Below are 72089 nucleotides of genomic sequence, written 5' to 3' on the forward strand. Positions count from 1 at the left end.
TAGAATTGCATTTTTATGTTTTAGAAGTATTTCAAGCATATTTTTAAGCTTACAAAACAGTAAGAAAACCAATCGGACATAAGGGAATGAAGACGTATGGGGTGCTAAATATAGTCTGTGGTATTTATTAAAGTAGATCGAGGTATGATCGAGACTGACTTTGTTCAGCTAGCTACATATATGCATCTCTATAAAATTCAGCTATTAGCAAACATTTTACTTGCTAACTCATTGTTACGTCACAATAGGCGCCCTTTTGACAATTGGATTCCCATAATGCACTTCGGGTTTGTTGACAAAAATCGGAAGTGCGCGCTTGATGGTATGCCCTTATTTAATTTACTGATTATGACGTCATCGATGCGCGCCTACCACTTCCTGTTTTGATGACGTACGTAAACAAAGCTGAAATGGGATCATAGAGATATATACTTGATAATCTATACATCTCTATGAATGGGATATATATATAGCTGATAGTTTTTTTTCAATTCATTTAAGTGCAAGTCAAGTCGATTCTCTATTCTATATTGTGTAGGTTATATATTTCATTTCTATGATCGATATTTATATTTACTTCCCGCCGAGCATTTAATTAGGCAATTTTCATTTCTGGGGTTCGCGCTTCGACTCGGAGCCGTAAGTTTGCCATTAATTTAAAGTCAGCTGCCATGATTAACAAGGGCCCAACGGCCAGTGCTCGCCATCCAGCTTGCCATATTGGGCCGGCAAACGTAAGTTGCCATATAGTTGTAGGACAACTCTAATTCTTTTATCATATGTTTGTGATGTCTGTATAAAAGGCGGTTTTAACATATTTTTTATAATTCAGTTTTTATCTTTAAAATAAATTTACATCAACTAGGGGACAGGGGCTATAGCGTATGGTGTGCATAATTATAGCAACTTATTTGAAAGTAAACATGCAACAAAATTTTCACAGAGTGTACAATCTGTGCATCCTGCTATGTGTAAGGCATGCTTACATGATATCTTGCTTTGCCAAAAAATCTGCCTATCGCAAAGGTCATTCGACCAAAATTTTCAATGAGGTAGTCCCGAACTGGTCTGTGGATAAATCCCATTTTGCATTTAAATAGTCATTTTTTTAATATAAAAAATAATAATGGACATTATAATGCATCAGGCATCTTTTATCAAAGTTTATAATTCCTTAATTATCCTATTGTATTCTTTTGTCTTTGTATGTTCTATTTTGTATCCCTTTTTTTTCTTTCTTTACTGGGCTCGAACTTCTAAGATCTAACAGATCTTTAATGCCAGTCCACACTCGAAGCCTGCTCTGTACACTATTTACTGTATTATATCATTTTGTTACTTTGTTTTGTTCTTGCCATTATGTATTTCTTATTTACCTGTATATATGTTATTTTTATCAAGTTAAATAAATGAATTGAATTATTCATTCATTGAACTAATTATTAAGTGCTATAACTAGTTTGTATATAGAAATTAAGTCTCAATTGCATTTGAAATTTCCCTTTCTGCATCTGGATCCTGGCAAAAGAGTCGGGCGAGTGCCTGTGCGTATAAATAATAACAAAAGCAATTGTTTGGAAAAATCATGGGGGGGCACCCGGTATATTTTAGGAGGGAACGTGGCCTATACTTGACATTTTACTTTTGTGTGTGTAAATATTGAGGGTATGATCGAAGTTGCGCATGACCCACATCTCTCAATTTGATATACTGCTCTATATGCCTATATTCTATTTGCTTTTTGTTTACCCTTTCCTCTTTTTACTATGTGTTTTAACATTCGTGAGACCAGTCCCATGCCTCCCTATAGCTGCCATTGGCGTAAATCCATGACATCATATATTATCCATTCATCTTACGTTGCAAATACCAAGGGATCCTTCCTCGTTTGAAACAACTATTATGTGCGACTTAATAAAGTCACCAAGGAAGTCATTGCAAAGAAGAAAAACATTAAACACATTGCAAAATGGCAAAACATTAATAAATATGTGTTTCCATTATTTGAATTTGTAACCATTGTAGATTAGTATTTTTGTAATTTGTTATATTTAAGTTCTTTTTTAGGGGCGGGGGGGGGGCTTTTTGTGAGTTTGTTTTATCTTCCGTACTTTTTGTCGTAGTGTTGTTATGTCATATGTCCGGCCATATAATCTTCGAAAATATCATGTTTTTTTTTTTTTTTACTTCGCATCATTGCCCTAGACGGTGACACCGGAGAGACCGTTGGCCGACGGGTATGTAATAAATCCCCCCTTTTCTCACTATATGGTCTATGGATCGTTTTGTCGCCAGGGCTTGGGCTGCAAGTTAAATTATTTTGAGTAAAGAACGATTTATTTTCGATTTATTATGTAACCGCACTTTATAAACGTTCTGTTTACTTCAGTAGTTGAATGCAACGCCTGATTATTGTATTTTGATTGTTTTTACTGTTACTGTGACGAATGAAAGATTAACAAAAAAAAAATATTCAAGGGGGGGGGGGGGGCAGATGGGGGCAATACATCATACCCTAAACAATATGTATATAAATAAATATATATATATATATTCACTGCTTGGATTTATGCCAGTGGTCTCTGTATTTTTACATCTCTGAAGAGGCTGGGGGTCTTGAGTATTCATGGATTGGGGAGATTCTGCTTCCATGACGCTTGACGGATATAAAATATAGGAAAGATCACAAAAAAAGTCAAGAAGAAAATTGATGAATCAAATCGCCAGTGTCACCCTCGACTCGGGACAAAGTATCTGCAATTATTCGTCAGCTTCAAAACTAATTAGGACGAAACTGTTGATCCGGTTCATCAATTTTTGACAAAGACATGCCAGCTTTTCTTTATTTCAAGGGTATCTGTCCCCGTTGCAGTCACAAATATTCCCACCTGCTTTCTCTTTAGGTAAGAAGTTACAAACTGTCAGGATTTTTTTTCAATATAGAATTGTAAGGAGCCTCCATCATTATCATAATCATCATCATCACCATCACCAAACCCTCATTACATCACCTTCATCAACCTCACCACCACCATCATCACCGTCATCACCATCACTATCATTTCGTCATCATTATCGTAATCATCATGAATCACCACCATCATTATCATCATCACCATCATCATCACCATCATCTACATCATCACCATCATTATCATCATCACCATCATCTACATCATCACCATCAACATCATCCTAATCACCAAACCTTAATATCATCATAATCATCATCATCATCATCATCAACCTCCTACTCCAATTCATCATCAATATCACCAGACAACCCTCCCCCCTCCCTCAGTAAGATGAGTAGGTTATCATAATTATTATCTCCCTTAGAATGCTCAACCGCCAAAATAAAATGTTGAAATTTTCCTACAATTATTTTATTGATAAAATATATATTTACCTCTCATACAAATTATTCCAGAGCTTAAAAATAGAGAACCATCACTGAAAAACATTCACATTTTCTTCTGACATTATAATGTAAATTCAGTGATAAACCTTACATCATCAAATAATTAATTATGCACCTTTAAATTGATCTTTAGAAACCTTACACAATACAACTTTAATTGTAAAACCCATTGAAAGAACAGTGTCTTATATCACATACATAATACAGTGAAGCATCATTATTGGCAGGAACTAAAAGCAAAGAAGATAACGAGATATGTGATGCATTTACTCTGACAATTCATATCAACCCACATATCATAAAAAACGTTTATTACTCAAACATGGTTATGCAATATTGCAAATTACAGAGCTTTAACCCTATCTAGGCCGGGGGGGGCCTCCGAGGCCCCCCCCCCTCAACGAACCACGCGATATTTTCGCCGTGCGAAATTTTTTGACCGCGCTGCTCGCTGACTTTTTTCTTTCGAGTCTTTCGCAACTTTTGACACCAATTTTGCGTCACCCGGGTACGTGGTTCCGAATTTACGCAACATTATGTAAGTGCATGTCAGACCCAAAATTGCTCAAAAACGTGATTTCGTGTACAAAGTCAATGCAAATTGTGTTCCCAACCAAAATTCATAAATGTATGATTATTTTTAGTTTTGCTAGTCTAAATGTATCAATTTTATGATCACAGAAGAGTCCCCAACAAATTTCATTGAAAAAACAATGAAAAACAAAAGGTCCAAAAAACAAAGAAATACATAAGAAATTGCAAAAAACAATATAATACATAAGAAAATGATTTGATATCACAATTTTTTTCATGCTATGGACACCACAAAGAGTTTCTATACCAAAAATTAATACATTTGGAGCTTTATTTAGGGAGTTAGAGGAAAAAGTATGATTTCGCATACTAATTACGCATAAATTAGCAAAATCACTTAATAGCGATTTGCATGAAATAAATTACTATACAATCTTGTAGATTATGTCCCAGGCAACCCGCGTGCCAATTTTCGGCGCGACCGCGCGGTCGATGGTTGAGATCTTAGGGGGGGGCCCTCCCAGGCCCCCCCCCGGCCATAGGAACTCCCAAAATACCCCGGCCTAGATAGGGTTAAGCACTTTCTTGGAATAAAAATGATAATACATCTACATAAAGTAACCCTGTGCACAGCACACTATACATGAAGCTATTCTTTGACAAATCTATTTCTACATGCTCAAAGAACAGAGTTAAGTACATTTAATACAGCAAGTGGCACTACAATTTTAATATTAAACACTGCAACATACAGGATACTTCACGAGTTGGAGTTTTCAAACTTTTTGAGTTGACTATTTTCTTTCACAGCCCTAAGGGAGATAATTGAGTTGAAAGGCATTTATTTCAAAAACATGATTAAAATAATAAAACATTTAAATCTTAAATGAAAGATATAAAGGATATATGGAGGGAGGGTAACATTTTAGATCTGAACTAGATGCATTCCTGGGGAGCGTTTCATCAATATTTTCATCCGACAAGTTGTCAGATCTGACATCTTTCAATGATTTTGATTGGCTGAGAGGCACTGTTCCTATGGTAACTGTCGGATAAAATGGGACTTGTCGGATAAAACGTCTGATGAGTCCTTTCATGAAACGCCCCCTTGGCTGCACACTTTCATGTAATGTAGCCTGAGAGTAGGGCTGTCTGTATTGAGTTAATATTCTCAAACATATACATTTAAAATCCTAAATTTCATTGCACACCGCACATTTTTGAAGCACTAAAGGCAAGCTACTACAAATATAAATGTAAATGAAGTCAACAAAGAAATCTGAAGCTACTACAAGTACAGTTTTGCATCACCAAGTTTCTATTTCTGTTTCTGACATGGTAACACCCGCTAAGAACTGGACAGGACAGCTTGCTTGCTGCACTGCAAAAACTCGGGTGTCAATTTAACACCCAGCCTGGAATCCATATGTCCACAACAGAGAAATATTGAAACAACACCAGTTTGGAATCAAACCGATGCTGTTTCAATACTAATTGGTGTTGTATAAACACCGTTCGAAACTGGTGCTGTTTAACACTTCTCTGTTGTGGACATATATAGATTCCAGGCTGGTGTTAAATCAACACCAGAGTTTTTGCAGAGTGGTATATAACCAATAACATACAAAACATATTAATAATTGCATAGGAAAAATTTCACATCAGAAACATTTTACATGATGGAAAAGGTTTTTCGACAACCTGAAAACAAAATACATCAGTAGTATGTAGTACCTACATTGCATGGACCGATGGAGGAATAATAAGCTCCATGTGACACAAACACACACAAAAAATAACATACCGTATGATTTGTAATCATTAAATACCAATGTAACATTCTGACAACACAATATGCATGGCAAGTCCATATTTCACCTTGACTTGAATGTGTTTTATAGTACATATTAATAAATTTAAATTTTCAAATGTCTTTAATTAAGTAAAAACCCATAACACACAAGTGTCACGATCTACAATATTTTATATGTATTTCTTATTTCAGAGTCACATAAAAATGATTTTAGACACGTTTAACGTGTAAAAGACGTCAGGGCCCCGTCTTACAAGAGTTAAGATCGATCCAATCAACGTCAACTTCATGGAAATCCATCAATGCCATAATTTTTTTCTCAGAATATTAGCACACAGAATTTTAAAGAAAACTATGAATGCATGAATAAATCAGAGCTGCCAACCAGAAAAAGAACATTTCAGTATTTTCAAAGCTGAAAATCAGTATTTCGGTGAGGAAATTGGTATTTTAAAAAAATACCATAGGACCACATATACAGCTGAAACTTTAGAAATCTGTATTTTACAAGAAACCAATAGTATTCTTCTCACTTTTCACTACTAAATACTGAAAATTAGTACTACTTGGCAGCTCTAGAATATACATCATATCTAGAAAATATTTTTATATGTTAAAATTTGCTGGCTTTCCATAGTTTTGGTTGATTGGATCAATCAAAACCCTTTGTAAGACAGGGCCCTGAAAACTATTCTGTTTACTGGGTAAAGCAGATTATAGTCATTGAAGAAGATGAAAGGCATTCAGAAAGACTTAAGATACTCTGCTTATTCTAAGGAGATCTGACCTTCAAGGCACAAAGACCTGGAGAGTGATAATAAGAGGAGAAAGAGGAAGAGAGAGATAGAGAAAGGGGGAGAGGGAGAAGACATGGAATGTAAGAGCAAGAAAAGATAATTTACATTATTATTCTGTTTGAAACGTATATATACCACAGCATAATGGAAGAAAATGTATAGATGTTATATTACATCTCCTTCTCCATCCTTTTCTCCTCCTCCTCTTCCTCAATTTTCTTATTCTTCTCCTTCGTCATCTTCTCCTCCTTCTCCCTTTTCTCTTCCTCCTTCTTCTCCTCCTCCTCCTTCTTCTTCCTCTTCTTCTCCTTCCTCTTCTTCTCCTTCATCTTCTTCTCATCCTCTTCTTCTTCTCTATCTTTCCATCTTCTGCTCTCGCTGCTGACTTTTCTACTACTTCTTTTCTCCCCAAGAGTTCCCATAGTTTCTTTACATTATTGTTCCTCTTATGAAAATATTTTGTTATTATTATGCACCATTTCTCCATCATTATTTTGCTTTCTCATCATCTCCATTCCTACGCTCATTATCATTATTATTATTATTTATTCGGCAAATAATATTCAAAAATACATTTCAGTGTAAATAATATAAAAATAAGAGATATCAACCATTGGAACGCCAGGGACAGAAAAAGTTAACTTAATTACTGTGGCATAAAGCCTCCTGTCCCATTTCCAATGGTTGATTTACAATATATATTAATAACTTAAAAACAATAAAATACTCATAATTGTTAAGGGGTGTAGCATGCGATTAATAAAACATATAAATAATTCATTTTTCACTTTCTCATGCAGCCTTTTACCCAATGAATTACCTTGTACAGTACAGCTAGCAGGACCACCAGTCCGGTAACTTGGAAAAAGAAAGACATTGTCCTGTTCTTCGGCTTCTTCCGAAGAATCCATGAAATGATCGCCGTCTTCCGATCCGTGTACGGTGCATAGAATACCCTGAAAACAAATCATGAAGGTACATGTATGATAATGTGCTCTGCCACCTCAAAACCCCCAGAAAGTGCCCAAAGTAAAACTTTCATTGAAATCGAAAAAGCACATCCTAAGCTTTGAAATGATATGTAACTTATCAAAATTGATCAAGAATAGCCCACACAACGATTTGATTGAATGGAAAAGAAATTCATAGAGAGCTTTATAATGATTTAGAAGATTCAAGATATATTTTATTCAATTTAGCAGCTACGAAGGCTGAATTGACATTGAATTTACAATAAAAACATATAAATTGCACATAAACATGATAAAATCTCAATTACAATAATAATCTTAATTCAATATAGCCATAATAATTCAAATATACAGTGATAATTCAAATTTACAAAAATAATGATTCTAATTGCAATACTAATTTCGATTAACCATAATTATTTCAATGAACAATAATGATTCCAAAATAAGAGAAATGATAAGTTGAGTGTGTGTGTAAGGAAGCGTTTACAAGTAGGACATAAAGAGGAAAAACGGTCTTGCTGAACACAAAATCGAAAAGGTTCAACATAATGGGAATAAAGATATATGGAAGGGGGGTAAAAACCATCTTTCAGCAAATTATTATTCAAGTTTTAAAATAGATGGGGCATTGTTACAAAATAGGATAAAGTCATAATTGGTAAAATTGGCCATTGTTTTGTTCATCTGGTGTTTGGAATACAACGAATATATAATTATTTGAACAAGGTTTGAAGTCAGGAGGTCAATCAAGCATCAAATTTGTACCATGATCCAATCAATCGCAACTATGGACAGCCAGCAGGGTCAACATATAAAATGCATGTTTGTTCAAAATTTTCGGTAGATATGAATGTCTATCCATAAATTTATTGAAATTGGTGTGTTCTCCTTTGTTTACAATTATACGGACATTTTCAAATTTCCTGTAGAATTTTCTTCTACAAGGATGGATTTCCATAGTTACAATTGATTGGATCGATTCCAACTATGAACGGCCACCAACATCAACATCTATGCATGTTTTTTTCAAAATATTTTCTAGCTATGATATATATTCAGACATTAATTGTTTTTTTTTAATTCACTGTGCTTCTCTTCGTTCACAAACTACATTGTGAAAATTTCCTGTAGAAAAATTTATGATGGATTTATGGTGGATTTCCATAAAGTTACGATTGATTGGGTAAATCGTAACTCTTTGTAAGAGTTACTCACCTCCTGGCCAGTTCAGATACGGTGTACATTGGATCGACCATGCAAGCCTTGCGATGAGAGAAGGTCTCAAATGTGAACTTCCCGTGGTAGTTTCCCGTTCCGCTGTGTCCTATGCCTCCGAATGGTAGAGTCTCAACTGAGAAGAAAAGAAAGATGTATTCTTATGACATTGTTACCTGACACAACAACTGGGCAGGTTCCTTTCATTTTTAATGTTTTCATCATCACCATCATCATCATCACCATCATCATCATCGTCACAATCATCACCATCATCATCATCATCATCATCGTCACAATCATCATCATGACCATCATCATCATTATATCATCACCACCATTACCACCATCACTACCATCATCATCATCACCATCACCATCATCACCATCATTATCATCGTCACAATCATCACCATCATCATCATCACCATCATCATCACCATCATCACCATCATTATCATCATCATCACCGTCATTATCATCATCATCACCATTTTGAAAATTAATACCATCATCAATAGCTGACCCAGGGGCCATATCATAAAGCTGTTGGTAAGTTAAAAGTCACTTCAGAATGACTGGTGATATTGGTTATTGGACAAATTGGCAGTTAGACCATGTAGATAGTGGGCGAGCCGATGGTAGACCAAATGACAGTAGACGAGTTGGCAATTGGACGAAATTGACATCGGACGAATTGGAAATAAACCAACCACTAAGCCCATACAGATCCAGGGGGGAAGGGGTCAAATGTATTGCTCTACACATGCGTGACCAAATTATTTCCAAACACCACCTAAACAAGTTTTTACTCGGGTGCAAAAATAACCCCCTAAACAAGTTTTGCGGGCTTTATCTACAAAATTTGGCCCTCTAAACAAGTCGTCGCCAGAATGTGACCTTGGGGGAAAAAGCTTGGGGAAGAAACATACCTTGAACACGTTTGGCTAGTCTTTCAAAACTACCTTTTCTTGAAAAATCTGATACCCTTAATGAGTGCACACGCGGCCAAAACTGAAAAACAGCCCTTTTAACATGTTTATATATTTGACCGCCTCCCCCCCCTCCTTGAGATACAGATTAGACTTACCCCCTCCCTGTACCATGCACTCATTACCACAGAACATTCCGCTTGAGGTCTGGTTTCGAAACTGGTCTATTACTCTCATATTACTGGAGAAGACGTAGAGAGCGAGAGGCTTCTCCCTGGTAAAAACAAATATTGCTATAGTCGTGAGTAAGATGGTACAAGATTCTGTATGAGAAGATAGAAAGATGCTATATTCAACGAGGCATAGCTTTACACGAATAAGAATGTTTACTATTTGTGTTGGAAAATGGATCTTAAGTTATTGGAAAAATAACATACATAAAAATGATTGATTCTCTCCTTCTCCAATCTATGAAAATGAGGAAAGAATTATTGTAAGCAATTGGAAATATGAAAAATAATAGATCTTTTTCCTTCTATAGTTAGTGACACGCTAAGAGTACATGTCGCTGCAGCAAACAACGATGTCATTGTTCATAGCAAATCTATATCGGGGTCCAGTTTCATAAAGACTTGTTCTAATAACAAATGCAAGATTTCTACAACAAATTGACTATCAGCCAATCAGACTGAAGCATTTCAGTAGCTTATAACTGCTATTGCAATTTTGTTATTTGTAACAAGTTTCATGAAACAGACCCATGGTGGGCGTTTCACCAAGCTATTCATACATCTTACTAGTGACTTTAGGGGTAATCACACTGGAAGTGAATCATCGTAGTGAATCGTACGGGTTTTTCATGAATGAGAACAGAAAAACCCACACAAACTTCCGCAACATGGATAGCAGAAACATCACAAATCATCTTGCGGCTTTCCTATCATCTTGAGTAAATGACTCACGATGATACTAATATGAATACAATGATCCGAAACCCAGCAAATGATTTCACGCGTTGCCAATACGCAAAGCAAGCTGGATGCGCACCATTGCACAATCGTACTCGTGTTCTTACGAATCCAGAAAGATCGCAATGTTTTGCTCCAGTGTGAATAACATCGCGGGCTCACAAGTGTGACTTTCTTATAAACTAAATCAACGTATCCCATACCTGCTATTGATGAAACGAATGGCTTCCTCTGGGCTCTCAAGATTGAATATTGGCAATAAGGGACCAAAGATCTAAGATGGAAGATATAACATATAAACATGAATAGATAGATAAGTACACAAATAAAAACAAATTGCTGTTGGTGCAAGAAAGCCCTTCGTTACACAGATTAATTCAACAGCAAAATGTCCATTACTCCCCTTGTACACCTTGAATAAAATCTTTCTTGCACAACAGCTTTCTAACATTACATGTACCTATTGTTTTCTGCATAAGCAAGAATGCCCTATAACATCAAATATCAAGCCATCGAGTTAATACAATTTACTTACTATTCTACGCAGACCTGCCAACCTTGTACAACCCAAAATAAATAAATTGAATTAAATTGAATTGACAAAAAGAGTATTCTTAGAAGGAAAAACAAAATTTGACAAAAAAGAGTATTTTTAAAAATCTATCTCAACATAACAATCGCCAAACTGTTGTAGTGAGATCAGTGAAAAACATGTGAGATGACTCTCCACACTAAGAAATAAAGGTTCAACATTGAACCCCGAAAGGTTGATGCAAAATCAGCACCCTATGGGTTCAAAAATTGAACCCCTGATTTGGGGTTCAAAAATTGAACCCTTCGGTTGGGGTTAATTTTTGCACCCTGCGGGTTCAAAACTGCACCCCTATAGGGGTTCAATTTAAAATGTAGGGGTGCAGTTTTGAACCCGCAGGGTGCAAAAATTAACCCCAACCGCAGGGTTCAATTTTTGAGCCCATAGGGTGCTGATTTTGCATCAACCTTTCGGGGTTCAATTTTGAACCTTTATTTCTTAGTGTGTACTTGAAAACTTGATAATTCACCCTTTTAAACATGTTCCCATAGGCGAGAATTTACTTGTTCTTTTTATGCAACAAGTTACTGGCCCGACAGTGATTTTTACCGGTCTCGGACTGTTTGACCGGCGCTAGTGTCACGCCCTTGTTACTGTTTATAACATATACTACATGATCGGAAATTTAAAAAAAAGTTGCAAATCATACAAAAAAAGTATTGGTGTATTCATAGCAAAAAAAAAAAGAGGAACAGATACTCTGAAAAGGTAACGGACGGCATGTCTGTATATGGCACTTTACAAGAAGTCAGGCTCTTTGCAGGAATCTTACTTGCCATCTTCTAATGTAGTTCTATCATACTTCCTATCGTTTTCTAACAAGGTACTTTCAGATAATTTGTTTTTCTGATTTGGAAATGCAAAAAAGCAAAAAGGGAATACTGAGTATAAACTAATTCTGATTCTGTGATTTTAAACAAAAAATCCTATTTCTTTCATGCATAAATTATTATTTTACGGTGTATAGTTCGTTGTCAGTGCAGGAACGCCCTTAGCACCACACTTTTGCGTACTGCATGAGTGCAGAAACGCCTTTAACGGCACACACAAGGGCATAGCGTAAGGTCAGTTTCTGCACTGATACAACGAATTATGTTAATGTTATCTATCATTGTATTCAATGGAACCTTTCGAAAGCACTACGATACAAATCCGAATAGTGTTTGAATTTTTTCTTATTAAAATACAAGTATTATTTTTATTATTATTGGAGTATCATTACAAAGCTTGTCCACATTTTCAACACTGCTGTGACATATGTGTTGCCAATTTAAGGATTAACCCCACCGGTAGTGATTTCTAACCTCTTCTTGCATGATCCCATCAGTATCCTTAGCATTAATGATGACAGTAGGTGCAATGTACAGATCATCTTCGTCAGACTCGCCTCCAATCTCTATCTCCTGGCCATCAAGGAGGGCACAAATCCGTCTGAAGATACAAAATATTACAATAGGAAACAGATAAGTTTTTTTTTTTATTGTTGGCTTCGAATAATTTGAGCATAGAGTCAGACTATGGCCTAAGGTAAACAAAGATTAAAGGAAACCAAAACCCAAGAAGAGAAGCAATCTTATTGCAAAGAGTAAAATGAGAGGAACAAATAAAAAAAAGTTTCATCAAAATTGGTTATGAAATGAGCAAGTTATAGATATTTAAAAAGTCTTGTTGTACTTTCTATGGGGATCCTCAAATCGGCAAACATGCTTCAAAATGGCTGATTTTTGGGACAACTGTGGACAACAAACTCCCATAACTTGCTTATTTCATAACCGATTTTGATGAAACTTGTTTTGAATTGTTCCTCTCATTTAACTCTTTGCTATAAGATTGCTTCTCTTCTTTTGTTTTGGTTCCCCTTATACGACATAGAGTTGCACTTTATGCCTAGTTGCATGTGTTATGTAAGTCATGACAACATTGCGCATTGCATATTATATGCGTGTCGGCTTTTAAGTGCAACTCTATGCCATACTTAACTTGAGAAGATGGGACTTGTTGTTCATCTTCTGCTAGTCTTCAGATAATTTAGATTTTCACCCAACAATATCCTTGGTGATGTCATCAGTGTCTTTGGAAAGAGCAACAACTTCAGCTTATTTAGGTTATCATAAATTCATTCCCTTGGATATACCTTATAATAATAATAATAATAGAGGTAAATCTACCCAGGGTAGTCACTTCAGTTCCGAAAACTGTTCTCCCAGTGGGCCCGCTATCATTACCCTGGCTTTAGCTGGGCTGCCTAGGCGCTCAAGCATTCAAGGAATTAATCATGCCAGCCTGGGGGGGGGGGGGGACGCAACCCAAAAAGTGGTAGGGGTGTGCCGCGGGCGAGAAAAAAAAAGGGGCCTTGGAGCGGGCTTATTGTGAAAAGGAGGGTCCTCGGAACGGGCTTATTGTAGAAAGGAGGGTCCTCGGAACGGGCTTCTGACCACAATTTTGTAAAAACGGGGGTCTTTGGAACGGTTCACCAGCGTGTGAGTACGTGCGTATGCACCCCTTTGGAACAGGCATGCGTGCATGATGCAGATAGCGCCGCCTCCGCCAAGCGGGTTCGCGCAGAGACTATGGTCGGCCAGCGCTCGGCGGCCGCTTTTCACCAAAATTGCAGCAGATCAATACGACCGGAACGGCGTAACGAAAAATATGCGAAGCTTTGGAGCGGATTTCTTTCTTCTTGATAAGAACAAAATGCTATGCCTTGGAGCGGCTTTCTTTTTTTTGTTATTCTCAATAAGACAAAAATGCTATGCCTTGGAACGGAAATTTGGGTGTAAAAATGGGGGTCCCCTCCGCGGCACATACCCACTATGCATTATATAATGAGTGCCCCCCCGGGCCTGCCAGGTACCCATTCACCTCACCTGGGTCGAGCACAGCACAGTGTGGATAAATTTCTTGCTGAATGAAAACACGCCACGGCTAGGATTTGAACCCATGACCCTCTGTTTGAAAGGCGAGAGTCAGAACCATTAGACCACGACGTGCCCAACTTAGCAGATGCCTACAAGGAAATTCAACGATAATGCAACACAGGTTTTGAACTTACTTGAAATGTCTGGCGTTGACCACCCTACCATAGTCTCTGGAGTTCTTGGGATTCTCACCAAAGAATTCCTTGACGGCCTTCCGCAGGCACGAGACCACCCTGTCCGTCTGGTCCTTGCGGCATATGATGAAGTCTGGCGCTATACAGGTCTGGCCGGCGTTGTAGAACTTGGATGAGGCCACCCGATGGACGGCGACGTCAATGTCACAGTTGGAGTCAATGTAAAAGGGACTGTGGGTAACATAATGGTAAGAAACAAAGAAATATTTGTTGATATAAACCCCTCAAACAAAGTTTGGAAATCTGTGTTTGGCCATTAATTTCTCCCAACTTCCAGTTTTAAACAATGTACATTTTACATTATTCAAAAGATCATTTAATCATCTTTAAAATGATACCATGCTTGTTATGATCATGCAATCACAAAAGGAGCAGGATTCAAAAGTGTTGGATGAGGTTTGAATGGAAAAGCTGCAAAACAAGCAAAAAAAGTTTGGAAATCTGAGTTTGGCCATTAATTTCTCACAAGCCCCAATTTTCCACAATAAATTTTTGATATCATTCAACAGATCATTTAATTCTCTTTAAAATGATATCATGCTTGTTATAATCATGTCATCACAAAAAGAGCAGGATCTTTAAGTTTTGGATGAGGTCTGATTTGAAAAGCTGCAAAACGAGAAGAAATAGTCATGAAGGGTCAATACAGAACACGATTCTTTCGTGTGTCAATAGACGTGAAAATCCATTCAAATCAAGCCCCTGCTTCTGTTGTGATGGTTCTGTGAGATAACATAGTTTGAGTTGTGGTTTGAAATACCCATGTTTGTTTGTTTGTTTATTTTGTGTTTGCTTGTGCAGAGGTTTTCTTTGATTCCATATCAATGTTGATGTTAAGGTGCATGAAAACAAAAGAAAAAGAAACTGCTGAGAATCTCACTCATCACTACTGAAAAAAGAACAGTGACTTTCGATCTTGTGTCATTTTGCAACTTTTGAATTTTGACCTTGCCCCACATTTCAAGGCACTGCACCTCCATTTGAACCATAATCATATCATATACATGTACATGTAGAGTATCATTTTAAAGGAAATTAAATGATACATTCATTGATATTAATCACACATTGATATTTACTAAAACCGATGAGGAATTATCTATCAAAGTCAAAAGAAACTGCTGAGAAACTCACTCATCCCCACAGAAAAAAGAACAGTGACTTCCAGTATTATGTCATTTTGCAACTTTTGAATTTTGACCTGGCCCCACATTTCAAGGCACTGCTCCTCCACGCGAACCATAATCATATGATGTAGGGTATCATTCTAAAGAGAATTAAATGATCTATTCATTGATAGTAATTACACATTGATATATATATACTAAAACCGAGGAGGGATTATCGATCAAAGTCAGATTTCCAAACTTTTTTTGAGGAGTTTAGAATTGCATTTATGAATATGGAGGGAGGAATAGATGGATGGATATCCATCTATCCCGCCCTACCTCCCTTCCTCCATCCATCCATCCAATCCATCCAGCCATCCATCCATCCTTCCCTCAATCCATTCGTCCGAGCGAGTGACCGACCAACTAACCATCCATCCAACAGTTCCATCATCCATCCATTCATCCCTCCCTCAATCCCTCAATTCATCCATCCAACCGTCCGTTCATCAATCCATCCATCCATCTATCCACCCTCAATCCATCCATCCAACTGTCCGTTTATCCATCCATCCATCCACCCTCAATCCATCCATTCATCCATCCAACCGTCCGTTTATCCATCCATCCAACCAACCATCCATCTATCCATCCATCCATCCATCCCTCAATCCATCCATTTATTCATCTATCTATCCATCCATCCACCCAAAGATCCATCAAACAACCAATTCATTCATCCATCCATCCACCAACCACTTCATCCATCCATCCATCTATCCAACCATCCATCCACCCTCAATCCATCCATCCAACTGTCCGTTCATCCCTCCACCCTCAATCCAACTGTCCGTTCATCCATCCATCCATCCATCCAACCGTCCATCCATCCATCCCTCAATTCATTCATCCATCTACCCTCAATCCATCCATCCATCCACCCATCCATCCATCAATCCATCCATCCATCTACCCTCAATCCATCCATCCACCCATCCATCAATCCATCCATCCACCCATCAATCCATCCATCCACCCATCCATCCATCCTCTATCAATCTTTCTTTCCACACTAACTTTCCTCTCATCCTCCATCCATCCTTCGATCATTCTCTCTATCCATTTACCCCTCTTACCATTTTCCCCCAAGTTCCAGGGTTACTGGAGTAAGGTGTTTCGCGGCTGCCATCTGCACGATCTTCCCTATAGAGGTACTTCCTGTGAAGAAGATATGATCAAACCTTTGCTCAAGAAGCGCCGTTGTCACCACCGCATCACCAGTTACCAACTGGAAACAACTCTGTAAGGAAGAAAGAATCAAAATAGTAATCTACTTTCAAAGGACAAGTCCACCCAAACAAAAAGTCATTTGAATAAAACGAGAAGAATCCAACAAGCATAATATTGAAAACTTCATCAAAATCGGTTGTAAAATCAGTTGTAAAATAAGAAACTTTAGAGTTTTGCTTAATTTCACAATACGGTTATTTATGCCATCCTGTTCGGTATGCAAATGAGGAGACAACATACTAGTTCTTTTTTATTTTATTATATGAAATATGAAATATTCTAATTTCCTCCTCATTGACAAGTGAAACAATGATTTATTCCTCCCTGAGCGTAAAAAAATTAGCACTGTTTAATACTGTAAGGTTCAGTCAAATATGTAAAAAAATGAAATATTGTAGAATTCAAACAACGAAAAACAAAAGAAATGTTGAGTGGAGGACATCACTGATTGTCTCATTTGTTTTATGAAAAATAAGCAAAACTTAAAAATGTCATAACTTTCTTATTTTACGTCCGATTTTGATAACATTTTCAGCGTTATGCTAGTTTAATTTTTCTCTATTTATTCAAATCAACATTTTTCTGGGGTGGACTTTTCCTTAAGAATATATGATCAAATCTCTGCTCAAGAAGCGCCATTGTCACTACCACTTCATCATTTACTAACTGGAAAAAACTCTGTAATAAACAAAGAGTCAAAATAGTCTTAAATATAGGCTTTATTTTGCAGACCATTATCAAATCTTGAAGTTTATCAATATTTAAACAGATTTGTGGCTTGAGACTAACTTAAAGTGGTCGGGTATTTGAAACCCACTTCGGGACTAGAAACGTTTTCCTACCTCAGATACAATTTTCTTGATTATAACAGGTGGGGGGGGGGGGGATCGAGTGGACCTTTATCTTCAGCGTGGGTGTTTCAACATCCTTGGTATAATGGGATCGAGTCCTACCTCAGGTGGGCAGAAGTAGTTTTCTACATGTAACTCAGGCCTTTATAGTCTAGAAAATGTTCATTTTCCTGGTAGAGGGAGATACTCACAGTGTCCATGTACTTGGGGAATAGCTCTTCAAAGAGTTGAGCAGTCGCGGGACTGACCTCAGAGGGTTTTATGATAGCGGTGTTACCTAAGGATGAAAAGTAGAGGATTATACCACTCTCAAGGCTTAATCTGTAATCAGACATTAAGTACAATGGATTCAAAGACAGAGTTTAGTTGTCAGAATTCATCGGCAGACTGATTTATGAAAAAATGACACTTTTTAAAAAAATAATAACTAAAAAAATAAAGTTATATTATGCTATATTTATGCAAACTGTACTTAAAAGTGTCAAGTGCTGTATAAAGAATAATTATTATTTAAATGATATCATTGTCATTACTATTATTTTCATAAATATTATCATTTTATTATCATCAACATAATCTTCATCATAATCAACATCATCACCATCCTAATCATCATCAACATCTTCATCATCATCATCCATTATCATCACCATCCTCATCTTCCTCATCATCATCATCTCATCACCATCCTCATCATGACCATCATCATCATCATTATCATCATCACCATCATCACCATCACCATCACCATCACTATCATCATCACCATCATCATCATCATCATCATCATCATCATCATCATCATCATCATCACCATCACCATCACCATCATCATCATCATCATCATCATCACCATCATCACCATCATCATCACCATCATCATCATCATCATCATCATCATCATCACCATCATCACCATCATCATCACCATCATCATCCTCATTACCATCCTCATCATCATCATCATCATCATCATCATCACCATCATCATCATCATCATCATCATCATCATCACCATCATCATCATCATCATCACCATCATCATCATCATCCTCATTACCATCATCATCATCATCATCACCATCATCATCATCATCATCATCATCACCATCATCATCATCATCATCATCATCATCATCACCATCATCATCATCATCACCATCACCATCATCACCATCACCATCATCATCATCATCATCATCATCACCATCATCACCATCATCATCATCACCATCATCATCATCATCATCATCATCACCATCATCATCATCACCATCATCATCATCATCACCATCATCACCATCATCATCACCAGCTGTGGCTGCCCCCAATCTCATTTTGGCAGCTTCCCGCGCCCCTTGTGGATGCGCGTTTTTTACTTTATTGTCTACGCGCTGCGCTAATTAGTTTTAAGTCTCTTTACCAGTGATTCTTCCGATAATTAAAGATAATTCTTTGTTTTCACATCATTTAAATTGTTAATCGAACGAATTGGATCATAATTCTTGTGTATAATAGTAGTTTATATTTTCCAACACTTTCTAGGTCTAACTTGCCAATTCAGTGTAATTATAAAACATATTTTTCTTGATTATATTTTTATGATATCAATGCGCGCAAAGTGCCATGACAACCCAAAATAACTATTTTCTTGATTTTGTCACTTTGCTGTTATTTGACCTATAGAAGGAGACCTTTGTTTACGGCTCCTCTTTGCAAAATCTTTTTGAACATTACTGCCATGCAAACGTTATTTATGTCCAGCCAACGAGGTGAGTTGGATCGAAAGAAGTTTTATTCATGATATTGCTGATATAAATTATTAATCAATTCTTTATTTTCATGTAATATTATTCTAACGATTGTGGAATATGATGGATATTTATGTTTCGGAACTTGGTTGATATTGATGTGCTTTTGTTTAAATTACGTAATTAACTTGAAACTTAGTGACATGACATTTGGTTATGAATGATGAGAATTAGTTAAGAATTATTGTTTGAAATGTTATATGATCGTATATGTCTTGTTTGAAATGTCATAGTTGAGGAAATTTCACTAAAAGAGTAATTTAATAAGACTTGATTAATATATGTTTAATTGGAAAAGATATGTTATTGCAATGTACATATTCGATATGAAAGTAATTGTTTTAATTGTTCAATGTTTGTTACAGTTTCACGGCACTGTTTGGAAATAAACTTTCAACATCCGTCTAAACGTTGGATCTTTTGACTTTGTGTAAATAACTTGGTGGCAGTTACACCATCATCATCATCATCATCATCATCATCATCATCACCATCATCATCACCATCATCATCATCATCATCATCATCATCATCATCACCATCATCACCATCATCATCATCACCATCATCATCATCATCATCATCATCATCATCACCATCATCCTCATCATCCTCATCACCATCCTCATCATGACCATCATCACCACCCTCCTGTTACAAAACAGTCATATCATACTTGGCCCAGGTCTTACCTGCAGCTATTGCCCCTATCAGTGGATGTATGGGAAGCTGGAATGGATAGTTCCAGGCCCCAATAATCAGGACCAGACCTAGTGGATCCCTATTGATGAAGCACTGCTTGCCTACTCCTGCCATTGGTATAGCAACCTACATGGAGGGAGGGAACGTAGGAACATATAGTGAGGGAGGAGAGAAACAAACAAATAAATAAAGGGAGGGAGGGAGGGAGGAAGGAAGGAAGGAAGAAAGAAATAAAGGAAGGGAGGGTAGGAGAGAAGAATGAAAGGAATTAAGGATAGAAGGAAGATAGGAATGATTTGTCAAATCTTGAATGGTTATTAATGACTGAAATTTGTTGATATCACACAGCTAATATGGGAGCTAGTCATACATGACATCACTAAACCAGAACTACTTTTTTACTGCATGTATACTCTCTAGATGCGTCAGACTGTCGGACTGTTTTACAATTTATCTCATGCGATAGACCTGCATTAAATTGAAAAAAAACCCTTGAAATTCATTTCTCAGTTTTTCCTTTATGGATTTTCTGAAAATCTTCACCAATATGTTTTCTTTTATTCTCTATACTTCAACATTTTGCGCTAAAAGCCAAAGATTTTTGTGTTAATATGTTATACTTCTCACCTTCTCTGGTTTCATCCAATGTTGTAGTTCATTGATCGCCAAGACGCACTCATTGTAACCAAAATCGACTTCAAATGTAACAGATTCAAATTCAGGCTACACGCAGGAAGAAGAAAAAAACACAATTTTAATAGTTATATGTATGTACACTGGCTGATAACTTTAAGTTTGTAAAGCTCTGATGTAAAGGCTTGGTCCCACTGCACTCAAGGATGCAGAGAGGACGTAAAACGGAAAAGAATCTTGCCATCCTTTGGGAAACGTTATGTATCTGTTGTGTGGTCTTTGCCGATTTCTGGATGCGAACCATCCGACAGCACAATACCCCCTTACCTGGCAGTGCACGCCGACCCAATCGTTCCCGGCCCCGATCGAGGGACCGCTCAGCCAGTCAACCCCCGCCCATGGGAAACTAGCGAGCCCGCCAATTTTGGTCTCATTTGCATATTGCCGACCCACGGCGTATTTGCATATACCCCCGGCTTATTTGCATAACTCCTGACCAATCACACAACGGATCAGTGCCCACCTATTGTTCTCGCGTTTGTGCGTACGGTCTTGGAGATTAGTATAATCGAGTTCTGTTTAAAGAGTTGCAGCGGCACTCGAAAGCTCGTGAACTTGTAAGCTAGTGAACACTTTTTGCGAGAGTGATCACGAATTTCCTAGAAAGCCAGTGAACACTTTTTGCGAGAGTGATCACGAATTTCCTTGTTGACCATAGTAGATTGCGAGACAAATGAACACCCTCTAGCGATTATTTCAATCCGCAATAATGAACCTTTTTAGTACGTTTCATGTTATGCTTTTTATCCATCGACCATCCATCCCCTGTGATTTTATTGTTCGGCCATTTTGTCTATAATCTGGAGGGAATGAAAACGGATGGAGCCACCCCAAAATTTTGCTTACGTCCACTGTATTCATTACGATAATGTTTTGTGTCAATCGGCCAGTGGGACCAGGCCTGACAGTACTTGTCTATACAAAAACTGCATGTCTGTGCGAATCCCTATATTGTGAAGAAGCAACAACAAAAAAGAGCAATAAATTCAAAATGCTAATATCACTTTCTTTAATATATTTATATCACATTTTTACACTGAAAAGAAAAATAATTGACACTCCCATCAGCTCAACTAGGATGTAGACTTGAACACTTTCCTGGTATTTGCATGAAAACATACCCCCAAGGATCATTGACAGATCCAGGTGGGGGGGAGACATAAACAAAATTTGTAATGTAAATATACCGCTTATACCCAAATGTCCCACCCCCTTTAAAAGTTAGGATATTTTTTTTTCAAATGACCCCCCCCCCCTGGAAAATCCTGGATCCGCCCCTGCCAATAATTTACTTTTTCCTCAATGTATAATATTTCTCTAATCCTTCAAATCAATTTGATATTGTCAGTGGTGGACAATGCCTTTTGAGCTGCTGAAAATAAACTCACCAGGGTATCGTCTTACAAAGAGTTACAATTGATCCAATCAACCACAACTATGGAAAGTAAACTAGGTCAACATCTAAAATGCACTTTTGTTCAAAATGTTTTCTTGACATGATGTATATTCATACATCCACTGTTTTTATGCTTCTCTGTGTTCTCAAATGACATTGAAAAAAAATATTGTGACATTGATGGATTTCAATATACTTGAGTTTGATTGGATCAATCGTAACTCGTTGGTAAGTCAAGGCCCAGTGCTTACAAAGCGATCAAACCAGAGGCTGACCCAGGGACTCATCTTAAAAAGAGAACGATTGATCCAATCAACCGCAACTATAGAAAGCAAAGTACGTCAACATCTACAATGCATGTCTGTTCAAAATATTTCTTGGCATGATGTATATTCATACTGATGGATTTCCATAGAGTTACGATTGAATGGATCAATCATAACTCTTTGTAAGACAAGGCCCTGAAAATAAATTCACCAGGGCCTTGTCTTACAAAGAGTTATGATTGATCTATTCAATCGTAACTCTATTGAAATCCATCAGTGTCATAAATTTTTCTACATGAAATTTGCACAATGTCCTTTGTAAACAAAGAGAAGCAGAGACAGCTATGAATATACATCAAATTTATAAAATATTTTGAACAAACATGCATACTAGATGTTGATGTTGCTGGCCGTCCATAATTGTGGTTGAGTGGATCAATCACAACTCTTTATAAGATGGGACCCAGGGCCTCATCTTAAAAGAGAACGATTGATCCAATCAACCGCAACTATAGAAAGTAAACTACGTCAACATCTGAAATGCATTTTTGTTCAAAATGTTTTCTTGGCATGTTGTATATTCATACATCCACTGTTTTCTTGACAATTTTTATGCCTCTAGTTTTTTTCAAAGGACGTTGACAAAAATATCATGACATTGAAGGATTTCCATATACTTGAGGTTGATCGGATCAATCGTAACTCTTTCGTAGGGCAAGGCCCAGTGCTTAATAGCGATCGGCTCCGAAGCTGTTTTTTAGAATTGGTTGCAATTTTACCATTGAAGTACATCCCACAGAATCCAGGGCCTAGTTTTACAAAGAGTTACAATTGATCCAATAAACGTCAAATATATGGAAATCCAACAATTTCAAAAACAAAGGAGATCACACCAAGTTGTCAAGAAATCAATTAATTTATGGATATACATTCATATCTAGATTTTTTTTAATAAACATGAATTCTTTATGTTGACTTTGCTGGCTTTCCATAGTTGCGATTGATTGGATCAATTGCAACTCTTTGTAAGATGGGCCCCAGGTCTTTGTGCTGAGATTACTTACCTTCCTCAAGTCTTTGTACATTGCATCAACAAAGGCCTTCTTGTTTTCTGCTATCATACGTAGCAGGTTTTGAAGATGTTGTATTCTCGCTTCGTAAGACCTCGTCTTGCCCTCGTCAAAGGCTCTCCTGCACTTTTCAACCATCTGAAATTAATTATTTTCAGTATGTTTTTAAAATGTTTGATTACTCATGTCATACGTCCAAGTTTCATTAACAAGATCCATATACTTTCAAACTTATGCCATTTAAAAAACTTAACCTTGGTAGGGAAAATGTGAAATTGAGAGGAATTTCGGGGTAAAAGTGGGAACGGATTTATTTCACACAATTCAAATGTGCTGAATCGGATGAGACCCGGGGAGCGTTTCATCAACATTTTTGGTTGACAAGTTGTCAGATCTGATATCTTTCGTTCAATTTGATTGGCTAAAAGGCACTGTTACTATGGTAACTGTCGGATAAAACATAACTTGTCGGATGAATCGTCGGACAAGCCTTTCATGAAATGCTCCGCTGTTCCCAAGCCAATTTCCGATATTTTGAACATCTAATTTGCATAAACAAAATGAACATTTAGAATTGTATTTCTGCAATATTCTTTTTATAATATTTGCTTTCACAGACATGGAAAAAACAAAATCTTGCAAACCTAACATGAGCAAAACAGAAAAATTGGTTATTCTTTTTGGGATTAGTTAATTAAGCAAATGTATGCATATTTTGCAATATTATGCTATAATTTGCTAACTTACATGTACATCTAACTCAACTGTAATATTAGTTTTGGTAAAAATAGCATTCCCATCATCTTGAATAATTGTACAGCCTTTAAAATATACATTAATATCACAGTCAAGGAAATGTATTTTCATGTTCTTTGAATTTCTTATGTATTCCTTGGTATTTTCTACATTTTGTTTTATACATGTTTTATACATGAATGGGTACCCGGTAGGATTTTTCCTGGAACGCTTTAGCGCCTATTAATATGGCGGCTCAGCTACAGCCGGGGTAATAATATGATACCAATTATCAAAGCGCAGTAGAGTATATGCACATAGTAGCTGCGCTATATAAATGGACCTATTATTATTATTATGTTTTGTTATCAATAACTGCTTATCAATGGCAGGCAAATATCAAGCCTCACTCATTAAAGGTATTGTTTAACTTTGTGAGCAGCCGATTTAAAAAATTCTCAAACCAAGATGAAACATGTGTACAAGTGCATGTATTTGAACTAATAAACCCTGAAAACAACCATTACTGAGAATGAAAAGCTAATACAAGGCAAACCCCAATTTTGTAAATAGGCGTCTTATAGACGCCTGAATAGTACACATAACTGTATGGGATGAAACTAAGATGGTGTTTCCGGTCACTTTATATTTCAATTTTTGAAGCACTAAATAATGATTTTCGAATGCAATTTTTCCAGGGCTTTATTTTTGTAACATATCACAGACATATGTGACAAGTGTGACCTTCTAGCTCAGATTTTTTAAAAGTCAAACCAATGTTAGCCAATCACTTTAAATGAGTTGATAATTGCTTTACCACAAGTTCCAATTTGTATGAAACACACACACATTAACCCACACCCACATTAGGTAGGCCTAGGCCCAAAATAAAAGTCCACATTGATGCTGATCAAATAATCAGGACAACGACCAAAGTCCATGAACCTACAACAGAATACAATAAAGATAAATTGATAAAAAAATAATCATGCTAAAATTAGACTTCTTGAAATAGAAATATCAATAATTTCACAGATCACATCCATGATTAGATAATAGATAGGCCTACTTCATTAATTACCAAATAAACGTGTGTCTTTGATTTGTATCTATTTCATTTTGATTAAAAATATACATAATACTAAATATACAAAACTATTACCAAGCAAAAGTTAAGAATTATAATGGAATGGGGAACTGCGAAAAAGCCTTGTTCCCGAAACATTATGATAATAACATTGTAAATAAATGACAAATATGATTTGAACACAGTATATCAACAGAGATAATTGAGAACAAACAAGTGAAACGCCTCTGGCAGTCTCGCCTGCATTACGTGAATCAATCGCAAGTCCCAAATACGCGCTGTTGACTAGTTGAAAATCAAGTTGCGCATGATTTTTAGAGTTGCGTTTGGTTGCAACTCTTTCTGCAATTGGCCCCTGGTTTCATGAAATACTTTTTAAGTTATAATGACATTTCAAAAACTTATAATCTAATACCCTTTTCATAAACCTGTCCTCCAATTAGCCGCCTAAGAGTAATGCGGATAATTCAATAAAAATTGCGTTCATAAACTCCGAAAATAAGCCGCATTATTTTTACGAGCGCCCGTCCTGAAAAAGGCGGATAATCGCCATGACAACTGGACACGCCCCCTCCGATGCGGTTGTGTTGGAAAAGGGTGACCTTGTGACCGCACCATGGCAACTATCCGCATTATTTGGAAATGCGTTCAAAAACTCAAAATCTTATCCCGATGCTGCTATTATGCGGATAATAGCAGCATCAGAGTAATGCGGATAACTCTTGTCCTCCTCCAATTTTACGACCAAATTATGCTGCTATTAGCCGCCTAATTCATTTTAATTGGGTTTATGAAAGGGGTATTAGTTTAAGACCTGGCGGGTGTTTCATAAAGCTTTTTGTAAGTTAAGAGTGACTTTAAGAACGACTGGTGATCCTTTCTTGTGGTAGGTATATTCATTGGCAATGGTTAAGCACCTAAGAAAGGATCACCAGTCTTTTTTAAAGTCGCTCTTAACCATGCAAACAGCTTTATGAAACAACCTCCTGATGTTGACGCTGCCGCTGTCGGAAAAGCGGTGCCTTTCGTCGCCGTGAAAATTCCCATAGGACTGTATTCTGAAGTTCAGTCCAGTTTAACCTAGACCACCACAGTCTTACAGTGCGATATTAAGGTTATGGGAAGCCGAAAATAAAATGGCTAAAAACCTAACTAATTTAGCTAAATTATTCCCAGACAGTTATAAATAATATGAGTAATAGATAATCTGATAAATTGAACTTGTACAGCTTAGTGATTTGTTTCACAATTGGCTTTCCATAGTTAAAATCCAATTTTAGATCAACCCCGACTTCAGAATAGGGTCCTATCCATATTGTAATACAACATAACATATTTGGGTTAATGAGCTCAATGCAAGGAAAGGTAGCTCTGAATACTTACAAACAAAACATCCTTAAAAAGGACAAAAGCCATAATATAAACAAAAGATTTGACAAAGGGGGTGTTGCAAGAAAATATTTGCGATCAATCACAAATATTCTGTCGCAATTTTGCAATTGATTGATCACTTTTAACTCTAGCATATCAGATTATACTCCTTGTTTCATGGAGCAGATTAGCAATCAATCACAAATTTGCCATTAATTGCACGGCATGTGCTTGATTTCGGGAATGAAAATAGACTTGCGATTGATCTTGCAATGCTCAAAAAAATATATTCACAAAATTAACTCATCTTAAGAAATCTTACCATCTTTGCATCAACTCCAATATCTGCCATTCTAGCAGAAGATTATCATGGACCAGACAGTATTCAGAAGGAACTGTGTTTCACAAGAACAAAGATTAAAGAGAAGATTAATGCCAACATTCATGTGTTGTTTTTTTCAAATTGTAGTCAGTAGTTCAGTATTAGAGCATCTTGACATGACAGCCTGCACATGAGGTGGTTTCAGACCGCCTCGCAGTTCGTCAGTTCCAGGTATTCTCTGATCAGGAAATTTACCCCGATTAGAAAATACCAGGTATTTTGGTAATGTGAAAGCAAACTAAGCATGATTTCCCCAAAAGAAAATACCAGCTAAATAGTAGGTACTTGGCAAAATTACGAGAACTTTCAAAGGGATTTTTCCGAGGTCGAAGGTATTTTGGCAATGTGAAAGCAAGTTATGGGAACTTTTAGCCCAGCGTGTCGTTGGGCGCGGCGCTGTGGGTGGCTGCTGGGCTAGTGATTTTGAATCGTGCGCCTTGCCTGCTTATCAGATCATACTGCGCATGCTTGTAACTTCAGGAACTTATCCCGAAGGGTATGTTTCGGGGCGGTGTGAATGCAGGAATAATTAATGGGTATCTTTTAGCCTAAAAAAGTTCTCGTAACTTAAAAGGGATTCTTATGATCGAGGCGGTTTGAAACCATCTATGTAGTCATCTTTGATCATTGTTATGATTAGGCCAAATTCAAGGACCACTGTTATCAGCATAATTTTCATTTCATTTTCGTCATCACCATTATTATTTATTGTCAGGAGAGGCGCCGATTCAAATTCCAAAACTGGGATTGTCCCAGAAAACAAGGATATCCTCATAAACCAAGACCAGTGGTGTCTTGATGAATTGAGATTCTCCTTGCTTATGGGGATATTTTTTTTTATTTACCCCTGCAGGACATAGGGGAAAGAGGGGTAAATAAGGCCACCTGTTAGGTTTAAGCTCACTGCTCAAGAATGGTAGGGTCAAATTGGATTACTGTCTGTGTATTTTTTTTCATGTATTTCAATAATATTTTAATTTTTGATAGATGAATGAGGATACACTTTTTGTGTTAATACATGATAGTAATGTATTGATATGTATAAGAATTGTGAGCAGTTACATTTATTCCCTCATATTACCTCTTATTTCCTCTTTATTAAAGGATATTCATAACATATAATGATTAAGAATATTCCAGAGTGTCTCAGTAAAGCTTTGTTAGGCATGACTATTAATGAGTAATTTTTGTTATTTCTGGAATGTACAAAGATACACAATTGAGACTCCTAGTGGTAGTGGAAAAGGACAATGAGATTAGCTATGTTGTTTACATTGTTAATTTCACTGAGGTCATTCAAGAGTCTTCTGGATTAGACTGCTCTGGAAATTGGCAGAATGTGCTTTTTAAAGACAATACTAGAAGCTTCCAGAATAGTGGAAATTTATATAAGCTGGCAGTTTCTTCAGTATATCAGATAAAATTCAGAGTTTCACACCAAACTTAATGTCAGAGCATAGTCTATTTCCATTTTAGGAATACAACATTTATCTTCTGTAAAATTATTTGCATGCCATCAATGAACTGTTTGATGTTACTTTGAGAGAGGAATTCTCAGTTTTGATCAAGATCATCAACCTGTTTTAATGAACGCTTTTCAACTTATGGATTGCTGAAATTGACTTTTAATCATCATCAACGTCGTCTTCACAGACATTTCAACTTTTTACAGTGACTCTTGTTATTCATCATGCTTTAACATCAATATCATCATCCCGATCATTGTGAACTTTAATTTAAGGAATCTGTGCCAACCAACTTTGATTTTATCTGGATCTAATCCCGTAATAGGTCCATGATTTAATACAGAACTATCATGACTTTGGATTGCACATCTAACTCTTCAAGATATGTAAGATTTTTTTTTTTTTATTAAAGTGTATGATTGATCTATTTCCTGTAATAAAAGAAAAAAAATAAAACTAAATTTTCATCGTTATTTGTTGCAGTATTGTAACAGTGAAAGTAAGTACAGATATATACATTGCATACAATTGCTTAGTAATGGTTTGTGCAGAATACTAGAAAATAAGGGTCTAGACCTACATGTACCGTAGAGGAGTAGACCAAAAAAAATTCACAATCTTTTTAGCAGTGATTAGAACTAAATGGTGGCTTAATACCTTTCCATTTTCTTTGGTGCAGACATAAAGGGTAACTAACGACAGTTCGTGTACGTGAATGGCGCGCAATCCGATATCCCTGGCTCCGTGGAGATTAAAGCACATAGTGAATTGATTTAATCTATAGTATAGGAGCCCCCCCCCCCACCTAGAGAGCTCCAGAAGATTACCATAAGCTGCCACAAGTAACAGATACTAACATGGATACCTTCAAGGTCGCGGTACCACAAACAACCAAATTGAAGAAATAAAAACATGCACTCACCTCAATTTTATCATATTTATGGATGAAGGTCTAACAGACCGCAGAATCCTGACATAGACTCGGCCTAATTCGTACATGCGCCCTTGGTATATTGATCGGCCAGTTTTGTCAGTAGAGGCGAACAGCCAATATGGAAGACTCTCTCGCCAATACGGGAGACAATCTCCCATATTGGAGACTTGCTTGGCAAAAGAACAATGTAAACAATCCCCCCCCCCAAAACATAATTTTTTCCACCCAAAATTTTGTCTCACTGAGATCAGAAGCCCATTTGTTTTGTGTGTGGATGACAACAAAAATCCTTAAAACAAAAAGTAGACGGTAAAAAAGGGGTAATTTTTTCAAGAGGAATCTGCTGATCACATTTTTATTTGCCGCCAAGGTAATCCTTTTAGTAGACTTGTTAACTGCAAAAAAAGGGGTGAACGCTGCATTTTTGAGTACAAATGTCTTGGCACAAATGTTCCTTGAGTCAAAAGAAAAGATTCATCCAAAGAGACACACTGTATCTTTAATCTTTTAAGAGTTCTAAAGACAATACACTATTTTTTAATAAATAAAACCAAAAAGGGAAAGGGTATCCTAGGCACACAGTTGGGTTATAGCCTTTACTGTGCTAGAGCACTATTACAAACGGCAGAACAATAATAATAATAATAATAATAATAATAATAGTAATAATAATAATAATTATAATAATATCAATAATGATGAATGTAAATATAAAAATATAGATATAAAAGTTGCTTTATTATACCAAAAAAATCAATTTGCCTTGCCGATGGCTTTAAAACATGATATTTTTTTAATTTAAAGTCGAAATACGGAGAGGGGATGGGGTAAATTCGGAGGGCTCCCGTGGGCTTAAATAAACAAAAATGAAAAACTTTTCTTCAGGAATCATGTTGTCTGATCTGATGTCCCATACATCTGTGTTTTCCAAGTTGACAGTAAAAGTCAAACTGGTTTTGTAAAGTAGCGGGAATGCCGGGGAGATGCAGTTTTGCCACTTTGGGGTCTCCAAAAGATATATATTTTAACAAAGTTGATATATGGATTGAGGTTAGGTACATTCGTCATGATTCATGTGCCAGAGCTTCATTAAAGCAGTAACCTGCAAAGCAATGTCTCCTGTAAATTTTCCAAGAGAAACAAATTAGAAACAAATAAAACAAAATTAATAGTGTTTTACCGATACCGAAATACATATTGCCCGTATGTATCATAGATTACAGTGTGGCAGACACACCAACAAAAGCGATACGAGAAGCCGATGGAAGCTATTGTGTTGAGATTGTGTTATCTCGAATGACATACCATTGATCGCTTTATTGTCCGATTCGTGAGTGTGACTGTGACATAGAGGTTGTTTGGTCTCGTTTTAGCGCAATATCACGTCATACATTTTGACATATTTGCCCTCTTTTCTAAGCAAATTAAGACACTAATACTGTCATGAAGCATATCAATGTTTTCGCTAATATATTCTCTTTCATGTAGAATATTGACATTTTGTATTAATTGCTGTCATTTATAAAACAGTTGAGGATTCTTGAAAAAATTCTCTTTTTAAATCATAATTTGCATAATTTATGTAAATTACATGTAGGTAATAATAAACAAGGATATCCCAATTATTTCATGACCATTTTCTTCCCTGTCTTACCTTAAGTCTTTATTTCCAATTTTAGGGCAGTTCTGGTGAAATATATATTCTGAATTACTTGTTTATACTATATCGACATAATATGCAAATTTATGCAAATTACTTGCTTATTTGCATAGATACAGCGTGTCTCTTTAGATGAATCTTTTTCTTTTGACTCAAGGAACATTTGTGCCAAAAGGGACATTTGTACTAAAAAATGCAGCGTTCAACCTCTTAACAAGTCTACTATTTTGCAGCAATGTAATTGGTCAACCAAACTGGATATTGTCTCTAAAATTGGATAACAAAACATTTTTTACAAAAGTCTCTGATATTGGAGATAATGTCCCACTTGGGAGACAGTCTCCCATATTGGTCGTGTGCCTCTACTGTTTGTTTGCAATCTTGAAAGCGAGTGAATGAACACTGCCCTTTTCTCCCCTTTTTGAGGGTCTGGCTACTGACTTGATGTTAGGATTCTGCTGACCGTTATAGACCTTCATCCATAAAATTGAAATCGAGGTGGGTGCATGATTTTTTTTCTTTAATTTTGGGTGTTTTGGGTACCCCAACCTCCAATCAGGAACGAAGTTATACATGTACATGTATAGCAAATATAAGGAAACTCTTCTTACATGTATGTCTCCTCAACTAATTTTAGAAAATATTTCTCCTAAACCCCCTTCTATCGCTCTCTTTTTATTTTGTTTTCTTCTTATTTCCAGTTGGAACTTGGATTCGAACCTTTCGCTGCGGAAAGAAGCATCTCTAGTCTGCCCCTTTACTCACTGAGCTAGCAGGAATTGTTGAAAGCCATTGGTTTCATAACACTAAAATCAACCGATATTACGACTAGTCTACTCTCCAAGAGTAATGGGTAGACTCTTTCTATTTTCAGACTTAATAAATCGATGCCATTGGGAATTACACACACTGAAGATTTTGACAGAAGAAACCCATTTTTTGGTAGGTAATCAACCTTTTCTTTCTAAAGTTATGTTAGATAATTCTTGACAAAAATCCTCCATATTTTTTTTTTTTTTCAATTTTAGTGGAGGGGACATATGGAAATCTTGCCTTTTTTGTTCTTTGATTCTGGGTGTTTCAGGTACCCCAACCTCCAATCATTCAGGAACAAGGTTTATAGGCAATATAAACTCGTTCTCGGCAGCATACCAGGCATTGGACAAAATATTAATTGCTTCTCTTCCTCCACATCCCTCATCCCAAGTATTACTAACTAATCCCACTCGATCAAACGTCAGAAGCGTATAAATAAATCATCTCTAATGTAAATAAAAAGGGCAAATACATTTAATGAAATAAAACTCACTGACTTTTCCAGCGTGACAATTGATCTTGTCAAGCGCTTCTCTGGTGTTCTATGGTGTCAAATCGAAGAATAAAAAAAATCACAAGAAACCAGAGAGGTTTATCATCCGTTTGGACGAAACCTTGCCCCTGATGCATTCTGGTAAGGAAGTCTCGATAGCCTCTATCAAGACAACTTGGAAATTTTATTCTCAAAACATTGTAATCTTTTTTTCTTATCTTTCAGGCTTGATATCACTCCCTATGCTGAGCGAGTAGATCTATAATTAGCGCATATAATGCCAAAGTGCGCTAAGAAGATAAGAACATATTGTAGATAAGTGATATTCTGAAAATGTTTGTCTTCATGTTTCATCTTTCTTATCTAATATTCATGATAGCTAGAGGGTTATCACATCTCTTTCTGTTTTTTTTCTTTATTTTTATGCATCAATTTCTTCTTTCTTTTCTTTCTTTAATTTTTTCTGCATTTTTATTTTCCTTTTTCCTTTCTTTCTTTCTTTCTTTTCTCTTTGATTTCTTTCTCGCTCTTTTATTTCTTTGCCCTTTCTCCCATTGGCTTCTTTCCTTCATTTTTTGTTCTTCCGTAGTTCCTCTTTCATTCATTCATTCTTTTTACTTTTCCCCCTTATTTGTTTTTTTTTCCTCTACATCACCCTTTTAAATGCCGGGAGGCAAGGTAGGATGTAGTGAGATGACGGGGTATAAGGCGTGGTTAATCAGTCTATATGGATAAGGAAAATAAAAGATGAAATGAATTATGAAATAGATGACGCAAGCTTTATCATATTTTTGTTGACAACAAAAAAAATTGATTGTTTTTTCAAGTAGTACAATATCTACGTCTTCATCAAACATAGTCCACGTCCTGGACGATTTTTACTGATTGGGCAAACCATAACCAACACACACACGCCCGGGCCCGCGCCCTCCACTGATTCACTTATCCCCAGTGATTCACCTTACCCAGGCCAGGCCACTGATTCACTTTCCCCGAAAAAAAAATCGTCCAGGCCATCTCGGCAGAGAGAGGGAAGATAATGAAGTTGTGACCTTTGTCTGACCCAGAGGTTACGACCGCCCCTCGCAGATATTGCGCAAGGAGCACATGAATATTCAAGTATGTTTGAACGCAAGCTAGCGCATTGACCTCGCAGGGCGAGGGCATGACCTGTACTGTGTGCACAGTATACAGTACCATTGGTACAATGAACATAAACAATGCACGTGAGTTTGGATTGGAGAAAAGCATAATGGCTACCAAAAGATGGCATAGGCGGATCCAGGGGGGGCCAGAGGGGAGCAAAAAGAAAGAAACAAGGGGAAAGAAAGAAAAAAAAAGGGAAAAGAGAGGAAAAAAAGAAGGGGAAACGTAAGAGGAGGAAGACGAGTGAATAAAATAAGATGGGGGAAGACTTGGACAATAATTTTTAAAAATCCTTCATGTTGGGATGTAAAATTTTCGCTCGCGCTCGCATTGCCTTTGAGCTAAATATTGAGCTTAGAATGTGAAATTTTGAAGTCAACATACACAAACATATTTCAGGTCGCAAATTGAACTTTCATTATTTTGTTTGATTTACAAATTGAATTTAAGAAAGTGCTCTGTAAAAATTTATGTAAAAATTTATGTGGTCTGAATATTAACAATTTCTGCTTGCGCTGCACGCTCGCAATATTTGTTTGTCAGGTACCTTTTATTTTCGTGTATTCCATAAAGTTATCAAAATATCCCTTTTCAAGTCTGATTGCCAAAACGTATCAGCTAGCGCTGCACGTTCGCATTTTCATGTTTCATTGGTGAGTTATGTATGTATCTCAATATCAATTCTAAAGCAAACTATTTAAAATCCCCATTTGATGACATGTAGTTTATCAAAAATTTCTGCTCGCATTGATTTTTGAAAGATATTAACTCATGCATCATATTCATAATTACAAATTGCTTTAAATGTCCAGTTTTTCAGGTATAGTTTCGCGCTCTCATGCATTGGAAGCGAAATAGGAAGATAGTCATCATGTTCATATTATGACATAATAAAAATGTCCCGGTCCTATGTCAAAACTCAAAGTAATAATAATGAAACATATCAGCTCTTTTTTTTTTAACTGTGATCCATATCCACCTCACAATTTTCCCACAAAGTGCTTGAAATACATAGCTTAAATTGACCTTCTTTCAGATCAGAATATCATATATTTCTTAGCTCGCGCTTTGCGCTCGCTTTACTGATTTTCAAAAGAAAGATATTTAGAATACCAAATTCTAGGTCACGATCGAAATCTACAACATGCGAGTGCACATTCTTCAGATGCGCAGCTGGTTCTCTATCTAAATCATTATCCAGTTTCAGATCACAATATCAATAATTGTTTGCTGGCGATTTGCTCTCGCATTATTTTTTTCCGCTCGCGCTTCACGCTCGCATCAATTGTTTAGTTATATACTTATCCTTTTCATGATTCCAAAAAAAAAGCTTAGAATTTCCATTCTTCAGTTAGAAATGTCAAAAATTTTCAGCTCGCGCTTCGCGCTCGCATTATTAATGTACGTTGATTTCCAATTACTGATCCTTTTCATGATTTAAAAACATGAATAGAGTGTTCCACTTTGGGGTTTAAATCTCGAAGTTTTTAGCTTGCGCTTCGCGCTCGCATCACTTAACATATGTAACGTCTTCATGGCCTACAAGCAGCCGTTAACAGATCCTTTTTATCAGATCAAAACGTATATCAAAAATAAATTAAAAAAAAAAAATCTGCTCGCTCTTTGCGCTCGCATTATTAATGTATGATGATTCTCAATTACTCATCCTTTTCATGATTAAAAAAATATGAATATAGAGAGTCTCATTTTTTAGGTTTAAATCTCGATTTTTTCTGCTCGCACTTCGTGCTCGCATCAATCAATTAGATATATACTTATCCTTTTTCATTCTTCAGATAAAAATGTCCAAATTTCTGCTCGCTCTTTGTGCTCGCATTATTGATATAGGATGATTTCCAATTACTCATCCTTTTCATGATTGAAATAATATGAAAAGAGAGTCTCAATTTTAGGTTTAAATCTCGAATTTTTCTACTCGCACTTCGTGCTCGCATCAATTAATTAGATATATACTTATCCTTTTTCATTCTTCAGGTAAAAATGTCAAAATTTCAGCTCGCTCTTTGCGCTCGCATTATTTGATAATTGAAATATGTAACGTCTTCATGGCTAACAAGCTGCCGTTAACAGATCCTTTTTTTATCAAATCAAAACATATCTTAAAAATTTTCTGCTCGCGCTTCGCGCTCGCACTTAAAATAAGGCTTATGATATTATATGAATATATATATATATATTTAACTTAGTGACTATTAGGACTACCCCTTCAAAGAAACAAACAAAAATTAACTTTGAGTGGCCGATCTGGGAAAATGTGGCTGAAAAAAAATTCCGGCCCCCCCCCCATTGGCGAAGGCTGGATCCGCCCCTGAGATGGTGTATTGTTTGTGACTCGCAACTGGTAACTTGTAACAGTTATGTAAGGATAAAGTCTGTGAAAGTTGCTAGAGCTGGATTTCAAGAACAATTACAAGAAATTTTCGGAAATATTTCGTCCAATTCTTTCGACTGTATTTGCGACAGATGCGTGACAAAAGTACGGAATGTGCACAAGTCCATTGAACTTTGCCAGGAACTTAGGGATCGATACAGAGTCAACAAAACGTAATCATAGTTACAACCTGTCATCTTCCATTTCTACACTATTAAAGACTATCCCCAACAGGCGGAATGTACTAGGAAGGGAAGCTAATGAAAGAAGAAAACGTAAAATTGCTTTTTCTCCAGGAACTCCACCTTCTCGAGTAAGTACAACGAGTAGATCTAACTACGTTAGTCAAGTTCATGTGCCCATGCTGTCTCGTACTTAGTAACTCGTCAAAATAAAAATATGTTTTTATATCGATCATGTCGATATAGCCTGAGTCTGAGTGAAGTTAAAAATCCCAAAGTTTAGGACTAGATTCTAGACCAATCTGACTTTAAGCCCTTTAAGCCCTTATTTAAAAACAGACGTCTAGAAAAGTTGTCTTCCACTTTCCTTTGAAAATAATCAAATAATAAATATGGTATATTACGACAGTTTGATAATACCAAAAATAAAGATTTTCTCCAGTGTAATGAATTAGGGGTTATGTTGATCTTATTAAGTTATAAGTGATGAGTGATTCAAACCAATCAAGTGATACAAATATAGTAGGCCTACAAAGTTTGGCAAAGAGAATATAACATAAAAGGTTTGGGACCCAAATAGAAGAGCTTGTGAAAGGGCCATTTGATGAAAGTAATATAAATCAAAGGAAGATATCTTACAGCAACATCATAATGTAATGATGATAAACAAACATACATACAAAACAAAAATAATATAAGATGAAGTATAAAATGATAAAACATTGTAGCAAAAATATTGATGATAAAAACCAAACATAAAAAAAACGAGAATAATACAAATATATTTACAATGATAAACTAGAAAGTAAACAAAAGATTAATTAAAGACATTTTGCAAGCTCTGAAATAAGATTTTTGACATATTGGCAATTTTGGAATTCCAAAATGAGTTCAAAGCAGTTTTTGTTCTTCCATATGGTTGATGGTTGACAAGAGTTCTCTGACGTGTAATGTATGTAGATCTACATCAATTATGCCGGGGAGTAGCATTAAAGGTCAAGTCCACCTTAGAAAAATGTTGATTTGAATCAATAGAGAAAAATCAGACAAGCACAATGCTGAAAATTTCACCAAAATCGGATGTAAAATAAGAAAGTTATGACATTTCAAAGTTTTGCTTATTTTCAACAAAATAGTTATATGAACGAGCCAGTTACCTCCAAATGAGAGAGTCGATGACGTCATTCACTCACTATTTCTTTTGTTTTTATTGTTTGAATTATACAATATTTCAATTTATACGAATTCGACAATTAGGACCTTCTTGCCTGAAGCATAAAATGTTAAAATAATGGAATTCCACGTGTTTATAGGGATGAATGAAACTTCATTTTACATGACAATGATGAGAAAATAAAAATATTTAATATTTCATATAATAAAATACAAAAGAAATAGTGAGTGATGTCATCAACTCTTGTTGAATTTTTCTCTTTTTATTCAAATTCAAGTTTTTGTTGAGGTGGACTTGTCCTTTAAACCTAACAATAAGTCAATTAATACTACAGTGATCTCGGGATGATGAACAGAGTCTGGATGTTTGATTTGTTGATTTAATTATGAGACAGAAATCTTTCGTGCAGTGCTTTTAATTTAACATGATTTCCACCCACCCCCCCCCCAACATAATTATATGTATGTATGGGAGTGTGTATGTATTGACTATACATTATGTATTTATTTATGTATTATATTATGTATGTATTTATTTACAGATCGGTGCTGCTTGGAAAATCACACTTTTTCCAAAGCCAGTTGGCAAACTAAAAAGGAATCATGTCCTCGCAAAAATGACGACAATGCTGTGACCTGTTCACCCTTGAATTGGAGACCAAGACGACGTGATGTCTCTTCGATAGCTCTCCCCACGACTTTCTCTGACTCGTTATGGCGATCTCCACGGGCACGGTAGTCAGCCATCATTCTTGTAACAGAAAATGGCTAAGAAAGTCAACTACATGTATCTAAACGGTCAATGAGTAGATCGACTTGATAAACAGAAGATAACGCCAAAATATTAAAGAATAACCTTGGGGAGTACAAGTAAACGATCCGAAAACAAAACAGGGAAGTGTTATGTATATTATCTACATGACACTTCCCTGAACAAACGATGCAAGCATGCGTTGTATCAAGGAGCTTAGAAGCTCCTTGGTTGTATATACGAGTACAACAACAGCTATGTAGCATGCACATGTACATGGTGTAATTTTTTCCATGATGTATCAATAATTTTATTTCTTTATCATATAAAATCGTTCAAAAAATACTCAACCAAAAATAATTTTCATATTTACAAATATTTTTAAAGAATATTTTACAGAGATTGTGTGACGAATATTCGTAAAATAGATTTATATATTTTATTAATGTGAGTTAATTAAAAAATATCCTTGAAATAAGACTGGGAACACCGTCCCCCAAAACTGTCACTTGTAGTTACGTAATGGCACCGAGGAGAACGCCGTTCTGATTGACAGGGTTTGTCGACCAATCGGAATCGAGAGCGAGGGAGACTGGGCTCAGTGGGCGGAATATCAGTTCCCTTGAATCTGACGGGGAACTTGCCAAGATTCACTGGACTGTTGTTTCATATGACTATTCAGGGTGTGTGTATGCGAGTACTGTTATGGGGTTGTAGTGTGCTGGGTGTTTGGTAGTCGTGTCGTACAAAATAACAACAGTCCAGGAGGTGGACTACATCAAACATAGAGAGTGCATGTAAAATCGGTGAGTTTTCTTTGGATGGAAAGGTTATTATTTTTTGTAATACCTACATTCGCAATTACTTACTTTCTTTTTTGATAAATTTTAAATGGATAGCAAGGGATCTCTACCTTGATGCAGTTGAGGTCGAGCGATGAGGCTGAGCCGAAGATGATTGTCGGGCCGATCGATGTCACAGTCGCGGATGCCGGGAGACGAGGTAGGTTGTAGTGAGATGACAGGGTATGAGGCGTGGGTCATCAGTCTATTTGGGAAATAAAAGATGAAATGAATTATGAAATAGATGATGCAAGCTTTATTATATTATTGTTGACGCTATAAAAATATGATTGTTGCGCAAGTAATCCAATACAAGGATTTTCTCACAGAGTATATCAGTTTAAAGCGATGTATAAAAGTAAAATCTAAATTATTCATTTTAGGTGCTAAATTTCGAGAAATACGGAATAAACCAGGAAAATAATATTGGTTTGAAGCATTGACATAACGTAGTATTTTCAATTGGATTCGTATCTATTCATTATGCTTACCTGTTTGTTGTCAGACTGAAGTACCTTTAATGGGCAGAGGTTCCCGAAATCGGGTATGGTCCAAAATAATGAGCCGAAGATGATTGTCGGGCAGATCGATGTCACAATCGCGGATGCCGGGAGACGAGGTAGGTTGTAGTGAGACGACAGGGTATGAGGCGTGGGTCATCAGTCTATTTGGGAAATAAAAGAAATGGATAATGAAATAGATGATGCAAGCCTTATTATAATATCTTTGTTGACGACATGAAAATATTATAGTTGCGCAAGTAATCCAATACAAGGATTTTCTCATAGAGTATATCAGTTTAAAGCGATGTATAAAAGTAAAATCTAAATCATTAGAATTTAGGCGCTAAATTTCGAGAAACACAGAATAAACCAGGAAAATAACATTGGATTGAATCATTGACATAACGTAGTATTTTGAACTGTTACCTGTTTGTTGTCAGATTGAAGTCCCTATGATGGGTATAGGTTCCCGAAATCAAGTATGGTCCAGAATCTGTTACAATGAAATAACCAAATAAAAGTATGATAATATCTATACGATATCGATAAAATATTGTAATTTTTCATTATCTACTCTGCACATATATGTCAATTCCGTTGCTGCTATACATTAATTTAAACATCATTGCACAGTATCGCCAACCCCGTTAATTTTTATTTGCAGAAATAAGAAACTATTTTTAAAAATATATAAGTAAAGCACTATACAAATTAAGCTTTTCGACTTACCTTATTTTCTTAGTCCAGGCTTTTTCTTAGTCAAGTGCTTCTGTTATATGTCCCGAAGTATATTAACTTGATCATAAAGTAACTAAAAATGTTTCTGTTCATCAACGTTCAATAAAATATGTACAATTGTATACATTGGCCTTAATTTTGAATGATTGGTGGCCAAACATGCAGCACCTGACGGTCTACTTGAAGTCTGAATCGCTGGAAGTCCATTCCAAAGTTTTTTTGCAGACAGGCGATTTTGTGTTAGATTTTTTTACGAAGAGATTTCCCTTTCTTCTTTTTTGTGCAGGCGGTCCACATTCATCTTCGGATTGAACTTCCTCATAGCCGTCCGGCATAAACGCATGTCTCATAGATGTAATATCTGCCCTTGCCTTACTTGTGGTGGGTTCACTTGCTGCATCTATGGAAAGGAACGAGGATTGTTCGTCACTGACATCCTTTCGGGCATAGGTGTGGTCACTAAGGATCGTCTGTACTGCCTTATGTATGTCCGAAGGGGCGTGACGCACATCATATATTCTGTGGATGCTGATTTCGTCCACCCCAGGGCCTTGTTTGAAAGTATCAAACAGCAGTTTGGGAGCAGTTAGCCGGGGTAGTCCAATTCCAGAATACACTTGTGCCAGCAAGAAGAACTCTCTATAGATATCAGATAACTTGGGCCCTTTGTAGAAGTTCCTCCACATAACTTCTGAGAGGTGGGCCTCAAAGTTCTCTGTAGTAGTTACGTGAATGTGGTGGAAGTGTTCTTTAGCGTGGGCCCTACTGCCCTCGATGAAGTTCGTATCTATTTCAATTACTTCGTTTGTCTCCACGTTCCAGTATTTCTTTTTGAAACTTCCTGTGTGGATGACAGAGAAGTGCTGATATCCCTCTTCATTCAGCTTCCTATAGCCAACCCAGCCGTTTGTGTATGTGGTGCTCCCTGGAGGCTGGAGGCTGGAGCTACATGACGCTTGATGATTCTCATTAGGATTTCTGTACAGCGGTTCTGTACAGGATACAAAATTCCGTTCCACTAGTCCTACAACCCAAATTCTCTCCTGGACACGGGGTTCCCTCGATGATACTTAATCTTTCTTCCAAATAGACTTTCGTCTATTTCAACAATTCCATGGAATTGGTGTCCTCCCATTACTATTTCGTCCCACGTCCACTGAACGATCTCGCAAGTATTGTGCCCAAGTGCAAGCTCTTGAGTATGCAATACCACTTTTCTGAGTGTAATGATATGGAGCTATACCAGACAAGCACAGTGTGAACACACCTCTGGTCATTTGAAATCACTCAAGTGTATGCACTACTATTCATAATGCAGGGATGCCAGTGAGATTGCCGGTGCATAGAATTCCACACTCAGTCTTGTAACTGTACGTGTACATACATGTAGGCTCACTTGTGCAAGGGCTATCATTAAAGGGGAATGAAACCTTTGGAACAAATAGGCTTCTGTAGAAACAGAAAAATCAAAGAATAAGAATAAAGAAAGTTTGAGAAAAATCGGACAAATAGTGAGAAAGTTATGAGCATTTGAACATTGCAATCACTAATGCTATGGAGATCCTCCTATTGGCAATGCAACAAGGATGTGTGATGTCACTGATGAACAACTTTCCCTTTGGTGGACTATAAAATACCCTCAAAATGTCTCTTTTTGCTTTTTCTTATGATGATACAAACTCTTTATCCATGATGTATTCTTAAAAAATATGTATTACATGCCCTCATTTAGAAAGAACACATGATCTATGGATAGATGTGATAAAAGAGGCAATTCAAGTGAAATATATACTAAAGTAATGGGGAGAGTTGTTCACAAGTGACATCACACATCTTTGTCGTATTGCCAATTTGCTATCTCCATAGCATTAGTGATTGCAATATTCAAATGCTCATAACTTTCTCATTATTTGTCCGATTTTTCTCAAACTTTTATCGATCTGTTCCTTTGATTTTTCTGTTTTCACACAAGCTATCTTGTTCCAATGGTTTCATTCTCCTTTAAACAGTAGAGTATTGACATGGTGACAGTAATTCTACAATAATTCTACTAGGACTTAATCAGGGAGTGGCAGTCTTCCTTGTACACTTTTTTACTGCATCGTACACTTCAACTACACATCTGTATCAAGATGGCTGACTCCATTCCAAGAATGGATTGGGGGGCTCCTAACTTAGCAGAAAACTTCCACATGTTTAGGCAGAGACTGGGTCAGTCTTGTAACTGTACATGTACATAGGCTCACTTGTACAAGGGCTATCATTAAACAGTAGAGTATTGACACTGAGCACAGACTTTTAACAAGTGTCCATCAAGAAAATTGAAAATAAACATCAATACATCCGGAATATAGTATGATGCATCTTGGTAAAAAACGACGAAATCCTGATTGATGTCTCATGATTTCCGTTTCTCGTGCATCTCCACGTCATACCATCCAGTCGCTTTCTGGGTCTTAGTTCACACCTTTGCTTGCATAGTGTTGCATTTCCAGCAGCAAGACTCCCAGAAATTACATTTTGGCATGGAGGCCCTCCTCGTCCATGTAATATTCCCTGGTGAATTAGCCATGGAACCCACTCGGAACTATCTTTCCGAAAAAAAATTGCACAAGAGCCATGGATTCTGAAAATCCTCCCAGTTTAGGGTATCAGTTGGCGGGGTCTGTTGTCGATACCACCCGCCTTGCTTCCTTGAAGTTGAAGGTATTTGCTGCTGGACAAGATCCATATTTGGCCGCCGCTCTCAAAATAAATGAAGGCCTCAATCGTTTAAAGCCAAATGAGGAGTGAACATAATTGACTTACTTTAATACCAGAGTGAAGAATTGATAACAATTTTATTCACGAATCTATGTAAATGACTTACCATTCGTGTATATTTCCTAAAGTCCGCCCCCTAAACTATCAAAGCAAAAACGGACCAATCCAATCATCACTTACCGCTGATTGATCAACGTGGCTCAATGAAAGTTCTTATGTTTTAATAAGTTTATGTGTAGCCTAATCATGTTAGGCACACCCCTTGCGGATGTACATGATTGGTACAGAAAGTCACATGCAGTTAACGGCCCACCTACGTGCCCTGAATCGGTGCGACCTACCTCTGGGTTAATGGTTGTTGATGCTGAATTACCCGAAATGGTTTAGATATTCCAAGTATCTATAGATAATTGATAAGAATCTTCGAACATGATGAATGCCTATCAATTTAAAGCAACAAAGGCATAATTATACATTGTGTGTCCGGTTGAAAATAGGGAATGTCTAAGTTGACATACTCACTTCAGAATATCGGGCCCACATCCGAAAGCGTAATGCCTGCCTTACTTTTGAAGTCAAGAGTAAAAGAATGAATGTTGAATCCACCAAAAGAAACAAACGTCGCCTTTCACATTCTCCTTTTGAGTTAAGTAACCAATTAAAATTATAATACAAATGCCAATGTCTCTGTTTATATTACATGAGCTCCGTTCACTCAGAACACAGTATGGTTGGAACTACCTAATCAACCACCTAATCTTCTAAGCATTGTATCTGCGAAAATATTAATCAATTTTACCCAGTTTTCATCTCATTTGTGCAGAAAATTGAGCAGACTATCAGATTCCCATGTTTCTCACGGCGACTCCATTTCAATCAGCATTTATATCGACGAACAACGAATGCGACGATTTTACATTTGCTCATTTGCACCCATCTTTTGAAACCGACCACCCGCGATACACTAAGTTTACGGCCTATTCTTGTCGCTGTGGCGAAGTATTTTGACTCTTCCAAATCAGTTCTGTGATGTCAACATGCTAAATGATCGTCTCACTACTTCCATTGCCAGCTCCGGCACATGAATCGACGATTGACGACGGATACTTGTTCTAAAGCCGTTTCCTATCGGATTTCTTGGTTTTTCAGCGGGGTTTGGGTCTGGTCAATAAAATTTTGATTAATTCTACTAAATATTTACTTTTTGTTGCTTCTTTTTTTTCTCGTAAAATCGATTCTTACCGTTTCTATGGACACTGCGCCTACTCTCCTGCGCGTATCGTTTGTAATACGCAATAATTTTAACGCGCGCAAGGTGGTCGGTTTCAAAAGAAGTGGTCGATATGTAGTAGTCTCACCATACATGCAAAGTTGTCCTGCGTCCCGTAACACACAGGTTTGCGATTTATCGCTAATTTCAAAGAATAGTTCTGATTGGTTCATAGTCAGTCTACTCAGCAAAATGCGCATGCAACGAGGACCTTGATTGGTCATTTCACTCAGCAATTAATCGCTAACCTTCGTGTTACGGTGCCAAGGACTACATAGCGTGACTAATGAATTCATACATTCAACAAGTGGAAACTGTTCTAATACCCCATACCTCAGTCACATATCTCTTAAGGCGGTCGTACGGCAAGTAAAAACCAGCCGTTTGAATGGGTGTTTTTCTGTATTAGCTACATGTACGCAATAAAACGGCTGTTTTCCAATTGTCATGCGGCTGCTTTAAGAAAAATGTGACTGAAGTACCATTCTACGGTATAAAAATTCATGATTACTATAAGGGCGGCGTGGGTATTCTAAAAGGTGATGCGCGACAATGAACCTTGATTTTCTCCCTTGACTGATTTTATCAGTATTTAAATGACAAGTCCACCCCAACAAAAACTTGATTTGAATAAAAAGAGAAAAATTCAACAAGCACAACACTGAAAATTTTATCAAAATCGGATGTAAAATAAGAAAGTTATGGCATTTTAAAGTTTCGCTTATTTTCAGCAAAGTAGTTATATGAACGAGCCAGTTACATCCAAATGAGAGAGTTGATGACATCACTCACTCACTATTTCTTTTGTATTTTATTATATGAAATATGAAATATTTTGATTTTCTCGTCATTTTCATGTAAAATGAAGTTTCATTCCTCCCTAAACACGTGGAATTCCATTATTTTAACATTTTGTGCTTCAGGCAAGGAGGTCCTAATTGTCAAATTCGTAAAAATTGAAATATTGTATAATTCAAACAATAAAAAACAAAAGAAATAGTGAGTGACATCATCGACTCTCTCATTTGGATGTAACTGGCTCGTTCATATAACTATTTTGTTGAAAATAAGCGAAACTTTGAAATGTCATAACTTTCTTATTTTACATCCGATTTTGATGAAATTTTCAGCATCGTGCTTGTCTGATTTTTCTCTATTGATTCAAATCAACATTTTTCTGAGGTGGACTTGACCTTTGGCTTTAACCAAATGTGTTGTGATCTGACTTAGGTTTACTTGAAATTCAGATATTCACCTTAACGGCGTCTACTACGATGAGTGTAGATCCGTACTCTTCCATCTAGATATTCATAACGTCGATTCGAAACATTCCATGTGCAATAAATTGTAATTTCTACCACCCTCAAACAAACGAAATAAAGCTCTTAGGTGATTAATTGATTAACGACTCCTGCACATGCAAATTAATATTGCCCATTCATAAATAATTTCAGGATTGAGTCCGTTGACGAAACAAAATGTACAAACTAATATTCTATCCCAATGTCGCAAATCCGTCTTCCAAAATAATCTTCTAATAAGATGAGGCCACTGTGATGCACATCCGATAATATCTTGAATGTTAGTCCAAATTTCAAATATTTTTCGATTGCTCTCAGCAGTATCTCTAACCATCTTTGCCCAATAAGCCAGTTCGTAGTTCCTTTCTGCGCATGATCAAAAGATTCTACGCATGATCAGAAGAAGGTCATTTGTACTAAAGTGACATGGTGCTTTAAAATCTAATGAGATAAGCACCAACTTTGATGTCTTGATTATTCATATATTCTTTTGAATTGTCGTTTTCATTTACATCCACAAAAAACAACAATGCTTCCACGAACGACTGGTATTTCACAGTTTGTCAAGTACATTGTGCAACATGCTTAAGATATGCATTCAAAGTAGGAATGCAACAAATACCTTTATTAAGTGTTCATTGGTGTGCTATTCTAGTCACCTGGGGTGGTATTCTGAAAACGTTCTTATCTTTGTTCTTATCTTTTATCTTATCTCACTGAGATAAGAAGACGCTAAAATCATTGCAAATCGGTATTCTGAAAATCTTCTTAACGCGTTCTTATCTCTGTAAGGACTGCCCCCTTCTTATCTCCAACACGCCCATTTTTAAGATTTTACCAATCAAAATGCGCTTTATATTGGCAGTTTAACCAATAGAAGCGTTCCTTTTGTGAAGAGAATATCATGGGCGCTGCGCGTTCACCGTTTCTGGCGCATTGCGCCAAATAGGCATTTTATACGCAATGACTGATTTTATTATTTCGAGACGTCCACGTGCAAAAAAAAAGTAAGAAAAGTAAATAAAGCAGGTACGAATAAAGAACAAAATATGAAGAAAGAAAGTAGGTATGAAAGAAAGAAGACAGAAAAGGGTCAGAATGAAGCAGAAAAAAAAGATGAAAGGGACAAAGCAGAAAATAATGAAAAAATAAAGAGTAAACGAAAGAAAGCAAGCAAAAAGAATTCAAAAATAAAAAAGAAAAAAAATAGAATGAATAAAAGAAGGAAAAGGAAGAAAAAAATAGAACAATTATCCATGATAAAGTGAAGGAACAAAAATGAAGAAAAAAAAATTAACTAAAAGGAATACACACAAAAATAGAAAAAGGTCAAACTAATATAAGATAAAATAAATTAACAAGGAACCGAAAAAGAAAAAAAAGTCTTAAAAAAACGAATGAAAGAAAGTTAGAAAGAAATAAAAAGAAAGAGAAAAAAGGGAATAAAAATGTAAAAAGTGAAGGAAGAGAGAGAAAAAAAGAAAATTAAACAAAGAAATAAAGATGAGAGAAAAAAATGAAAGGAAATTTGACGCAAATATGAAGACTACAAAAAGATAAAGAAAGAAAAAAAAGAAAGAAAGAAAGAAAGAAAGAAAAAGAAAACGAAAGGGAAAATAAAAAGTTGGGAAAAAAAAACCGAAAAAAAAATCAATGGAAAGAATAAAGAAAAAGTTAATAGAAGAAAGACAGAGAGAAGAAAGAAAGTAAAGAAAAAGAGTAAATAAAGAACGAACGAAAAAAGAATGAGCAAAATAAAGAAAAAAAAAGAAAGTAAAAAAGACACAAAAGTGTCAGAAAGCAGAAATAAAAAATAAGAAAAATTAAGAATTATTAAAGGGAAGGAAGAAAAAGGGGGAAAATGAAATGAATGATTAAAAAAGGAAAAGCATGTATGAAAACGAAAGAATGGAAGAAAAATAAGGAAGAAAAATAAAGATTACAAACAAGTGAAGGAAGAAAGAAAGAAAAAAGAAAGAAAAGGAAGAAAAAAGGGGGGAAAGCAGAAAAAAGACTCAGTAAAGAAAAAAAAGAAAGGGATAAAACGAAAAGGGAAAATAAAAAAGGAAGAAAGATGAAGTATAAATGAAACAAAGCAAAAGAAAAAAAAGAAATTAAAAGATTCAAACAGAACAAAAGTAAAGATATAAATGAAGAATGAAAGAAAAGAAGAAAGACAGACAGATAGGAAGAAAGACAGACAGATAGAAAGGAAGAAAGACAAACAGATAGAAAGGAAGAAAGACAGAAAGACAGACAGATAGAAAGGGAGAAAGACAGACAGATAGAAAGGAAGAAAGACAGACAGATAGAAAGGAAGAAAGACAGACAGATAGAAAGGACAAAAGACAGATAGAAAGGAAGAAAGACAGACAGATAGAAAGGAATAAAAAATGGAAAAGAAAGAAGGGATAGAAAAAAGAGACGGGCAAAATAAAGGGTGAATGAAATAAATGGTGGGAGGAATACTTGTGGGTACTTGTTACTACTAGAGGCCATCGATTTTGAGCAAGAAAAAACGCGGACATCGTGAGATGTGATAACCCTCTAGCTATCTTAAATATTATCTTAAATATCGTGAAAGATAAGAAAGAAAAAAGATAAGAACGTTTTCAGAATACCACTTATCTACATTCTGTTCTTATCTTTTAGCGCGCTTTGGTATTATATGCGCGAGTTGTAAATTTACGCGCTCAGCATTGGGTGGAGAGCAAGATAAGAACAAAGATAAGAACAAAAGATAAGAACGTTTTCAGAATACCAATTTAAGAAAGTGACGTAGATAAGAACAAAATTAAGATAAGAACGTTTTCAGAATACCGCCCCTGGTCTATTCAATTTCTTCATCCTGCTATGTAAGGCAAGCTTACATAATATCTTGCTTTGAAATCTGCCTATCATGATGAAAGAAATGAAAGGTCATTTGACCAAAATTGCCCATGAAGTAATTACGAACTGGTCTATAAAAGCAAACTGAATATAGGCCTATCTACGTCAAGCAAGAAGGGTACATAACAGGGGTCGCGAAAGGCGAAAGCAGCAGGGGAGGGGGGGTTGGGCTGAGGGGCTTCAGCCCCCTTTTTTCCAATACTGTGTACAAAAACGGTAAAATGACCATATCATTTGTATTTTTTGGCAAGGCCGGTCAGTCCTTTCCCTGACTTTCCAAACCATGTGTGGCTCTGTATGAAGATGTTAAAACTGAGTTTTGTTGAATGTGTTTCGTTCATTGGAGATTTTTATATCACCTACATGTAGAAAACAACGGAGCAAATGTTTATTCTTACATGAAAAAACATTCACTTAACGTGTCTTAGAACACGCAGCAACCATCACACATCAGTTTTAAATTGAAATGTAGAGGATTGTATAGGCCTACTACAGATTAAAAACAACTATGACGACACGTGAATAACTTTGTATTGCTCTCTTGCTTTGTGTGCTCGGTCACATAGATTTAAAAGGAATGTGACATGGAATGAAGAACACCTGCACAGATGTAGGCCGACTTGTATTCAAGTTCAAGTAACAAAGCTACAATCTTGTGTAGGATGGACATTTTGTCATTTTGCTATTTTGTTCATTTCTTTATTCTTCAGCTGTTTTACATTTCTGTTCTGTCTAGACTTAGTTCATTTGCATTTCTTTTCAGCATTGCCCTTGCAGTCTGAACTTAGGTTATTTGAGTTTAATGATATTCAGTTGTCATTCATTCATTCTTCTCTGAATGCCTTTCCTCCAATTCTCTTTTGTCATCTTCATTCCTTCTCTATTCCCTCTTAAGGTGTTCCACTCATTCCATCCCTCACCTGACTCCTTAGTTTCTACTTCCATTATTACATAATCACCAGACATCTTTGTCATCTCATCTCATTCCTTATTGGTTTATCTTATGAATTGGGTTCTTACATTTTAGTTCGATCCTTCCATTTTCTTTAGTTTGATTATTTGTTATTTCTAATGTAAATATTTATGTAAATTATAGAATGATTTGATTTTAGCTGAGGCAAAGCAGCCCAGATATTAAACAGTGCACTACCAGACTTCTTTGGTTACAGTTCTATTTATTTGCATCTTAGTTTTACTATTTCCTCTTCAGTTTGATAATTGAGTTTGCTGACTTAGAACTTTATTTACGTACCTCCAAACATAATTTTCTCAACCTTACACTTGTTATTAGCTCTAAGAAAAAAAGTTCTTTCCGTAACATATTCCTATTATACATCCCGACGTTTTGCAACTTTCACTCTAAATTGGCACGTTAGATGCCCATCGAAATTTCCAACTTCTTGTAACTTATTGGTTTATTCTGCAGTTATTGCAGTTTGTCACTAGCACCATAATATTCTAAGCTAAATTCAGAATCACTTTCCTAATGTTTATTTGAATTTATTCCGTACTTATGGGGTATATAAGCAGCGAATAGGGGGTTTGAAATGTTTGAGGGGGATAGAGCGAAAAGAGAAAAGTAGGAAAAGCAAAATAAAAACAATTCTGCTTGGGCATATCAAGGTGCTAGTATAGAGTGACAGATTTCATGAAAATACGGAATAAAGCTATATAGAAAAGTTGTTGGGCAAAAGTAGGAAAAGCAAAATAAAAACAATTCTGCTTGGGCATATCAAGGTGCTAGGCAAAAGTTGTTGGGCAAAAGTAGGAAAAGCAAAATAAAAACAATTCTGCTTGGGCATATCAAGGTGCTAGTATAGAGTGACAGATTTCATGAAAATACGGAATAAAGCTATATAGAAAAGTTGTTGGGCATAACATAAAGTTAGAGGAAAGAGGAGTTTTCTTTATGTTGATCTTTTTTTTTCATATCATTAAACTCAAATAACTTAAGGTGCTAGTATAGAGTGATGAACAAACCAAGATCCTAATAATCCGTGCTGGCCCGGAGGGCGGGAAAAGGGGTATTCTTTTCGGGGTATATAAGCAGCGGACAGGGGGATTGAAATGTCTGAGGGGGGTTAGAGCGAAAAGAGAAAAGTAAGAAAAGCCAATTTTATTAAAAATCCTTTTGGGCATATTAAGGTGCTAGTATAGGGTGTTTCTTGACCTTTGACCTTGTTCAGGTATTCTTTTTTTTCCTTATTCGTTTAAAGAATAACGGGAACCTTTTGTCTCTCTTTTATTTTTTTCTCATCTTTCTTTTACTCTAACCTTCTTTTGTTTTCTTTTTCCTGCATATTCCCCTTCATTTTTTTTTACTTCTTTCTTCTCAATTCATCTCTTTTGTTTCCTCTGTTCTTTATCTTTTTTATTCTTTTGTTCATCCTCCCTTCCTATTTTACATATTTTATATATAGTCACGTATTGTATTACCGGACACTATCATATTTCCGGACGCGCATATTACTGCGTACGAAGTCAATTTCGTAGCGCAAGGCTTCCGCAGTTCAATTTCACTGATCAATTCAAAGAACAAGATTGCAAAAAAAAGGCGAAAAAATCTAACCTTTACCTTATTTTTCTTTAAAATGACAGAAAATTCTTAAAATACCATATAACATAGTTTTGCATTAACAATTGATCCCAATTGATCTATTTTCTGATGGGAATACGGACCTGATAATTGCCGAAATTCAATCTCGTCCGCTCTATCGATCAGATCGTCGCCGGGATCGTTGACGGCTAGTTCTCAAGGTACTCGGTACCCCCTGCCGTGCGCGAGGTTTACCGTGATAGACAGCCGTCAACGATTGACAGCGCATCGATAGAACTTGATGACTGAGTGAGGGTCACGATATGAACGAGCAGTAATACTGGAAAGTGCCATATCGATAGCGCAATTGAAAAAAAAAAGAAATTAGCTGGCAAACACAAATTTTCATAAAAGATTTGCTCAGAATCGATATAAGAAAGCACACAAAAACTTATAATTTACTCATGATATGACATATCATGAAAAAAATCACACCAATTCTTTCTTACATCATTATTATCAAGAATATTTTACCCGTCCGGCGCGCGTCCGGAATTATGATGTAATTTGTCACGCACGAAAATAATTGTTTTTCGCGGAGGGTATGCGGCAAGTGCAGTGCAAAGAAAACGGTTGGAAAATGTAAAATAATATCATCATATTCATAATTTTCAGAATATTTGGAATAGCAAGTGATAATTTTTCTTGATTGTATTTCCTCTAGTTGTCATTTTTAAATCACTGAAATAAAGGTGTCCGGCAATAGGATACACTGCCATACAAGTCTAAAACCGTGTTGCCTTTTATGTTGATCTTTTTTTTTATTAAGACCTAGCTCGGTCGATCTGCTCATGCAGCGTCCTTAGCTTTGTGAGTCGATTGTCCCGTATTTCACTTTGTGAAATCTGGTCACCCTGTTCTTTGTTGAACTTTTGGCATTATCGTGATATAGGTAACCACCATTCACTTCAATACAGCAGCGCTTTATTCAGTCGCACGCACGGTTCCCTATTTCCACCTCCATTAACTTTGTACACAAATGCGCGTACACAAATCTATGAGTGGTTCCCTAAACCACGATTTGACCGAACTTTTTTGTCGATTGCCCTGTATTTCATTCTGTTAAATCTGATCACCGTGCTGCTAATACGTTGGCTGTACATAGGGCCAACAAATCTTCAGTCTGGCATGCACTGTCTGGTGAGTGGAGCCAACGCAGTTCAATGGAACAACCAAAATACAACAACTCTTCAGTCTGGCATGCACTGTCTGGTGAGTGGAGCCAACGCAGTTCAATGGAACAACCAAAATACAGAGACTGAAGCTTTTGGTCCAGACACGGTTATAAATAGCATGGGACTGTACAGGCAATTTTTTCAACTACGAGAAGTCGGAGATCATTATTTCTTGAATAAGTTGCATTACAATACATCTATCAATGGCACTTACACGTGTATCAAAACAAACAGTCTATGAATATAATGACATCATTCAAACGAAATGATAACAAATAATGGTTTATTTCAAAGACGGCATTTATCTTACCGAAATTTTGAGCAGCTGAACTCCTGCAGTGTTTACCTTTCAATAGAGGGCGCACTTGAAATGGGCATGGAATTCCTTTTTCTTCTGGGGCCCGTTGCAGAAAGAGTTGCAATCAATCGCAACTAAAAAAAATTATGCGTAACTTAAGGTCTTTGATTTTCAACCAATCAACAGCGCGCATTTGGGACTTGCGATTGATTTTTTTGTTTTGCGTTTAAACGTAACTCTTTCTGCAACGGACCCCAAGGCTTTCATTAAAATTAACCAGTAAAAATTACAATGTTCGGCACAGCTTGTAAGAATAACCCGGGGGGGGGGGGGGCACTTACATTGACGAGTGGATACCATGCGCGACCAAAAAAACACGTAAAAAGGATGTCTTTTTCACGATAGGGCACGTTTGTTAAGGCCCTAAACCGCAAATTGCACCTAAACCGCAAATCGCCGCCTAAGCTTGTAGAAAAAAAGTTTTTTTTTGAAACGAAGGACCTAATTGGATGAGTGGTTTCACTCCCCTGGAACATTTAGTATTAAAGTTTGAAAATTTTTGAAAATAAGCTACTATTACTACTACTACTACCACTACTACTACTCCTACTCCTATACTACTACTACTACTACTACTACTCCTACTACTACTACTACTACTCCTACTACTACTACTACTAAAACTACTACTACTACTAAAACTACTACTACTCTTACTGCTACTACTACTTCTACTACTGCTACTCCTACTACTACTACTACTACTACTACTACTACTACTCCTACTCCTACTACTACTTCTACTACTGCTACTCCTACTACTACTAAAACTACTACTCTTACTGCTACTACTTCTACTACTGCTACTCCTACTACTACTACTACTACTACTACTACTACTACTATTTCGTACTGATTATGACTATAATAATATGAGTACATGGCTTCATTACCCTCGTAACATTTTGTATTAAAGTTTTAAAAAGATTATAATAAATATTTAAAAAATTATTTATAGCGATTCTTTCTTTATTTTCCGCCTTTCATTTCTTCCCTTTTCCTTTTCCTTTGCTTAAACCTACAGGCGTTAGATTATACTAGGGGAGAATTAGGGATACACAAAAAAAAACACAAAAAAAACAAAAAAAAACGGCACTATGTACAGCCCAAGTTGCCCAACTCCCACCATAACCAAGAGTCCAAAACCAACAAACAAGAAGAACAATAATGATAGCCTTTTAGGGCCCCATGGGAGACCAACTTTATGTTGAATGAGCACCCTGGTAAAATATTTAAATAAATAGTAGTAGTAGGAGTAGCAGTAGTAGAAGTAGTAGTAGCAGTAAGAGTAGTAGTAGTAGTTTTAGTAGTAGTAGTAGTAGTAGTAGTAGTAGTAGGAGTAGTAGTAGGAGTAGGAGTAGTAGTAGTAGTAGTAGTAGTAGTAGTAGGAGTAGGAGTAGCAGTAGTAGTAGAAGTAGTAGTAGCAGTAAGAGTAGTAGTAGTAGTAGTAGTAGTTTTAGTAGTTTTAGTAGTAGTAGTAGTAGTAGTAGTAGTAGTAGTAGTAGTAGTAGTAGTAGTAGTAGTAGGAGTAGCAGTATAGTAGAAGTAGTAGTAGCAATAAGAGTAGTAGTAGTAGTAGTTTTAGTAGTAGTAGGAGTAGTAGTAGTAGTAGTAGTAGTAGTAGTAGTAGTAGGAGTAGGAGTAGTAGTAGTAGTAGTGGTAGTAGTAGTAGTAATAGTAGCTTATTTTCAAAAATTTTCAAACTTTAATACTAAATGTTACCAGGGGAGTGAAACCACTCATCCAAGGTCCTTCGTTTCAAAAATACTTTTTTCTACAAGCTTAGGCGGCGATTTGCGGTTTAGGTGCAATTTGCGGTTTAGGGCCTTAACACACGTTACGTACGTAACGTGATAAGGGTGTCAAAAACACATAAATAATGAAAAAAGGGTATCTATTTCGCTAGGAAAATTACGTGTTTAGGGTCGAATTTGCGGGGATGATAAAACAAAATTAAAATGTTTTATAAAGGATGTCCTTTTTGCCCCAACACTACGTGTTTAGAGTCCGATTTGCGCGAGGTGTAGAAGGTGGGGTCGTACTAAACCAAATAAGGTAAAGCCGACGACCGAAGGACCCGTAACAATAAAACATTCCTGTACTTGTTTAGAGGTTCATTTCAGGGAATATTTGCCAAGAGTATCGTTTTGTTTCCAATACTTGTTAAGGGTAGGGTTTCACACGCCAAAACTTGTTAAGGGGTGCATTTTCAGAATATGGAAATTACGTGTTTAGGGTGCTTTTCGAGACCCCATGGTCGCGCATGGTATCCACTCGTGAATGGAAGTGGCCCCCCGGGAAGAATAATTGTTTGAAACATATTCTTTCCTTTTTTAACGGTTCTTTTCCTCCCTGTTTTTTTTTCGTTTGCTTCTTTGTCCTCTCTACCCTTTTTATTCTTTTGTTATGTTCGTTTCTTTTCGTCTCTTTCTTGATATCATGTAGGCCTAAGTTATATTTGATTTGATTTATTGTTTTCTTCTGCTATCAGGACATTCGTTTTAAAATTTTCATTACGCAACAAACATTATATTTTGTAATTTATTTTGGTATGAATCATAAAGTAGAAAATACTAAATAAAAAAATTATTCTAAACAAAAATGATCTACTACCAAAAAGAATTTTAACATTTACATTTTGCGGGAGAAGGATTGTCATTTTAAGCACATTGCCGCGAAAATATGACAACCCCCGCGAAATAAACTCATTGAATTAATACATTTATAAAGCAGAATGGAAATGATCTTTTGTTCTTAATTTTATATTGATGAAGATGGAGATGACATGAATGCGGATGATGGTCGATATTGTGAAAATGAAGGCCATTTTTAACAAGTGCACACCTAGTTACCAGTAATGCATATAGCATTTCCATTTATTTGAAAGCAGGATAAAAGAGCCATTGTAGATTAAATGCCTTGCTCACGGGCATAGGTGCCGCGGCCGGGGATCGAACCCCGGACTTTCCATGTATAGCCAGGCGCCTTAGACCACTCGGCCACGGCACCTCCACACAGATGGATAATGACGATGATGCATGATGATGATGATGATAATGACGACGATGATGATGACGATGATGATGACGATGGTCATGGGAGAGTATATTGGGTGATGATAAAATCACAGGAAAAGTGATTCAATGATTAACTGAAATAACACAGAAAAATTATGTTAACATTCTGATAATAACATCATTTGCCTTGAATAAGTAAAGAAATGGACATTTATTGATAGTTTCATAAATCGGGACTGTGGTGTCTTAAAGGGCTTTCACAATTGCTCGACGTGCGATCGTTTGCGACAATACACCAGGCGGTGGACTGTACTGTTTCCAGAATAAGAAGATTTTGCCACAATATTTATGTTGCACAGGATCGCAACGGCTGTAAGCAGTCGCACCACCAATTGTGAAAGTGGCTCATCGTATGGATCTCTGTGCAATGAGCTATGGGAATTTGAAATATTGGGTAAAGTTCAGGAAGCATAGTTTTTCACGTAGGCCTACCTGAACATCAGCAGTAAAGTTTGAAGTGAATTTATGTCAAATACTAACTGTTAGAGTCTTTAGTATAATGTGTTTGAATTGTGTGTGCTGAATAAAGTACTGAATCAGTGCATATTCGAATAGCTTTTTTCTGTATATAAGTATAAAGTTTACACTGTAAACTGTAAAATTATACACTAAACCTGAAGATGTTTCCACATTTTAACATTGGTACAGATCCATTTAAGCAAATGACGATAAGTATATCGAAAAATATTTCCGCTTGAGTGATCACCACTTTCTTTTGAAAAGTTAGTGAAAAAGGATTTGCGCAGAACTTTGAAATAGTTAAATGCGAATAAAAGTAGACCTTAATCATGAAGAACAATTTAGCTAGTTAGCTAGTAAATTTCATTTTAAGATATCTTTTATCTGTTTTAATTTGTTTCCTTGCCCAAAACTCTTCGAAGAGTGCATTCCCAGAAGGAAAAACCAGTAAGACCAGTAATTTTTTTTTACTGGTTTCCAGTATAATTTTACTGGTTTCCAGTCTATTTTTACTGGGCCAGTTGATTTTTAACTGGACCAGTAAAAATCATCTGGAGACCAGTTCCAACAATTGCATTCCAGTTGAAGCAATTAGTATACCAGTTAAAAGTTAAAAGGTTCTGCTCAAACAGATTTCTGCGCGTTTTACAAAAATAAACAGTGCTCACTCAAGTGTAGCATTCTGTCAAAACTTTGGATAGCTGAGACCCAAACTCAAGATTACATGTTTAAAAATACCCACATATTTATATATTTCTTTTTTAATTCCCAGTGCTTATTCAAAGTGTAAACTTTTTTTTACACGCACTGTATACAGTGGTATAGGGTAAGATTGATGAATTGTATAGTGTAACAAGGAAAGTTTGTGGAATATTTTTCATTTTGTAAAGAACACCGACGTTTCTTGAATACTAGATTTGCAACGTATGTGTTCGTTTATTCCAATTTAAATCTTCATCTATAATTGTAACGCCCCAAAAATTTTGTATCATTTTTTCCCCTTCAGAGGAGAATAATATTGTCTATGATCATATTTTGTAAGGAAATTTAGAAATATGTGAATTTGTATGTTTGAAATACAGAAAGTCTGTTTTATCTATATTAATTGAAAGCTTAATACACTCGAACCATATAAATAGTTTAGGCAATTCACGATTAATTGTATCTTCTTAAGTTTATAAGCTATTATGCGAACAAAAAATGTTTGTGTCACTTCTGCAAATATAACAAAGGCGTTATTTACAAGTCAATCCTTGAAATAACATTAAAAACATCAAGGGGCCCAAGATCGATCCTTGTATAACTCCACATCTTATTTAGTGAAGGTTAGAAGAAATATTATTGTGAATCACATATTGTTTCGGTTTTGTGCACATCGTCCTGAATATTCATTAGATGGGCTGACGATGTCACATTCCCACTTTCTTTTTTCTTTTGTTATTACATGAAATCATAAATGTTTCATTTTTTCATAGATATGTAAATGATGTGTCTCCACTGGCAAAAATCCGTGTTGATGGGTGGGGGGGATGACTGAAATATTTTGGCTTTTTTTGCAATCATGTTAGATATGCAAGGTATTGTCACTGATATGTCCACAGTGGCGTGCCGTGGGTCACGGCATAGTAAGGCACAAGCAAAATTTAAAAATCACTGAGTGAGCGCGCTCAGTTGCCAGTTATACTGACCTAATAGAGACATTTTAAGGACAATGTCATTAAACGGATATGTATCTCACTGATCAAATAATGCGAGCGCGAAGCGCGAGCTGAAATTTTTGTATATTTTGACCCCAAACAGCAAGATTTTAAGGAATATATTTTAGGAATCCATTAAGAGTATGCATTTCTCACAATAAGCATCTAATGCGAGTTCCATGCGCTTGCTAATTTTATTAGAATTACATCTGAACACATGAAACATTTTTGTAGTCATTGCAATCATGATTATCATATGCATCTCACTAATCAAATATTGCGAGCGCGAAGCGCGAGCTGAAAATTTAGATAATTCAGACCTGAAGTGGGGCATTCTAAGGGTTCTTGGTAGGAACTAACTAGGACCATACGTATTTCATTGACCAAATGATGCGAGCGCGAAGCGCGAGCTGAAAATTTTTGATATTCAGGTCAGAAGGGACATTTTAAGGACTGATTTTAGGAATTCATGAAGAGCAGACATATCTCACCAATCCACTAATGCGAACGTAATCACGGACAGAAAATGTTTACATACGAAGACCTTAACATGGGGCAATCACATGTTGATTCATGTAAAAGAAGCATACGCCACTACATAAAACAATGATAATTCAAACGCTAGGAAATATATTTGGTTTATATTGACTTGACAAGTGGAATGCCTCTGGCCGTCTCACCTGCATCACGCGGTTCAATATAGCAGCAGTGATGACTTTGAATACTACTCTAACTCACACAAGATGTTCAGTGATACATGGTTACTCTTATGTCCACTTTTTATGAACTAGACCAATAAACTTACAGAGATATGATGCTTATTCAACAAAAAACCCCAACATGGCCAAAGTTCATTGACCTTACATGACCTTTGACCTTGATCATGTGACCTGAAACTCGAACAGGATGTTCAGTGATACTTGATTACTCTTATGTACAAGTTTCATGAATCAGATCCATAAACTTTAAAAGTTATGATGGTAATCCAACAGATACACCCAATTCGGCCAAAGTTCATTGACCTTTGACCTTGGTCATGTGACCTGAAACACGCACAGGATGTTCAGTGATACTTGATTACTCTAATGTCCAAATTTAATGAACTAGACCAATAAACTTTCAAAGTTATGATGGTAATTCAACAGATACCCCCGATTCGGCTAAAGTTCATTGACCCTAAATGACCTTTGACCTTAATCATGAGACCTGAAACTTGCACAAAATTTTCAGTGATGCTTAATTACTATTGTGTCCAAGTTTCATGAATCAGATCCATAAACTTTCAAAGTTATGATGGGAATTCAACAGATATCCCCAATTCGGCCAAAGTTCATTGACCCTAAATGACCTTTGACCTTGGTCATGTGACGTGAAACTCATGCAGGATGTTCAGTGATACTTGATTAACCTTGTGTCCAAGTTTCATGAACTAGGTCCATATATTTTCTAAGTTATGATGACATTTCAAAAACTTAACCTCAGGTTAAGATTTCGATGTTGATTCCTCCAACATGGTCTAAGTTCATTGACCCTAAATGACCTTTGACCTTGGTCATGTGACATGAAACTCTAATAGGATGTTCAGTAATACTTGATTAACCTTATGGCCAAGTTTTATTAACTAGGTCCATATACTTTCTAAGTTATGACGTCATTTCAAAAACTTAACCTCAGGTTAAGATTTGATGTTGACGCCGCCGCCGCCGCCGCCGCCGCCGCCGCCGCCGCCGCCGCCGCCGTCGGAAAAGCGGCGCCTATAGTCTCACTTTGCTTCGCAGGTGAGACAAAAACGGGATGTTTTAGTACAACAGGTTTATATATCTCATTAAACAGACAATGAAGACGTAGGCCCTGGGCAAATTATGTTTCATAAAGTTATGATAATAATGTTTCTTATGTAATGTGACATAACAGAATAAAAATATATATAACATTATAATGAATAATATTTTATTATTTCCCACTACGTTTCTCTTCCTTTCTCCCTCTTTTCTCCTTTTCCCCTTTTCCCCGTTTTTTGTTTCGGGGGGATGTGGCCCCATGGCCCCCCCGTAGTTTCCCCACTGTATGTCCATATGGCAAATACCCCTTCAACATATTATCTTTTTTCCCCATTATGGTTAAATGGTTTTATTAGAGATTATATTAAAAATTGTTTCACCTTCCTTCTTAATCCCTTCCCAAAAGACCCCAACATTGATGAACTGGAAGAAAAGAGGGTTTCTCTTCAATGTTATAATAATGACATAAATATTTCGTTTGGAAATGGTGAACTGGCTCCCTATTTGTATTTTATGATTCAATAATATTGTTTTATTTGTTAAGCGAGATTTTAGGAAGAATTTTCACCAATAAAACAATTATCTTGTGATTTTTTTTCATTTCTTTCGTAAAAAGTGGGGGGGGGGGGATGTTTGTAGAGGCCATCCCCCCTCCTCGAAAACTGGGGGGATATATCCCCCCATCCCCCCGGGATTTACGCCAGTGTGTGTCTCCATTATGATGAAATAAGTTGCGGCAAATAAGCAACTAATGCAATTAATCAGTTGTGAATCAAATTGTTTTAGTTCTTGGTAGAAAATTTTTGAATAAACCCAATTTTATATAATAAAGTGTGAATGTGAAGTGGCGCCTCAGGTTGCACTGTGTGAGAGCTCTCCAGCTTTTCAATGATTTTTGCTAGTTTTGTTTATCCTGAAGATACATTTTCTATACCAGTCTACTTACTTAGTAATAGAGGACCTACAAGACCAGTTTGAAGTTCTAATGTTCACTTATTTGCTGGATATTATGGATAATAATTCTGGATAACTCCATCAATCTCTACCTTATATACTATATGCATGGTAGTGGACATGACATTGACTTCACAGTAAGCTATTATGTCTTATCCAGTTGACTGAGCACACTGGACTTCAATGGACAATGATGGCTAGTACAGTAAACTTCACTATTGTTCTTTTATTCTGGATCTCATTCACAACAATGTCCAAGTTACACTACTCTAGAGATAAGCTGTTGTCAATTGGAACTACGTGTAAACAAAATCCAGTGACATTAGATGTATACCATATATTACAGCAAAATGGAATATGTCGAGTACAACCAACTAGACGAGGAAGACGATCGTTTGACAAGAACCAGCATCCTATCCCAGTCCTTACACGATCCCGAAAACATTTGAAGGTACACCACAGGACTGAGAGAGGACAAGATAAGAGAAATCTTGCATATATCAGCAACCATGTATTTCCAAATGGAGATTTTGCTGAAACCCAGCAGATGCAACAAAGCCTACCATCTATCATGTTGCTGAATGCAAGGTCGCTCTGTAACAAAATTGATGATCTGATTGCAACGGTTGATACACTGTGTAAGAATGTTCATCTGATTGCAGTGACGGAAACATGGTTTTCAGAGGACAAACCTGCATCTGCATGTACTCTTCAGGGATATGAACAGTTTCATCATGACCGAGAATCCCGCACAGGTGGAGGCGTTGCACTGTATGTACGTGAAGACCTGAATGCTACTCGAGTTTTTGATGACTTTGTCCCTCCATACCTTGAAGTGTTGTGGGTCAGGTTGAGGTCATCTGCAAACCTACACCTTGACAATGACATGTTTGCCTGTGTTGTCTATTACCCGCCGAGATCCCCATACCAAGAGGAACTCTGTACCCACATCATCAACATGGTTGACATGATTCGCATATCGGGTAGTGCCTCGTTCGTGATATTGGGAGACTTCAATGACCTGAAGTCTCAACCTATTGAGCTTCACACTTTACTTCGCCAGATTGTTTTTCAACCAACCAGAGGAACTGCGGTCTTAGATAAGATATTTACCGACGTAGGAAGTGACTATCAAGACCCTATGGTTACCGCACCAATAGGGAAAAGTGATCACATGGTTATCACTCTAAAGCCAAAGAGTGGTCACAGCCCTCTGCAGAAATCGCAGTACTTCAGTCGACCTTTCAGAGACTCCTCTATGCGATCATTTGGACAGTGGATAATGCAGGCAGACTGGTCTGAGCTGGAAGAGTCCGCAAATACGGATATGAAAGTTGATCGATTCCAAGATATCCTCACAGCTCAGTACAGATTACACTTTGAGCGAATCTCTATCGTCCGTCGACCGAATGACAAAGAGTGGATGAACAACTATATCAGAAGGTTGATAAGGACTCGTGATGCACACTATCGACGAGGTGATGTTAGTGCTTACAAACACATCCGAAACCGCGTTCAGCGAGAGATTTTCCGCTCCAAGAAGAATTTCTATGCCAGGAAAATTCAACAGTTAAAACAGACTGAACCTGGCAAATGGCACCAGCAGATAAGGAATCTAACTGGAATGCGCAAACCATCACTTCTGCTACAGGACGGAGATAAACTTCCAGCAGAGGTTGCACATGAACTGAACTGCCATTTTGCTAAAGTCTGTAATCAACTTCCCTCTCTAGATTTGGCTGCCTTACCGACCTACCTTCCCGGACCAAGTCTTCCTACTATAGAGAGGGAGGAAGTCTACAAACGTCTTAGGAAGTTGAATTCTTCAAAGGCTGGACATCTCGATGTTGTCCCCATCCGGCTCTTAAAGGAGTTTGCTTATGAACTGTCACTTCCCTTGACCATCATCTTCAATAACTGTCTTACGGATGGTAATTTCCCAAGCAGCTGGAAAACTGCATCGGTGTGTCCTGTTCCGAAGACATCACCAGTCAAAGAGTACAACCAGCTTCGGCCAATTTCGATCACACCGATCATAGCACGTGTCTTTGAAGGTTTCCTGGCAGAGTGGGTGATGGCTGATATAAAGAAACAAATTGATCCGAATCAGTTTGGCAACATGAAAGGCAGCTCTGTTTCTCATTACCTAGTCAGTCTACTTGATGATCTTCAGAAAGGCCTAGATAAGCCAAGTCACCGTGCCACTATTTGTACAATTGACTTTATGAAGGCATTTGATCTTATCGACCATACAAAGGCTCTACAAAAGCTGATTCTAATGGGTGTCAACCCGGCCATAATCCCAGTGATAGCTAGCTTTTTCACGCATCGTACGCAGACAACTCGATATTGCGGTGTGTCATCTTCGCAGAAAGAGCTATCATGTGGGGTTCCTCAAGGAACCAAACTCGGCCCGGTGATGTTCCTCGTAATGATCAATGATGCCGCGGAGACAACCACAAAGAGATGGAATATGTTGATGACCTAACGATTGCTGAGGTTATCCATAAATCCGAGTCAAGTCATCTGCAATCTCATGTGGATGCTCTATCTGCCTGGAGTGAGCTGAATTCGATGAAACCGAAAGCTGAGAAATGCAAGGTGATGCATGTAAGTTTCCAGCGTAATGTTTCACCTCCACCAGTGATCACTATCGGGAATCAAGTTTTGGAGACTGTTACGTCTCTCCGCTTACTTGGTGTTGTTATCCAATCAAACCTAAAGTGGGATCAGCAAGTGGAACAGCTCATCAAACGTGCTTCGAAACGTCTGTATATCTTGTGCAAGCTGAAAAGGAATGGAGTTCCAGCAATTGATCTTGTTTTCATATACACAATGTATATCAGGCCATTGATGGAATATTGTGCACCAGTTTGGAGCAGTAGTTTGACAACTCAGCAATCAGACAGTATAGAGCGGGTACAACGTAGGGCTCTCAGGATGATATCGTACCCTGACCAACATCATTATGATGAACTCCTGAGCAGATTTAACATTCCTTCCCTTGCCGAGAGAAGAAAAGACCTACTGACCAACTTTGCCAAGTCAATCCTTGTCTCATCGCGACATCGTCATTTGCTACCTGCTGAACGGCAGCATGTCTCGCGAGGTAGACTGAGGAATTCTCATCACTTGGACCTTCCTTATACTAGAACTGAACGATATAGGAAATCAAGTGTACCCTCACTTGTCAAACTGATCAATGCTCAGTTGTAAATGTTTAGCTATGTGAATGATTTTTAATTTATATGCATGTATTAGTTCTCATTATTTGTCAATTTTGCTTTTCTTTAGGATTATCATGAATTATTTTATCAGCCTCAATCTCATACCCCAAAGTAATCTCTTTTCCATTCTTAATGGACTTCATATCTCAAAGGTTGTGTGTTTTTTTTATTCAAATGTTCTATAACTATGATTAATTATGTTGCAATAACTGGATTCTAAATCTTTATTTCATAACTTCATAATATAAATCAAACCTGAATTATTTTTCTGACCTTTTTGTTGTATGATTTGAGTTTAAAACAGTTTTTCCCCCAATGTTGCAATAACTGGATTCTAAATCTTTATTTCATAACCTTTATAATAGAAATCAAATCTGTATTATTTTCTGACCTTCTTGTTGTATGATGTTAAGTTTAAAACAGTTTTCCCCCCAATACACAATTAATTTAATCCCACGCTAGTACATGTACTATTATCTACTGAAATCTCACTTTTTAAGATGCATGACTCAATCAACCAACTGTTTCTCATTTATATGTGATTTTTTTTTTAATATATATATATATACGCTCTTCAAATGTAAATAATATTCAATGTAAACTTTGCACAATTAGTCTTCGGACTACAGCATTGTATTCTGTTTTATATCTAATAAACCGAATTGAATTGAATTGAAAAAAAGACAAAAGAACAGAGTGGGGTATGCTTATCATCAGCCCACCTAATGAATCTTCATGAAGACATGCCTATAGACTGAACTGTAATTTCATCGGAATAATGCAAATCTTTAAGAGTTAATTTTACTCTATTTATTGAGATAGAAATATATCCAGCCTGAACCAACCATCCCTTTAATGCGTCCTACCCCCCCCCCCCCCGTTGATCTGCCACTTCTTGCGCGACTCTGGGAAACAGAGTGTTGGAAGTTGATCACTCCATTTTTAATTTTTTTAGGAAGCCCGAGGTAAGGGTTTACAACCCTACCCCCTCCCCCCACCAGATCCACCACACGTGATATTAAAGTGATAGATCGTCTTACGACCCCTACCATTTTTTTTCTTTCGTATTTCGGATTTCGTTGGGGAATCCCCACACCACCAAGCCCAATTCTCGCCGCGCTGCATGATATCGTTTACCAACAAATATCAGCTAATTTCACTCTCAACCTGTGGATTACACACTATTCTAAATCCACTTTCAACTGCAAACTCTGGTTCGAGACGCGCTGAAAAAGAGTAAGTTAGAAAATATAATTTTAATCCTTTTTTCTTTTGTGTATCCATTTCGAATAGTGCTGCAAATTGTTGTGAGAAATCGCATAATGCTGTGGTTGTAGTCACGCCGATGACTTGTATACGAGCCGGTATACAAGGCGCTGATATTTTGGCGCCACGATTGGTCACATGACTTGATGGATAAATATTATCGGCGTGCGTTTATTTTTTAATTGAATATATTGCCAAATATCACTGTCAGGCACAATTGCATGGAATCGTACATCACATAATATGAACAAACCATTTGGTAATTGGAGCTTACATAATAGGCCCAGCAAGAGGTTAGCCCCAAATAATGTCATCATAGTTTGAACAATAACTTTAACTAAATCACACTATCATACTAGTACATCAAATTCATTACTAAATTCTACTTATTACCGATACAGCAAATTCTGATTATTTTTAGTGCACATGTTTACACTTTTTACAAGAAAAATATATCTTATCTTTTCCCACAAAAATCTTTATGCTCAATTGGTTGTTTTCAGGCAATTCATAACCAAATTAATTGTAATCTTCCAGTAGCATTAGTTTTAACGATTTGCTAAATATCTTGGGAAGTTTCTAATATTACTTGGCAGATGAGTCCATAAAGTGAGACCTGAAAATTTGATTGATTGTTTTCCCAAATTGGTGTTATTTTTGTCAAGATTCACATTTCTACGTGGTCTATGAATGAAAAATAATCACTAAAACTATACGACAACCCTTAATTAAATTATGCATAAATTCTCCTACCATATATTGGTATTGTTTGAAAATATCGAGAATATTTAGATCATAACTTAAAGGAGCAAAGTGATAAGTATGATGATTGAACGTCACTATTCTAGCTTTTCCCTTTTGAAGTAATAATATAGGGTTCATGGTTGTTTTCCACGTCCCACCCAGAACTTCCAGACCATATGTTTTATGTGGTAAAATATATGAGTTGTATAAGCTAAGATTTTTGTAGAACTTTTTCAAAGTTGACTTTCAGGATTCAACCAACGCTATCGGAGATTACCACCCTATACCCTGAATTCTGAAGTCAGGTTTAACTTAGACCGAGGTGTAACTCTGCGCTAAAATAGTGGAGAGCCAAAAATCCAAAAACCTGTTTAATTGTATCTTTATTAGGTTTACTGTTTTGTTTCCTTTTCCTGTCATACGGAAGAAAAATACGTCCGTTATAATTCCCAGACAATTATGAACAACTTGGGTGTCATATCATGTGAGTTAATAAATTGAATATGTACTGTTAGGGATTTGGCTCTCAATAGATAAACCACAACTTTAAACCAGGGTCTAATATTAAACCCGACTTCAGGGTACAGGCCCATGAGTTGAGTGGTGTCCTGATAATCATATCAACAAATTTTCTTGTTTATTGGGTGGGATTATTTTTACCTCATCCACCAGTGGCAAGGGTCAACATCTAGTTCCCACAATAATTTTATTTCTATCTCTAATTAGGAAAAAAAATGCATAAGGATATCATATTGTAATTAATTTTCAATGAATATTGAAGGAGTATGTTGCATTCCATAAAAGTGTTGACAAAAATTCACGTTGATTCTATACCTTATGTATGATTGATATCGCCCAATAACTTCAAATTGAAATGTCATTGATCGAAGGCTAATTTTGGGATTCCCAAGTATCCCAATATTGATTCATACTACCTATTGTTCCGATTTATTGTTATCGTCGTCATGTTTTTTTTTTTTTTGGTAATCCAACGTCAAGTATACATACAGATTATGTTATATGTCATAGTGCAATTGATTTTAACGAATAATGAAGAAATATGATGAAACCTATAGCATTCCATAAAAATGTTGACAAAAATTTGTGTTCATTCTCGAGATAAACCCGGACATAATTGACATCGCCCAATAACATTATTGAATTGTCATTGTTCGAAGGCTAACTTTGGGATTTCCAAATGTCCTAATATGGTTGCACATTACCCATTATTTTTTTTCCCATTTCAAAGTATATACAGCTTTTCAAGTGCAGTGTATCCTACACTGTAAAAACTGTGGTGTTAAAACTGACACGAATTGGTTATTAATAGAAGACCACACCCTGAGGTGTTAAAATAACACCCTAGAGATTGAACATAACACCAATGAGTGTAAATGTAACAACCATAGGTGTTGTATTAACACCTATAGGTGTAAAACTAACACCACCAATTTAACACCGGTGTAAAACAAATGGTGTGGTCATCTATTTACACCGGTTAACACCACAGTTTTTGCTGTGTACCGCAGGATTTGATTGTTGCATACATGCCTTGGTATGAATTTGAATAAAATATTTAAAAAAAATATCAATATTATGCAACGAATGTCACTGATCGGAGACTAACTTTATGATTCCGCAAATATCCCATAATAGTTTCTACCAGTGATGTCCTCTGAACCCCTGGAGACCCTCATTACACAGTAAACAATATGTTTAAAAATGATTATGACTCCGCAAATATCACGTAATAGTTTTACAAGTAGCGTCCTCTGAACCCAGGAAAACCTCATTACACAGTTAACACTATGTAAAAAATAGATACAACGTTTTATCCTATTACCCTACAATAGTTGTTTAAATGGTTTAAACAGTTGTGTGTGTTAAATCTGAAACTACAATGTTTAATTTTGAATAATCAATTCAAGTCAGTAGTGATAGCAGAAGTAGTAGTAGAAGTAGAAGTAGTAGTATTAATAGGAGTAGTAGGAGTATTAGTCATGAGTAGCAATATTCGTAGCAGCATTAGTAGTAGTAGTAGTAGTAGTACTAGTAGTAGTAGTAGTAGTAGTAGTAGTAGTAGTAGGAGTAGTAGTAGTAGTAGTAGTAGTAGTAGTAGTAGTAGTAGTAGTAGCAGTGGGGGTGGTAGTAGTAGTATCAGTAGGAGTAGTTGTCATGCTAGTATAGTAGTAGTAGGGGTATGACAGCAGCAGCACTATACGAGCATTTATGTCAATTAAATTCAACCATGGCTTATTTCGTATAAAAGTAATAGATATATATTAGACAGCCAAAAGGCTGAAATGAGCATGTTTACAATTTTAGTGTTCACAAGTCATACATGGGTAAAAGCAACAAAAAACAGGTACATGTACGAATTGTGATGTCCATAAAAACTAAATAGTTTATTAAGATCAAGTGTAAATAAGAATTCATTAAATATTAATAAAATAGAATGAAAAACAAACATGTGAATAAATACAATTTCAAAATGTAATGAATATTATACAACTAAAAAATGAAACAGTAATTGGAATGAAATAGAGACTTGAACAGTGACCAAAATTTTATTTGATTTCAAGGCTATGGAACTAATAATACTTTGTGGTTTGCACTTTATCAGAGAAAAGTTTGGAACACTTAATGAAATTTCGGTATCCAGTTCTTACAGTGATTTTTTAAAAAGATTTAGCAAACTCCATACATATATATTTTTTGTCTTCTTTCTAGGCATTCTAATCCACATTTTGTTAGTGCATTTCTCTATAATCTGATCCAGGAATTAGTTTACAAACTCTTTTTTCCAAATCATTTTACTCGTTCAGTAAGTGCTCCGTTAAATACTGGTCTAAAAAGCGCTTTGAGCACTCTACAGAGTGCATTTGGCGCGATATAAGTCTAATTATTATTATTATTATGACACGATACTCCAATTATATCAGACGAGTATATCGAATGTAAGTTTGAACAAGGACTAACATACACTGTTTGTATTTTTTGACAAGTCTGAACTCATGTTATTTTTGTTGCACCTTTTTACAATATCTGAAAGTTATTAATCCCATCTTAAGTTTGATTGAATGTAAATACCAAATATTTTGTTTAGAAGATATGCAGAAAAGGCAATTCGATCATAATAATGATAATAATATTGATAGTAATAATCATATTTATCATCATTATTTATTATTATTATTATCATTATTATTATGTGGCCATTGATATTCATACTTTATTTCGTTTCACACACTGCCGAGACATGACTCAGTTCGAGAGCATTCACATTTTTTTAATATGAACTATAGAAAACATAGGCCAATAGCACAATGGGGCGGGGTCGAATGTTTAAGACACAATTCATCACTAGTTTAAAATCACAGGAAAAGCTATAAAAGGGATGGTCCGGGCTGAAAATATTTATATCTAAATAAATATAGTAAAATTTATAAGATTCACAAAGCAAAATGCTGAAAATTTTTATAAATATCGGATAATGAAGTTATTGAATTTTAAAGTTTATCAATATTTTGTGAAAACAGTTACATGAACATCGTCATGAATATTCCTTAGGTGGGTTGATGATGTCACATCCCCACTTTCCTTTTTCTTATGGTATTACGTGGAATCATAAATGTTTCATTTTTTTCATACATGTGTAAATGATGTGTCTCCGTTATGATGAAATAAGTTGCTGCAGTAAATAACTAATGCACTTAATCAGTTGCCAATCCAATTTTTTTTAATAAACCTAATTTCATATAATAACATACAAAACAACAAGTGGGAATAAGACATCATCAGCCCACCCAATGAATATTCATAAAGACATGCTTAGAACAGTTTCATCGGAATAATGCAAATGTTTAAAATTCAAAAACTTCGTTATTTGTCATCCGATTTTGATCAAATTTTCAGCATTTTGCTTTGGGAATTCAAATCTATTTATTGGGATATAAATAATACAAGCCTAAACCATCATTTTAAGTGATACAAAAGTAATTTCGTAATGAAAAAACAAACCATACAGACCATAACAAATGAATTTAAAGAGGTGGTGATATGATGTTTTTTCACACAGCAAAAACTGTGGTGTTAACCGGTGTACATAGAGGACCACACCAGTTATTTTACACCGGTGTTAAATTGACAATGTTAGTTTAACACCTATAGGTGTTATTGCAACACCTTCGGCTGTTAAATTTGCACTCTTTGGTGTTATCTTCAATCTCTAGGGTGTGGTTTCAACACCTCCGGGTGTAGTCCTACATTAACACCAACTGGTGTCGGTGAAACACCAGTTTTTACAGTGCACCTGTCTTAATTAATCTTTTCCATTCATTATACCATCCTGTATTTCAATTAATGCAAGAGAGGACAACGAGCGAGAAAAAAGGTTATGTTGACCAAGTTGTTGAATAGGCCTAAAGCTGTAAATATGCGCTTTCAGAAGCTGCCACTTTTTTCGCCATTACGTTTAATCCAAATATTGCATACGCTTTGATTAAAGACTAACTTTGGGATTCCCAATATATCCCATAATAGTTTCAAAATTTTACTGCCGGTATAACTGTCGCCCTCGTTTTCACTCACTAATAGCTTTATACCTACAGCTGTATTGCAATGGAATATTTGGAAACAAAACTAACAAGAACTAAAATAACAAAGTAACGTTATACTGCACGTGTGGTAATAGGTATGAATTGAAATTATGCTTCTGTCCATTTGTGAAATGCCAAACTTCATCGTGGTGTATTTCGTAGTTTTTAGGATTTTGATATGGAATATAAACAAACCCAGGTTTCTGCAGTGATTGTGGTAATCTTTCTGAATGTAAATTATTTTCTATTTTTCTTGTGTATGTGTGTGTGTGTATAAGGGTAGCAGCTCGTATGTGAAGTCACAATTGAAATAGTGAAAATTCTATATTTAGGTTGATCTGTCAATTGACAGATCAACTGTTAATTTTGTCCGAATTTTCTTTTTATTATCATTCTAGTTATTTTCATTTTCCGCCCTTTTCATGTTAGCAAAAAGTCTTCAATCATCAATTTTCTTCAATATAATATCAATTATGGGGACTGATCATGTTTTGTGTTTTTTTTAAACAAGTTCAAGGTCAAAAAGTCATCGTGACGTCTTTTAGACGCCATTTTCTAAAATAAACTTATCAATCATATCTCCACTATAAATTTTTAAAAATCAACCATAAAAAACGGATCATCTTAGAAAATGGCAATTTCTAGATGCATGTCATTTTCACTCATTTTGCATGGAATCTTGATGATAAATGACTTTTTTTTAAAATCAAAATTGGATTCTACTTTCCTCTTTCTGTGAGCCATATCTCCATTATTTCTTGTCGGCTTTCGCTGAGCTTTGAGTATGTCGGATTGTAAGGTATGCTATCGTAGCTGTCCTCTCTATTATTCAATCAGATGTCGTAATCATGCCCGTATTTCACTTGCAGAACATTGAGTTTGAGAATCTCGTATTTTGCTTACGTGTAAAGTCTATGGGAAATACTCAACATAGCTCAATCGGTAAGGCATCAGACTTGCATCTCAAGCGGTAATGGGTGCACGGGTTCGATCCCGAGGCTGAGCATGAGAATTGGTATTCTCTTTTCAGCATTTCGCACATTTTTTTTCAAGACCATTTTATAAGTTAAGATATTGTACGATAGAAGAAATTAAAATCCCTTTTTTTTCATGTAACATGTAGATCTAATATTATGCCCTTTTCACACAACTTTCTCTTTTCCCCATTCAAGAGTATCCAACGTGCTCTTTTCATCATAAAAGTTATATTGACTTTAACATGGTGATTGCATTCGTGATCATGAGAATCAGAGACAGATCACCTAATTCGTCCTCATGACGAATTAACATTCTTTTTTTTGTCTCTGATGGATTTTCCTCGAACCTTCACCAATCATGCCAAAAGAATATTTTTTTTTATTTCACTGGTCTTTTTGCAACGAACTCTTCGTCTGGGAGAACATCATCTTTAAGACACGATAAACTGCCTATTTTATACCCTCACTTAACGTAACGTAAGTAGAAAAAAGGTCTAATTATTATTTTCCCGAACTGTATATTATCCTGATTCTCTCAATGATTTTGGCATACACATTACAGCTTTACGGATACCGGTGTGTCGGCTCAGTTGGTAGAGCGGCCGTCTCACAACCGGGAGGTCGGGGGTTCGAACCCCGGCCGCGCCGGTCCAAAAGACGTTAAAAGATGGGAGTTGCTGCTGCACAGCGGCTGCTGGGTCCACGATCAACTGGGCAAAGCAAATTTTCGGAGTATATTT

At 36.3% G+C, this 72089-nt stretch overlaps 1 protein-coding gene across 3 annotated transcripts; it reads right to left on the bottom strand.

The window, feature by feature from the left end:
* Window positions 1-6379: 6379 nt before the first annotated feature.
* Window positions 6380-39137, bottom strand: LOC121417406 (aldehyde dehydrogenase, dimeric NADP-preferring-like). Of its 3 annotated transcripts, XM_041611100.1 has the most exons (14): window positions 39048-39137; window positions 27062-27134; window positions 23541-23684; window positions 20749-20844; window positions 20112-20247; window positions 17800-17885; window positions 16604-16767; window positions 14299-14529; window positions 12551-12677; window positions 10858-10928; window positions 9845-9960; window positions 8755-8890; window positions 7386-7521; window positions 6380-6572 (listed from the first exon to the last, which is right to left on the bottom strand). In XM_041611100.1, exons 2-14 carry the CDS (start codon window positions 27089-27091, stop codon window positions 6558-6560), a joined length of 1488 nt encoding a protein of 495 aa, XP_041467034.1. In that variant the 5' UTR covers window positions 27092-27134; window positions 39048-39137; the 3' UTR covers window positions 6380-6557. The 3 variants fall into 3 exon arrangements, with proteins under 3 accessions (XP_041467034.1, XP_041467032.1, XP_041467033.1); XM_041611098.1 differs by lacking the exon at window positions 6380-6572 and having other exon boundaries at window positions 6878-7521; XM_041611099.1 differs by lacking the exon at window positions 6380-6572 and having other exon boundaries at window positions 6878-7521; window positions 39004-39093.
* Window positions 39138-72089: the final 32952 nt, after the last annotated feature.

The sequence above is a fragment of the Lytechinus variegatus genome, chromosome 6 (assembly GCF_018143015.1).
Source record: "Lytechinus variegatus isolate NC3 chromosome 6, Lvar_3.0, whole genome shotgun sequence".
Classification (NCBI taxonomy): Eukaryota; Metazoa; Echinodermata; class Echinoidea; order Temnopleuroida; family Toxopneustidae; genus Lytechinus; species Lytechinus variegatus.

Coding starts and splice junctions, on each gene's coding strand:
- LOC121417406 (XM_041611098.1), bottom strand. CDS start 27,091: ATGGCAGATATTGGAGTTGATGCAAAGATG. Junction 16,768..17,799: donor TCCCCAAGTACATGGACACT/GTGAGTATCTCC, acceptor TCTTCCTTACAG/AGTTGTTTCCAGTTGGTAAC. Junction 10,929..12,550: donor ATGGGATCATGCAAGAAGAG/GTTAGAAATCAC, acceptor CTTCCATCTTAG/ATCTTTGGTCCCTTATTGCC.